Source organism: Chelonia mydas, chromosome 14, assembly GCF_015237465.2.
Source record: "Chelonia mydas isolate rCheMyd1 chromosome 14, rCheMyd1.pri.v2, whole genome shotgun sequence".
In the NCBI taxonomy this organism is placed as follows: Eukaryota; Metazoa; Chordata; order Testudines; family Cheloniidae; genus Chelonia; species Chelonia mydas.
In genome coordinates, this window is record NC_051254.2 from 33,402,523 (window position 1) to 33,474,433 (window position 71,911).

General features: G+C 44.8%; 3 protein-coding genes across 3 annotated transcripts; all 3 read left to right on the top strand.

Moving 5' to 3' along the window:
- Positions 1-2,263: 2,263 nt before the first annotated feature.
- Positions 2,264-13,248, top strand: LOC102945460 (L-amino-acid oxidase; the record flags this gene model as incomplete). Its single annotated transcript, XM_037914446.1, has 7 exons — positions 2,264-2,276; positions 3,347-3,570; positions 5,225-5,337; positions 6,570-6,771; positions 10,412-10,465; positions 11,631-11,764; positions 12,447-13,248. Coding segments are annotated over exons 1-7 (1,542 nt in total), but the record flags the coding sequence as incomplete, so codon positions are not given.
- A 6,631-nt stretch (positions 13,249-19,879) lies between these two features.
- On the top strand, positions 19,880-37,207 carry LOC102945232 (L-amino-acid oxidase). The gene is made up of 7 exons (XM_043528515.1): positions 19,880-19,985; positions 27,727-27,950; positions 28,984-29,090; positions 29,706-29,907; positions 32,367-32,420; positions 35,513-35,643; positions 36,394-37,207. The coding sequence occupies exons 1-7, from the start codon at positions 19,880-19,882 to the stop codon at positions 37,205-37,207; spliced, it is 1,638 nt and encodes a 545-aa protein (XP_043384450.1).
- Positions 37,208-44,115: 6,908 nt separating this feature from the next.
- On the top strand, positions 44,116-49,773 carry LOC102945013 (olfactory receptor 2T27). Its single transcript, XM_007072324.2, has 2 exons — positions 44,116-44,130; positions 48,808-49,773. The coding sequence occupies exons 1-2, from the start codon at positions 44,116-44,118 to the stop codon at positions 49,771-49,773; spliced, it is 981 nt and encodes a 326-aa protein (XP_007072386.1).
- Positions 49,774-71,911: the final 22,138 nt, after the last annotated feature.

Genomic DNA, 71,911 nt, shown 5'->3' on the forward strand with positions numbered 1-71,911 from the left:
CTACGTTTGGGACAGTAACTTTCCATGCATGTGGCAGAGGATATAAAAGACACCAGAGACATCTCCATGCCTAATTCCTGGTCCAATTCTCCGGACAGTGGATTTACAGCTAAAAGGAGTATTTTGAACTGTGAACTGAGGACCTTCCAATCTTCTGTCACCAGAGAGACTTTTGCAAGCCGGCAGTCTATTCCATCACTGCTATGATCCTGATCTATGAACGCTGACTGTCACTTGTATGTAAATGATTCTTTAACCGTTCAGTAAATCTCTTCTTTTCTTTTATTAATAAATCTTTAGCTAGTTTACTAAGGATTGGCTGACACTAACAGTGTGATATAAATATATATATGGTGACAGGGTCGGGCCAGATGGCTACAGGATAGTGATAGAAGGCAGATATATTAGCCCCAGATTAATCAGGTCCCTTTTCCCTGGGTAAGGTAACAGGGGCAGTTCCAGAACAATCAGGAACTTTCTGGAGTTCTGCCAATTAAGGCAGGCAGGCTAATTAGGACACCTGGAGCCAATTAAGAAGCTGCTAGAATCAATTAAGACAGACAGGCTAATCAGGGCACCTGGTTTAAAAAGGACCTCACTTCAGTCAGTGAGGGGTGTGCAAGGACCTGAGAGTGAGAGGTCATGCTGCTGGAGGTCTGAAGAGTACAAATGCTATCTGGCATCAGTAGGAAGGTCCTGTGGTGAGGATAAAGAAGGTGTTGGGAGGAGGCCATGGGGAAGTAGCCCAAAGAGTTGTAGTTGTCACACAGCTGTTACAAGAAACACAGTAGACAGCGGTGATCCACAGGGCCCTGGGCTGGAACCTGGAGTAGAGGGTGGACCTGGGTTTCCCCCCCCCCCCATTGGATATAAAAGGAGTTGGTCTGGACTGTAGGTCCCACCAGAGGGGAAGGTCCCTGGCCTGTCCCCCGACCCACTAGGTGCATCAGCAGAGACTGCGGGGATTGTTCTCCTTCCTTTTCCCCATGCTGGCCAGTGACAAGATTAGCTTAGTGAGTGGCAGGTTTGAGCCACTAGCAAAAGTGGCCAAACTGAGGGCTGCCATGAACCTCTGAGGCGAGCAAATCTGCCAATAAGCGCAGGACCCACAAGGCAGAGGAGGAACTTTGTCACACTATATAGACCTGGGAGTAAGTCTCTGATCCTCTGGGATTGGTAGAACCTCAGATATGGTGAAATGGGTTTTCAGGAACCTCTGTCCGTATTAGACCAATTTGTCTGGATGGGAACCAAAGGCTGGAATGCTTAAAGGGGACTGTGTTTTGCTTCTTGTTAACCAGTGTGGTGTTACAGGAGAACTTTTGGTTTGGTAAATCTAATTATAGCATAAAGCACCAGTTCTGGGAGGTTGTCTTCCTTGTTTCTTCCAGTCTGCCCTCAGTGAGGCATTTTCAGTGTGGTCCATCCAAGCACCCGATCACACCAGTCGTAGGGCTAAACACCTAGCTCTATCTCTCTATCTGCTGTTGTATTTCAGTATTTGTGGAATTATCTGTGTAGTGGTTTTGTTAATAAAGAGACTTGTGATAAATTGCAGTTGTTTCTCATGTGCTCCTTGAATGTCTCATTCTGATTATGCCGGTAATAATCTTCATGATGCTGTAGATGCTCAGTAGTCCTAACCCTTATTGACCGCTGTGGTCCAAGAAATGAATCAATACAGCAATCCATCAAGACGATGAATCTACAGGGCATATTTTGAGTTCTGCAGTGAAACTAAACTAGTGGCCAACAACTCCTACCTACATCCCACCCATCCCTGTGCCAGTCTTGGCATATTACATGCAAAAATATGTAAGAAAATATAGACATTTGCAGAGTATTAAGAATGTACTAATTTGTCAGGAGAACCAATGCCTTTAAGGCCCCTTCCCTAACCGTTGCACTCAGTGTATTTAACAAATACAATTTTTGAACAATCTTTAACTTTCATAGCCTTCCCCGGCTCAATTTGAGGTCTAAGCATGCCTGGCATAAGATTGAAAGAGCAGAGCCTCCCGTCACCCACCCCTCCTTTGTTTCTGAGTCCCACATGCCTGGAAAACACTGACTTACCCAGAGTAAGCCAGAGGCAGTGCTGATCAGCTCCTAGGATGTGGTCCTGTGATTCCTTGTGACAGCCAGTTCTCCCAGTTTCACTTGACACAGAGCTAGCCGGTTGCCCTAGGATATTTATCAACCAGCCTAGTTTGGTGTACAAAAAGACATGACTGACTTGATGACTTGAGCTGCCACTTGGAACATGGACAGGTTCTGTGAGTGAAATTTCTTCTTTTGAAACTTTTGTGGAGGAATGGGGTGTTTTGCCTTTTTGGGCACATCTTACTTTGCAATTGCTTAATATTTAACTAGTTTCTTGTTTCATAACTTTTTCCTCTCTCTTTCTCACTATTGTATTTCTGTTTTTTTTCTCTCTCTCTCTGTCTCTTTCAGTTGATTTTCTCCCAGAAACCTTTACTACTTGTTAAGTGTTGCAATGTACAGTTGGGGAAAACAGCACCAATGGTGTATTTTTGGTTGCACTGTGCTTCAAAGTTACACAGAAAGACCAATTTTATTATGGGTATAATAGTCCTGCTCTGACCAAGGCTTGAACATGGTTCTTGGACTCAGTTGAAATGTATTTTCAACATATCAACGGACAACAATGTTGTAAATCAGTCCTATAATAAGGAATAAGAAAGCCCTGTAGGTTTTAAATACATTTAGTCAAAACCAAGGTCCTGATCCTGCAAAACTCTTGCTAAGTGTTCTTAGTAAGAGCTCCTTTGAGTCACCATTGAGGGGTGCATTTCTGGAAAACTAAGTTAATGTTAAAGCTGTTAAAATGTACAGTTTGAAAAAAATGGGCACAAAATTGAATTGATTATTAACAAAAATGTATATTGAACAAATCATTCATAAGGAAAAATTCAATATTGTTGATTGGTTTTTCCTTCAGAAACTGAAACACTTTGGAAACAGCTTGAAAAAAAATTTGTCAAAAAAAAAAACAAAACAAAAACCCACAACATTTCCATGAGACTTTAAAAGAAAATTGTATACTTTTTTGAAATATTTTCAAGGAACATATCGCTTGTTAGTTCTGGCTCACTTTATTTCTGGATTGGGGAAAAATATTGTAAAAAGATAGATAATGTTATCCCACAACTGACTTCTTCTGTAGTAGTACATTCCCTCTCTGCTAATATAGCTAAACTCCAGAATCTGAGGTTATTAACCTCTTCCTAGACCTGGGGTATCGCATCAGTGATGTTACTGAGCTCCATGAATGAGTTTCCTTCTTCATTTGCGTCATCTGTTTTCTTTGTATATCTGTCTCTAGTACTTCTTCAGTTCTTACTCCTTGTGGTAGCACCAAGCTTGGAGAGTATCCCTAGAAAACTGAAGGAGTGGGAAAAATGCTTTACTGACCCCGACTATGAAGAACTGGTGGATATTGCCAAAAGTGGTTTGGAAAAAGGGTGTCATTCAAAGAAGGTGGTGATCGTAGGGGCAGGAATAAGTGGACTCACTGCTGCCAAACTGCTGCAAGATGCTGGTTGCCAGGTAATTATAATGACTGAGAGGAGCCAGAGACAGGCCAGGCAATCAGTGCTTCTCTGAAATGGTCTGATTGTTTTGATAGAATAAACAATGCTGAAGAACAAAACAAGGTGAATTTCATTGAGTTGGGTGCTCTGTGCACACAAGCAGTATATTACTCTCTTTTCCAGACTCAAAGTTCATTGAAAAAAGAAAAGGAGGACTTGTGGCACCTTAGAGACTAACCAATTTATTTGAGCATAAGCTTTCGTGAGCTACAGCTCACTTCATCGGAATGCATCCGATGAAGTGAGCTGTAGCTCACGAAAGCTTATGCTCAAATAAATTGGTTAGTCTCTAAGGTGCCACAAGTCCTCCTTTTCTTTTTGCGAATACAGATTAACACGGCTGCTACTCTGAAAAAAGTTCATTGAGTTAAAGTTAAGGGGCTGGATTCACAAAAGGATTTGGGAGCCTAACTACAACTTTAGGTGCCTAAATCCCAGAATCAGGCCCCAGTGAGATTCGCAAAACTCCTGCTCAGTTGTCCCTGAATCTTCTAGATGCCTAAACTCACTTAATGCCTAAGTTTTGGGGCTCCTATGTTTTTGTCTATGAGCATGCACACTGCAGCCTACCTCTAGGCACCTGGACCCCTTGTCCCAGTGGGATACATGAACTGGGGGAAGGTCATCATTCCTCCCCCAGGGATCCGATCCGGTAAGCATGCTCAGAGCTCAGGCTCCACAGATGAGTTCACACAAAAGAGCCAGAGATGGGAGGAAGAGGAAGACTTCCCTCATCACTTCCAGCCCAGTGATTAGGGTACTCATCCAGGAGCTGGGAAACTCTGATTCAATTCTCCCCTGTGCCTGGTTGGGAGAGGAGATTTGAACAGGGATTTGCCACACAGGGCTGGCTTTCGGGAAAAGGGCAACCTGGGCTAACCTGTATTTTGGTACCCCTGGCTTCAGCTGCCTCCCTGGGCTCTCCATTCATCGCCCCTGGCTCCTGCTGCCTCCCCATCCCCCTCTATTGCCCCCAGGTCCTGCTGCCTCCTGCCCCAGGTTGCCCCAAGCTCCTTTCTGTGGCTTCATAACCCAGGGCCACCCCGCTGCGTGCCTCTTGACCATGATGCCCCCCCGACCACGGCACCCTGGGAGGTAGCCTGCATCGCCCATATGTAACGCCGGCCCTGCTGCCACCTATCAGAAGCATGCCCTGACTACTGGGCAATGGGACAGTCTGATGTTGGTGTCCCTCTCTCTGAGCTCGGTGATTGGGTTGGGCCCTGCTGATGAGCTGTCTAGAAGTACACCTATCTTCCCTCAGTTCATAGATGGCTCTGTGGCACAGGTGTTCAGACACCTAGAGGGAGGCAGCATTCCATCACATCTCCCCCTTTAAGTTTTGCATTCCTACTCATCCCCAGAGTAGAATCTTAGGTACTTAGGGAACTTTTGCAGTGAAAATGTAGGCACTGAGTGAGTTTAGATGCTTGCAAGATTCCGTGGCAGATGAGCTGAGAAGGGGGAGGTGGGGGGGGGGGGGGGGGTTGTGAATGCCAGTGGCATCTACATTTGGGATTTATGCACCTAAGTCCCTTTGTGAATCTAGCCATTAGAAACCGGCAAGTGATAGAAGTGATAGAAAACCATGGCCTGTGTTTTGTTTTTAGGTTCTGATTCTGGAAGCCAGTGATCGTGTGGGAGGACGCATCATGACCTATCATGATAAGGACAAAGGCTGGTATGTGGACCTCGGACCCATGCGTTTGCCCAGACACCACAGGTAATACATTTACCCCTTCTCAGCCACCAATATTGTTCATAAAAGGAAAAGCCTCAGTTTTAAGATTTTTATGATAATTCCTAGAAAAAAATAATGAAGGACTTGTATCTGATGAGCTTAAGGTGCCCCCTTCCTGCCTTGTGTGGACCATGTGCATTGCTTCACATTGTCAGTTTGTGTGCAGGGGAGAGAGACATCTCTGAGGCGCTGTTACTCTTCCAGAACAGGTGGGCTGCAAATGGGTGAGGAGAAGCAGGGAGTGGACTGGAGCTATGGGTCTCTACTCTGCCAGCCAGTGCAACCAAACCAGCCTCGTGGGGCAGTGCCTAGGATTGGCCCAGATAAATTCCCTCTGAAGCAAAGGGTAAACCAGAGATTAATTCCCCCTTAGGCAAAGGGGTAACCGGAAATTAGAGTCACAGTTTGCTTCCTGGTGTGCTCTTGGAGTACACAGCTGTTAGATACCACCTATGGACTGGTTACAGAGGTCCCACCCCAGAAAGATACAAGAGATGTGGACCCTTTATGACAGTGATACTCAGACCTCAGTGGTTCAGAAGCCAAACTAGCGTTCAACATTACCCAAAAGAGCCACAGCAGTGCGATTTCATTGTTTCATTTACTATAGTACTAGTCATATTTAAACAATATGATGGGAAATATTTAGTATATTTATATAAATTTTCTGTGAGAATTATATATACAATCTTAATTGTTATCAACTTGCATTAAATTATTAACTTATTTTCGGAGAGTATTTTATATATATACACTTAATTCATGGAAAATACAGTAGGACGATTTTATATACACAGAGAACATGAAACAATGGGTGTTACCATATACACTATAACGAGAGTGATCAGCTAAGGTGAGCTATTACCACCTTAACTGATCACTCTCGTTATAGTGTGTATGGTAACACCCATTGTTTCATGTTCTCTGTGTATATAAAATCATCCTACTGTATTTTCCACTGCATGCATCCAATGAAGTGGGCTGCAGCCCACGAAAGCTTATACTCAAATAAATTTATTAGTCTCTAAGGTGCTACAAGTACTCCTTTTCTTTTTGTGTATACAGACTAACACGGCTGCTACTCTGAAACTTTCTCAGGCAAACAGTTTTGGGTTTTTTGCCTTTTTTCCAAAAGTGAATTGTTTTGTGAATTCAATTTTTTTCAGTTTTGACATTTTTCTCTGTTTCCCCCCACCCCTTTCCTTTCTCTTTAGGGTTGTGCGTGAATTTGTTACCAAATTTAAACTTAAACTGAACCCATTCTATAATACTGATGACAACGCTTGGTATTTAGTTAACAACATTAGGGCAAGAGCTGGAGAGGTAAAAAGAAACCCTGATATCTTGCAATACCCCTTGCACCCTACAGAGAGAGGAAAATCAGCTAGTGAGCTTTATCGTCAGACACTGGATAAGGTATGTGTGTTGTGGAAAGGACTCATGCACGGTGGGTTTCTCTTCATTAAAGAGTTAGCCTGGACTTTTACTTGTTGGTCCTAAGCCCCCTTCATATCCACACACACACAGCTTTCTCATTCAAGTTTAGTGGTCCTTTCAACCCAGGCTAGCTGGCATGACTGGCAGTATGTATTATAGCCTGGGCTCTGCTTTCACTTGAACTATTATCCTGCCCACTTGGCAGTGAAAATACGAGCTAAAAACCACTCAAGTGATGATATTTGTCCAGTGCCATCCCACAATCCCCTCTGCCCCCTCCCCCCCAATGTGCCAAGAAGGACAAACAAGGGAAAATCTCATAAAGCAGCTCAGTTTACTGCATCACACAGAACCATGGAACCCGGCTCCAGAAGTCCTAGAGAAATCCGTGGGAGCATGCAATGCCATTAAGGACACAGTACTTTGGGTTTGGCTTTGCAGTGTGGCTGCTCACACCCGTGGTAGGCTAACCCAGAGACTGGTCAACTGAGTTAGCTCTCCAGTGAGGACATATCCTGGGAAGCTGATTCTGCAAGGTGCTAAGCACATCTGGGAGGTGCTGAGCACCCTCAAGTTCCGCTGGTTTCAAAGGGTGCTCGGTATGTATCCTTAGTAAATGTTTAGGAAAGCAAACCTCAGAGCGACATGATTCTCCGACACATATTAGCTAGGATAGTAAATCTATATTAACTTGGTACGTATATTTCCAAATTAAGCCCAAATTTACTCCCATATAGCGCTGGCCCCTAGGAGACATTTGTTGTTGTTGAAAACTTGAGGTTAAGCAGTGTTCAAGATATAGTAATTTGAATAAGCGGTAGCTTCTCACTTTGGAGTTTTGCTAGATTTTTTTGTCTATTACACACACACACACACACACACAGAAGTGCAGTGTTACAGCTGAACTCATGAGATTTAGGCTCTTAAAGGCCAGATTTTCAAAGGTGTTTCGGTGCTCACAGACATAGGCACCGACTCGGGGGTGCTCAGGGGCTCAAGCACCCACAGAAAAAAAAATAGTGGGTGCTCAGCACCCATGTGGGGGGGATAGCTCAGTGGTTTGAGCATTGGCCTGCTAAACCCAGGGTTGTGAGTTCAATCCTTGAGAGGGCCATTTAGGGATATTGGGCAAAAATTGGGGATTGGTCCTGCTTTGAGCAGGGAGTTGGACTAGATGACCTCCTGAGGTCCCTTCCAATCCTGAGATTCTATGATTCTATGATCAGCCACAGCTCTTTGTGGGTGCCACCCATCAGCTGTTTGGTGCTGGCGGAGGCACTTGGGGGAGGGCAGAGAGCAGCAAGCAGTGGGTGGGTGGAAGTCTCAGGGTTGGAGTTGGAGTGGAGACAGGAAGAGTTGGAGCAAGGGCAGGGCCTTGGGGGAGGGGGCGGAGTGGGGAAGGGACCTCAGGACAGAGCCAGGGTTGAGCATCCCTGGAGAAAAATAAAACTCAGCACCTATGCTCATGGATGCAGAGGCACCTGGGGCTAGATTTTTTTTAAAAAGAGACAAAGTAGGGAGCAAGTGAGCATGACTGTGTAATCCAGTGGTTAAGACACTCACCTGGGACACCCTGGATCCAGTTCCTCTGCTCCAGTGACTATTTGTTCATCCAAAATGGAACAGCTTCAGCAAGAGAGATTGGGACTAGCCCAGCAGTTACGGCATTTATGTAAGAGGTGGGGAGACTCCTGTTCAAATCCCTCCCCCTCAGCAGGTAGAGAGGGGACTTGAACTGGTGGTCTCCCACATACCAGCAGTGGTGGAGCCTTCCCAAAAATGGGGGGCCAAGGGCCCTGCCCCCTCTGTGGCCCCACCGTGCCCTGCTCCGTCTGCTCAAGGCCCCGCCCCTGGCCGAAGGATGGGGCCTTGAAGCCTCAGCCTGTCCATGGTAAGAGCTGAGTGGCTGGGCAGCTGTGGGGAGCCGCGGCATGGACCCTCCACCTGCACTGGGCAGGGGGCCCCAGGGGAAGGGACATGGGCGGGGGGCAGCTCTCGCCCACCCCCCCGACTCACTCTAATTACTGCCACCAAAAGCTAGAAAGCGGCTGCTGCTGCTACTGCTTGCAACAGACACCTGAGGTGACCGATTCCAGGAGAGGGCTCGCAGCTGAGAATCCCAAGCAGACGCAGGTGCTGAACTTCCTGAGAGGGGTGGGATTTAGGATTGTGGTGGAAAATTAACCACGGGTTGTGTTTGGATCAGAACAAGCCTGAGGCTCCTTTATTGATTACAAGCGCAGGGGGTAACAGCTCTAAGTAGCTGTTCCTGTCGTATACAGAAAATACAGGAGCTTATATAGCTGAAAACCACAATTTGTTAAGCAAATTTCCTTTAACGGCATTTTCCCATATTTGGCATATAGTGCAAGTTTTAACTGCAGCTTTGCTTATTTGGAATATAGCAAAACAAGCTTTTCCTGTTATTGACAAATCTGTTCTTTTGCGGTTAACGGTCTTTCCTAATTTCTAGCTGTTATGGTTACATTTCTTAAGATGTGCTGTTGTAACTGCCCCACAATGGAATTTTCCTCATCCTCTTCTTATGCTCTATATACACAGTTAGCTTGACCGAAGTTTTAGGCCTATAAGTTTAGGCCTGCTAGATTTTTTCCTCCACAGGATACACCCCTCTCCTTGACATCTCCCATTGACTAATTTAGTCTGTGTGCTGGCTTTTGTGGATCTAATTCTTAAAGGCCTGTCTACCTCCACTCATTGTGCAGGGAGCCTGAGGGTAAGTCTGCACTGCAAAGAAAAACCCATGGTGCCAAGTGTCAAAGCCCAGGAGCAGGGGGCTTGGGCTGCAAGCCTAATAATATTGGTGTACACATTCTTGCTTGGGCTGGAGCACATGCTCCGAAACTCTCTCCCCTCACCGGGTTTCAGAGCCAGGACTCCAGAGGGAACATCTACACTGCTATTTTTATCCCTGTGGCCTCAGCCCTGCATTCCCAAGTCATGACTGGGCTCTGAGACTTGGAGGTGTGGGTTTTGGGGTTGTTGGTTTTTTTCCAGTATAGACATAACCCTGAATGCCAAATTCAGCCTTTGTGAATCCCACTGATTTTCCAGGCATCTAGAAGTTAGGCATTGCGTTGCTGAGCATAAGTTCTTTTGTGAATCTAGCCGCTAGTGGTATTTCCAAAGACTTAGGTGCCATACTCCCATGGATTTCAATGGGGTTTAGGCACTTTGGTGCTTTTGAAAATCCCAGTGCTATCTGCATGTTTAGATGCCTAAATACCTTTGAAAATGCGCCCCCTAAAGTACCTAAGTCACTTCTAAGGTGGGAGCTAGATCCCAGATTCACTTAGCCACATTTGAACATTTTACCTTTAGTCTATTTGTTTGTATTGTTTAGAAAGCTTGGGTGAAAGCAGTTCAGTCATTTGGAGAACTGCAGGAGTGGAAAACAAAAGCTGTCCCTTGTATCTCCATTTAAAAGATATTCTTAACAGCTCTTTCACCTGAGCAGTCATTTCATGTCCTGCCCCCTTGTGCATATGTAATAGGATACCATATATAAGTACATGATCACAAATAGGGAAAATAACAAACCTTTAAAGGTGGAACTGTGAACATGAAACAAACAACTTTTTTCTTCGTTGCTACCCAGGTGACCACAGACTGCAGTGTTCTGAAAGAGAAATATGACTCCTTTTCCACCAAGGTAATTGAAGTTAGCATTCCAGTATCTTTAAATCTAAAGGTGCCTGATTTTCTAAGCCCTGGTCTACAGTGGGGGTGGGAGGGGGGAGAGGGATTGAACTAAGATATGCAACTTCAGCTACGAGAATAGCCTAGCTGAAGTCGACATATCCTAGATCGACTTACCTCACGTCCTCATGGCGCGGGGTTGACTGCTGCCACTCCCCCGTCAACTCTGCTTCCGCCTCTCGCAGTGGTGGAGTACCAGAGTCGACGGCAGAGCGATCGGGGATCGATTTTGTCGCATCTATACTAGATGCGATAAATTGACCGCCGATAGATGGATCACTACTCACCGATCCGGCGGGTAGTGTAGACATACTTTCCTCACATTGCCAATGTAACTCCTTGTGGGATAGTTCTTGCCATGTGCACAAAGTCCATGGTAGGAGACAATGCATCCGAATCCTCTGAAAGCTACTGGTTGGGCGGAGGCAACACATTTGCCTCATGAGTCTTCACGGAGCACAGCCTTCTTCCCTCGGTGGTCCTCTGGATTCCCCTTAGTGGCAGGGGGAGGGCAAGGCCATGGATCTTCTCTGTCTCTCCCTATCCAAAACACCAGTCTGCAGAAAGTGAGCAGTCTCTGTGCTCCCATCTGCCTAGTGTTTGTGTAGCACCCTCCTCCACTCTGGTGTGACTGATTTGGCATCTCTTCTTCCCACCCCAGCACTCTATGTGACATCCACCTATGTATCCCCATCCAAAATTATTTCAGTGAGAGAACCTGTCTCCGTATACCCACCCACAATTACTTTTTACCCCGCAGGAGGTGTGGACTGGATCATGAATCTTTAATCAAAGACAGTGAAATCTTGGTATGGACACTAGGAGTAAAATCCTGGCCCCATTGAAATCAATGGCAAAGCTCCCATTGACTTTACTGGGGGGGTCAGGATTGCACCCAGTGAATCAAAACTGGGTGAGGGATTGTGTCTTGAAAGTGAGCATCAGCCTTACTTCAGTGATTGTTTATGAGGAAGCAGACAAATCATCAAGTAGGATAGTGGATGGGTTTGACTTCTGCCCATCCCTTATGGATATTGAAAAATTCCTATGTTCAACTGAAATGAAATATCTCTTCTCTATGGGGATATAATATGCCCTCTCCACTCTTCCCCACGCAGGAGTTTTTGATTAAAGAAGGAAATTTAAGTAGAGGAGCCATCAACATGATCGGTGACTTGCTGAATGAAGATAGTGAATTCCAGATGTCATTTCTTCACTCTTTCATGGAACATGTTACATTCTCTGAGAAGGGGTAAGGAAAAAGGAATCTTTATTCAGTTGCTTTGTATGTGGAAGGGACATGTAGCTCTGGTAGGATCTGTCTGGCAATCCATCCATCTTTCAATACATTTAACTGTCCATCAACCTCATCTTATCAATGCAGCTGGTTGCCTTCTTTGAAGTAGACACTGATGGTCTGACTTGTCATAAAGGGTAAGTGTTCATTACTATAGTTCACTAGCCATTAAAAACCAGGGTCACTTTCACAGTGTCCATAGCTTCTAACTGGGTCAGATCCTATGGAATTCAGTAATTAAGTCCAGAGTGTATGTGTTATGGGCATACTGGGGCATCACTCTGCTGTATCTCAGAACCGCCTAGGTCAAATGACACTAAAGTAGTATCATTAATGCTCCCCAGCACTCCCATGAGGCAGAACTAATTCCAAGGGAATCTGAGTAATCATGCAGATTTTAGAGCATTTAGCAGAGTCAAGCTTTAAACAGATAGTTGATCTTAACCTTAACAGCAGCAGACCTGGCACTCTACTATAATAAAAGAAGTTGGAGTTGGCACTCAGTGTGGGCTAGGTTCTATCTTCAACTATGCAGCTCCTTACAGCTCTCCTTGTTGTTCTTGTGACATTCTCTCAGATAACTGTTGTCCAATGACGTTGTTGCCTTATCATCCTCTTTTCTCCCCCTTTCTTTCAGTTATGATGAGATCACTGGGGGATTTGATAAGCTTCCTGATACTTTCTACCAGTATATTCACAGGAGCGTTCTATTTCACTCCACGGTAGTGAAGATAGTAAATGAGGATGACCAAGTGAAAGTGTTTTACCAGGGGCCAGATGCATTGGTCCCCTTGGCTGTGACGTCCGACTATGTTCTTGTCACCACCACGGCAAAAGCCACACGGCTTATTAAATTTTCACCACCTCTTTCGACTAACAAGGCCCATGCCCTGCGCTCCATTCACTACTCAGAAGCCACTAAGATTGTTTTGGTCTGTACTGAAAGGTTTTGGGAGAAGGAGGGAATCCAAGGCGGGAGGTCAGTCACGGATCGCCCCTCCAGATTGGTCTACTACCCCAGCCACAATTTCCCCAGTGGCCTGGGCGTGATCCTGGCTTCCTACACCTGGGGCGATGATGCTGAATTCTTCAGTCCTCTCAGTGATGAAAAGTGTGTTGATGTGGTGCTGGGGGACCTGGCAGAAATCCACCAGGTGCCCAAGAATTATATCCAGAGTGTCTGCGATAAGCACATGATCAAGAAATGGGGCCTGGACAGATATTCCATGGGATCCTTTGTTTCATTCACCCCGTATCAGTTTGTCGACTACTCCAAGGCTCTGTTTCAGAATGAAGGGAGGGTCCATTTTGCAGGAGAACTCACAGCCCAGCCTCACGCCTGGATCGAAACTGCTATGAAATCTGCGGTGAGAGCGGCCAGGAACATCCATGGCGCTATCAATGCATCACCCAGGCAGCAGCAGCAAGAGCTGAAGAAAAATAAAACATAATTGATGATATTATAATAATAATAATAAGGGTGCTTGGGGAAGGCACAAATGCATCAGCTACCGACTGGGGAATTTAGAAATTGCACTGCTAATCAGCAGGCATTACAAGATTGTTACTTTAGGTTTAGCCCTGATGGGGGGGATGCATAAACTGTATGCATTGGCATTAGACTGTTACCCTTACACTCAGAGAGAGAAGGGGGTGAGGTAATTATCTTTTATTGGACCAACTTCTGCTGGTGAGAGAGGCAAGATTTCAAGCTTGCACAGAGCTCTTCTTCAGCTCTCTCTCACCCACAGAAGTGGTCCAATCACAGGGTCTGGCCCCCTCTGGTCCCTGGGGGTGCTCAACACCCCATGCTCCATGCCAGGCCCTGCCCCCACCCCACTCCTTCTCCCAAGCCCCCACTCCTGTCCCGCCTCTTCCCACCCCTGCTCCACCCCTACCTTCCTCTTCCCGCCCAGTTCCTCCCCCTACTCTGAGTGCGCCCAGTCCCTGCTCTTCCCCATTCCCCCCAGTGCCTCCTGCACACCGCAGAACAGCTGATCCCGGTGGGTGGGAGGTGCTGGGGGGGGAGGGCGAGGAGCTAATCAGCAGGGCCTCCGGCAGATGGGAGGCGCTGCAGGGGAAGGGGAGAGCTGGCTACTGGTGGATGCTAAGCACCCACTAATTTTTTTCTGTGGTTACTCCAGCCCAGGAGCACCCATGGAGTCGGTGCCTATGGGTCCCATAAAAGATATTACCTCACCCACCTCGTCTGTCTGGTATGCTGGGACCAATCTAGCTACAACAACTCTGCATGCCCTCATACTCAGCCACCTTGCTCAGCCACCAGAGGGTAAAGCCACAGCTGTGCCCAATCCACTCACCTACTCCTAAGAAGGGAAGGAATGAGTGAGTTGCCGCAGTAACGCCTAGCTGCCCTACCCTCAAGGTCTATGTAGCCCACGTCAGAGTCTGAAGGTGGTTCTTGCTTCCCTTATGAGGCAAATAATCTGCTTCCCAATCTAGCCTCATGCCTAGATGGCAGGCATACAATTACTATTCGGTCTCCCAGTTCCAGAGCCAACAAGTCCAGCCCTTGCAGATCCTATCAGCCACACCAGCATTCCCAAAATGGGAGGAGAGGCAGAACTGGAAGGCTGCAGTCAGCAGTACATGCCTTGATCTCCAATCTGGCAGCAATTCTTCTGCACTTCCTCAGAGCTCCCCAAAGCAAATTTCACAGGAGGCATCTCCTGGGATGGGATAAGTCACTCTGCATCCCACCCTGTTCAGGGTTTTGCCTCCATTGCAGTCTGTCCACCAGTGAAATGCAACGTGTAGCAGGAAACCAATGACCTCATCTTTGACTCTGATTATGGTCATTCCATGGTCAACATGGATGGAATCAGGTGTGATGTGTATAGATATCAGCTATCCCTTGAGTATATTGTTAATTATGAGAGTCATTTCTAATGTGCAAGGTTAAAATCTGAATCAGAATGGCAAACCCATGAAAAAAATGCAGAAAATGGGCTTGTTTTTGGTTTAATTGGCTTCTGGGTTTGCTGACTGGGTCTGACTAGCTTTTGGCGTGTAGCTTGTTGCTTGGTTGGCTTATAGCTTGTTGCTTCTTTTTTTGATTGGCTCCTGGCAAACAGGGGCAAGGGGCAAGCAGGGGCAAGGGGGAAAGAGAGTCAGGGTGCACAGCAGGCCCACCACAGTTCCAGACTGCACGCTGGGGGGATCTAGTTACATAGAGTGTTGGGGATTCTTAGGGACTGGTTTGTTTTGGCCTTGTTTTGATATGGAATTAGCTTGATTTTGGCTTATTGTGAAAGTCGGGGTGCTTATTTACTGCGTGAAAGTTGGCAACTGTGATCTGAATCTGTTCTCTTCTCAGTGACATAGCAAGAAACTCGCACCCATCTCTGTTTACCCAAAATAGTGCCTATGTCCTCCCCCGCTCATCCTCGCCTGAGGAATAAAACCTGGAATGTTTAAATAAGATCATCAAACTACTGCTAGTTACTGAGGCAAGACTCTCTCAGAAATTTAGGGGAATCCTTTTTCTCTTCTGCAGTTACTGAAGCACCCTCCTGGATGATTGACAAATAAGGGTAAAAACCTTATTTCCTGATCAGATTGGCCCATTGCCTCCTCTGAGTTTACTAAATCCCCGATAAGTGCTTGGAAGATGTTGGATTGAATAGACTAGAAATAACCCAAAGAAACTGAAGGATGAATAGATCAAATGTTCTGATATTCCCCAGAATTTGAACTACCTTTCTTTCACCACAAATTCAAAATCAAACCAAAAGTAAACAAGGAAATAAAATTGTACTCTTGTCTGCCTTATGAATCTGATATACTGTCTCTCTACGTGTGGATAACGTATCTTGTTCCAGAATAGGATGTCTTTTATTCTGTTAATCCCAAGAGAATGTGAAATGAAATGTCTCAGAATAATCAAAGAAAGTATGACATGCCTATCAAATTTAGAGGAACTGTAACTTTTTTTCTTTTTGAATGGTTGTTGCACTCTGAAATAATTATATTTATATAATGGAATTGCAGACCAGAAAAAAGATTTGGTGGAAGGAATAAGCACTTAATGTGTATAGTTTTGAATATTAAGAGGAAGTGATTAAATGGGAAATTGTAATGACTAGTGTGGGTTAATATGCAAATATAGTCTCTGAAATGAGTCAAACTTAAAAAAAAAGCCCTTCTGACCTGAAAAAAACAATAAATACATTAAAAAGAACAGGAGTACTTGTGGCACCTTAGAGACTAACAAATTTATTTGAGCATAAGCTTTCGTGGGCTAAGCTTTTCTGTAGCTTATTAAAAAAGCTTATGCTCAAATCAATTTTTTGGTCTCTAAGGCCACAAGTACTCCTGTTCTTTCTGAGGATTCAGATTAACACAGCTGCTACTTTGAAACCTGAAATAAATATTTTGTACATCAATGCCTTCTACTGGATATCGATGGAAGCAGAAGAGAAACTGCAGGAACTGGAATACGAGAGACTGGTGACAAATATGCAATGGAAACTAAGAAGAGACCCTTTTCCTGGGGTTGTCGGAGAATGGTTATTATACACAAGGTCACTGAATGGAACCTCAGAGTCACTGTTTCCATTGAAAAGTTGATGGAGCCAAAAAGTGAAATCTGACACTTTGGAGCAGCCAATGAGGGCAGCCTCTCCCCTCCTCCAAAGGTTACCAGAACTAAGAGGCAATGGTGAGCCTCCATTTCAGAGGCTGTATTTCTCTTTGTTTTATTTAATAGAAGTAGCTGTAAGTTAGAGGCATTAGTCTGTGCTCTCTAGCTACACCTTAAAGAACTGAATTTTAGGATATTACTAAGTAATGCTATATGCTGGTTGTGATGCACTCTATATGATTTTATGAAAGTATGCTGATGAGTGTGAATATAATGTAACTAAAATATGTTTCATGCAAAAGGTCTCTTGTAAGGTATCATTATAAAGCTTATAATCTACTGAGTGTACTCATCCTATTTGTATAAATATATCACTCTTGTATCTGAAACTAGAAATATGAAATATAACTCTGAGGGCCTATTGTAATTATGCAAAGTGTGGGCCATTAATGGTGGTTTGGAATCTTGATGGCTCCCATCAACCAGGACAATTGACTGCGGATGGCTGTTTGCAGGCAGACCTTCCTGTGAGTCAGGCTGGGAGGAATGAAGGCTTGGGGTCTCATGGGAAATGTGACCTTGTCACCTGGTACTGAAATCCATCTTAAACCTGGTGCTTTTCCATTTTGGGGGGGGAGGAGGGGGAGGACCCAGAGAGACAAAGGATTCCCGTCTTGTGCCAAAGCCATATAAGGGGGTGGAACAGAACAAAGGGGGAGCCATCATGAGGAATTCCTTAGCTATCACCTGAGCTGGAACCAGAGGAAAGGATTGTGCCCAGACTAGGAAGGTGTCCAGTCTGTGAAAGAAACTTATTGAAACATCTCTAAGGATGAGATTAAATCTGTATTCAGTTTTTATTACTGTACTAGACTTAGACTTGCGTGTTTTATTTTGTTTTGCTTGGTAATTCACTTTGTTCTGTCTGTTACTACTTGGAACGATTTAAATCCTACTTTCTGTACTTAATAAAATAACTTTTTACTTATTAATTAACCCAGAGTATGTATTAATACTTCTGTTCCACCCCCTTACATGGATTGGGGGGGGGGGGCAAACAGCTGTGCATATGTCTCTATCAGTGTTATAGAGGGTGAACAATTTATGAGTTTACCCTGTATAAGCTTTATACAGGGTAAAACTGATTTATTCAAGGTTTGGACCCCATTGGGAGTTGGGCATCTGAGTGTCAAGGACAGGAACACTTCTGTAAGTTGCTTTCAGTTAAGCCTATAGCTGTCAGGGGACGTGGTTCAGACCTGGGTCTGGGTTTGCAGCAGGCTAGCAGGTCTGGCTCAAATCAGGCAGGGCACTGAAGTCCTAAGCTGACTGGGCAGGAAAGCAGGAGCAGAAGCAGTCTTGGCACATCAGGTGGCAGCTCCTAGGGGGTTTCTGTGATCCAACCCATCACAGTTTCTTCTTTAAAGCTCCATGTTGGTTGGCCTAAAGGAAATCTCAAAGAATAAATTTAAGAAGAGTAGGCTGAAAATTTTCTGACAGCATAGAGTTCCATTGGGTAATGCCGGTTTGATGGAACTGAAATGTTCTGTGGGAATGTTATTTCCAACAAAATGTTCTTTGACACCAGGTAGACAGGCTGCCAGCCTGCCCACCCTCCTGCCAGCTTGCTGCTAGGCAAGCTTACAGGATCTCCAGAGCTCCTGGATGTGAGGCAGCTTGCATGGGTGGCTGCCTGGGAGCTGAGTCTCCATGGGAACGCATGGGTCACAGGCAGCCTGCATGGCATCTTGAGTGGACAGGCTCCCTGTTTGTGCAGCCAGGTAGACCGTCTTCCTTCTGTGAAATCTTCCGAGATTTGTCACTGAATGGAAATTCCATTCCCACACAGCTCTACTTTTAAGCAATTGCTTTTGCTGCTTGAAACTAGTCCCTCTCAAACTAAGCAGCAGGAATTAAGCCAGGAGCACATTCACAGAATCAATGAGACAAAGTGCAACTTTTATTCGCTTGAGAGTTTTTTGATGTGTTGTGTCAATTGTATTAGAAGTCCTAAAGAACTGATGACTGATGATAAAAGTAAAGAGGATGGATCTAGACTGTTCTCAGTGGTAGCAGATGACAGAACGAGGAGTAATGGTCTCAAGTTGCAGTGGGGGAGGTTTAGGTTGGATATTAGGAAAAACTTTTTCACTAGGAGGGTGGAGGGTGGTGAAGCGCTGGAATGCGTTACCTAGGGAGGTGGTGGAATCTCCTTCCTTAGAAGTTTTTAAGGTCAGGCTTGACAAAGTCCTGGCTGGGATGCTTTAGTTGGGGATTGGTCCTGCTTTGAGCAGGGAATTGGACTAGATGACCTCCTGAGGTCCCTTCCAACCCTGATATTTTATGATTCTATGTAGTGCAAAATCTTGTCAATTTCATTGTGCTGTGCTTGCCCCCAACATCAGTCGATGACAATTGTTTGCAAGACTGTGTGTTGTGTTCTATACAAGGCCTGGAACATCTGGTATCCAAACCATCCAGAAACCTTCTTTAAACTGTTGATTGTACATACATATGCTTCTTGGTGAATTAATAAAACTGCTTGATTGGTTAAGAATAAAAAAATGTCCTGATCTGAGAAGAGTTGTCCAAGGTAGAAGTTTACCTGAGAAGATCTTATCATTAAAATTAGTAGGGTAACAGTCTCTGGACTAAACACAGGGGGTTGGCCTTATTAAATTTCATACGCATATCAACTATAATAATTACCAAAATAGGCAAATCTTATGTGTTACATTTGGCCTTTAAAATCTAACTGGTCCCCTGACAAATTTCTAAAGTTGACTCGCATTTATGCTTATACCAGTAGACACCCTTGCAAAAGGCCCTTGGGCAAATAGATAGATGGACTTTGTCAATAGGTTCTTGGAAATGACCTCACCATCTACTCTGGGAAGCCCTAAAGAGAGGGGTTTGGCCAGAGAGGCCAGGAATGTGCTTATTGATCTGATCTCCTGGCAGTCTCACACAAGAGAAATTCAGCCTTAACAAGACCAATAGGTCCAGATTGTTCCTGCAGCTGAGTAATGCTTCCCATGCCCTCCTGCATGGCCATGTAGACCCTGCCTGGATGATAGCTCCAGATGCAGAAGCTCAGTGTCAAGATTTCATCCTGCTGGGATTTCCCAGCTGGCAGAGAATGCAGCTGCTGCTCCTTGCAGACTTTCAGGCCATCATTCTGGAGGCCTCCTTTCAGAACAGCCTCTTCATTGCCCTTGCTGGGACTGCCTAACCTCTGCTTTCTGGACATCAGTTACACTAACACCACCATGCCCCAGGTGCCGCTCCTTCTCCTCTCCAGGAAGAAGAGCATCTCCTATGTTGGCTGCATCACCCAGATGTACATTTTCCTCTTCCTGGGGATAACCTAGTGCGTCCTCCATGCCTTGATAGCCAATGACTGGTACGTGGCCAACTGCCACCCACTGTGCTACACCCTTATCATGAGCCGGCTGATCTGTGTCAGGATGGCAATGGTCTCCTGGGCCTGCTACATTTCCTTTGCCACAACGCAGACCAGCTTCACCATAACTCTGCCCTATCGCAGCCAGGATAAGATTAAACCCAGCTTTTGTGAGGTGCTGGCCATTTTGAAGTGGACCACTGTGGACGCACATGGGTCAGTGAGGCGGTAGACTACTCCTGGCCCCGCTCTCCTTGATCTTGGTCTCTGATGCTTTCATCACAGTGGCTGTCTTGAGGATATGCCCGGCTGAAGAGAGGTTCAAGGCCTTCTCCAACTGCGCCTTACCCATCACCGCGGTGACACTCCTCTGTGGTCCTGCCATGTTTATGCTCCCCATCTCTGGCTACTCTCACCAGAAGTGGCGGAAGCTCCCTAGAAGTGGGGGGCCACTGGTGCTGGAACCATGGCCCCACCGCATATGCCGCCCCTTCCCCCGAGGACCCACACCCCTGCCGCCCCTTCTTCCTGAGCAGCTGCTTTGGCCCTGTCTATTCCCCTGAGGCCCCACCCTCACACCACCTCTTCTCCCCAAGACCTGGCCCTGCTCACTCCTCTCCACCCACTCCCATTGCTCACCCTTATGGCCAGTAAGAAGTGGAAGGGCATATCCCTCCCACATTTAAAAGTGATGGAGCCATGGCCCCCTGACTCCCCCTGTTCTGGCATGCCTGGCTGTCACAGAGTCATGTAAATCCATCTTTTGTTAATCTTAACCTAAATTGTTTTCATGCCCCCAACTCAGCGATGGAATTGAGCATTCCCTCGGGCCTGTTGCTGGACATAACTCTGCAAATGAATCCCTGCTTGGCTTTGAGATCCATGTAAGTTAGCTGTGATGGGGTGTCCACCCCATATAAAGGCCTGAGTGGGTTAATATGGGCCAGAATTAACCTTATATGTTGCACCTGGAGGTGAACCAGGGTTTGATAAGGACTAACTGCAGATGGAGCCCAGCTGGGGGGAGAAGCTGGGATAATATTGTAAAAACTAGGAAGTGAGGTTGCAGAAGGAGGTCTGCTATCATTCCCTAGAGGGAAAGGGAGTTGGCCAGGGACAAGGAAGAGATTCAAGAGGAGAGTAATTATGGGGTCCTACCCTAGATTAGAGAGTTTACAAGAGGCCTAGAGGGGGACGTAGCCATGGGGAACAGAGGAATCTCCCAGGTTAAACCAGAGATTGGCCAGGCAATAGAAAGGTAGGGTAGAAAGGACTCCAGGGAAATAGCAACAGTATGTGAGATTGAGCAGATCTGGATTGTTCATTTTAGGGTCCCTAGGTTGGAATCCAGAGTAGTGGGTGGGCCTGGGCTCTGCTACCACCTGCTGGAAAGTGGCACAGGACCTGGAGAGTTGGAATGGAAAACTGTCTGAGACAGTGTCTGCAAAGCTAGTAGGGTGGGACTTTGTTACCTCGGTAGGGGGAAACTTCACAGCGACCTGACCAGAGGGCTGAGTCACAAAGAGGGAGCACCCCAAGGCACACAGAAAGCACAGGGACACATCATGAGCAACCAATGAAAGGGGGTGCCAGATGGGGCGAGAGCTAATTCCCAGGCCCAGCCACAAGGAGGCACACCTGCAGTGCGTGAAAGCCCTTTACACTGACTGACAGAGAATGTTTCCTGTTTTGCAGTGCAATTGCAAAAGATAGCTGGGGTGTCAATTCCTCTCTCCAGCCCATTCATCCCCATGTCATTCTTGGCATATCAGATATAAAGTTGTGCAAGAAGATCTATAATTGCAGAATAAGCAGAATGAGTAACTGCTGGTAATAGCCATAGCTTTGACTCATCCCTTCCTGGCTAATTAAGGAGTTCCCACACGCCCTCTGAAAGCACATTCCATAGAGTTAGAACCCTTTTGTGTATCTGGACTAGTCTGATAATGGCCCCAGTATGGCCAAAAATATTAGCTTAGAATCTGAACTGTGTTGGGGAAACAAATTATAACTAGAACTGGTCAGAAGTGTCAAACAAATTTCTTCTATTGAAAAAATACGTTTGTTGAACATTTAAATTTTTCATTGGAAAAATATGTTTCTCTGAACATTTCTTTTTCAGGGAAAATTTTCAAAATAGAATGATGAAGTAGAAAATTATTTAATTTCAAATAGACTTTTTCACCAATGCTGAGATTTCAAGGATTTGAACTGAAACTGTCAGGATTTCTCCCTCCCCGACCTGCTTTTAGAAATGGCATGTCAGTGCTTGCACTTTCTTACACTGAATTTTTGGTATTTCCCCACCTGTTCTTTGCCTTTTTTCCCCTTCTGGTCTCTTTTCCAATGGAAAAACTGCGGGAAAGACTCTAAAGTGAGAGAAAGTAGGGAAAACCACAAATGTTAGGAAAGAAATGTTTTTTTTAAGTGTGAGAAAATGGGGGGGGGATACACATTTTTATTACCAGCTCAAAAAGTGTGAAAAAAAGAATTTTAAAATGTAAAATAAATTTTTAAAGTTTTCATCTTGACAAAGCTTTAAAAATGGCTTCACACTTTGTCATTTGGGGAAAAAAAGAAAGGCATGTAATACAGAGAATATTTTTAACCTATTTTCTTATTTGCCTTTTCTCTCTTTTAGAAAAGTTTTTTTTTAAAAAAAGCGGTAGAGCAAGAAAATAATGAAAATTAAAAAACTGAAAATCCAAAATCCAAATTGAAATGATCATGTGATTCAAAATGGGGAAATGTGAGACATTATTCAAAATTCACCATTTGTGACTGAACTCATATTACCTTACAAGAACAGAGAACTACAGATTAAATAAAATTTCAAATGTTTTGAAACCCAGGAAATACAGATTTTAATTTGTGCCTCTGAAACAAAGCACCCAGTGTGGCTAACTAGTGAAAGAACACATTGGGCCAGAGAAAGAAAACAAGCCAGAGAATGACTCCGTTGCCTAGTGGTTAAAGTGTTGACGTGGAAGACCCAGCATCCAGTCCCTCTGTGCCAACGATTTTTTTTTCCCCACAGGGGAACAGCTTCAGCAGGAGAGAGGATATGGGCTCATGAGGATATGGAGGGAAATGTGGAGTGGTTTCCAGGAAAGAATAGGAGGCTGCCAGATTCAGCAAGGTGTGGAGGAAGATAGATGGGACAGAGTCTACTACCACAATTCCTTTGTTCCCAAGTCCTATGTGTCTGGATGGAGCTGACTCAACTCAGAGTAACCCGCAGGCTATGAGCTTGTCACAGGAGGAGGTCCTATAAGACCATGTGATAGCCATCTCCCAGTTTCACTAGACACAGAGTCAGCAGTTCCTGCTAGGATATTCATCAGTCTGCCTATATAAAAGGTGGGTATAAAATAAGAGGGCAACTGGATGACTCCACCCACCATCTGAAATGGACAGGTTCTGTGAGTGAAACTTCTCTTTGAGCTTTTTCAGAGCGATGGGATACATTATTCTTTTGGGCACATCTTACTGTATCAATGGGCTTTCGTGTTTCACATCTTTCTCTCTTATCGTCTTTCTCTTTTTGTCTTTTTCTTCCTCACTTTCAGTTGAGCTTCTCCCAGAATCCTCTACTCCTCTTTAAGTGTAAATTTAGGAGGAAACAAACACCAGTGTGGTATTTGCGGTTGCACTTGGCCTCAGTGACACTGTGGGACGCAGGTATAGCTGCTCTGCACTTTCCATGGCTGTGGCTCGGTGATTAGATTCAGTTAAAACGTTAAGAGAGCAAATTATATGTTCACCAAGGGAAGAGACAACAGTGTTGTAAGTCAGTGCTGAACATATTTATTTTTATACAACAGAAAAGCCTTTGAGATTTTAAATACATTTACTCAAAAATCAAAGTACTGATGATGCTGTTGAAGTTCTTGTGGGGGTTCTAAGGAATTGTTCCCTTGAGTTACCATGGCAAGGGTGCTCCCAACTGCAAGCTGTTTTTCCTCACAGTATATGTTAGACTCCCTGTTTATTTCTTGTCCAATGTCCATTTGGAAATGTGGATGGAAGAGAAATGCAAATATTATTATTATTACGGTTATTTTTTTATTTGATTTATTATTTATTATACCTTGGCTGACTGTTTTCACCTGCAACTGTTACAGTTAAATTGTAGGGTGTATTTCACAGTCCTGAATTAATCTGCATTTAAAGCTCTAGAAAACATGACCTCTGAAGGAAGATTGGAAAAAAATGGGTTTGTTTAGTCTGGAGAAGAGGAGACTGAGAGGGGACATGACAGAACAGTTTTCAAGTACATAAAAGGCTGTTACAAGGAGGAGGGAGAAAAATTGTTCTTCTTAACTGGCAAGAAGCAATGGGCTAAATTGCGGCAAGGGAGGTTTAGGTTGGACATTAGGAAAAAGTTCCTAACTGTCAGGGTGGTTAAGCACTGGAATAAATTGCCTAGGGAGGTTGTGGAATCTCCATCAATGGAGATTTTTAAGAGCGGGTTAGACAAACACCTGTCAGGGGTGGTCTAGATAATACTTAGTCCTGCCTTGAGTGTGGGGGACGGGACTAGATGACCTCTCGAGGTCCCTTCCAGTCCTACACTTCTTTGATTTTATGATTGCTGTCATGTCCTTTTATTGTTGGAAGGGCTCCATGAATAGGACATGGTCTGTCCTTTCTTTGAAGATAGTTGAGTCAAAGCATGCTTCTGGAAAACTAAGTTAATTTTAATGCTGGTCAAAATATGTCATTTGAAGAATATTTTTTTAGGAAAATTTATCTTAGTTCTAAACAAAAAAGTTGATGGGAAATTTTTAATTTTCTTTTAAAAATACATTTTAATTAAAAACGGAGGATTAGATACATTCTGGTTTTCAGCAGCTGAAGCTGATTTGTAACATCTGAAACAAGTAAAGAAAAATGAATGTCTTGTGACCATTTCCAACTCGCATGAGCGTCCTTACACCTCTCCCACCAGGAAATCCCTGCGGTTCCATGACTGAGGTCAGCTGGGGAAGGAGACCTAGGAGGGAGGATGTAGTGAGTTCCCTCTCTCTGCGCCTGATAGAAGGTTTAAGGGACTAAGAAGCAAACAGGACACCTCTAAGGTAATCCTGATGCTTGAGTGGCTGTCAGGAGCCATTGAGGGATGACAGCCTTCCTGCAAAACCCTGGGAAGGTGGGGAGAATTGAGCCAGGTATAGACTGTAGGGTGGAGTGAAGCAGAGGAGACTGAGGACAGATGTGCATGGTAGCTGGGTCCCGCCTGCAAAGGAGAGGGGTAGCCAGCTGAGGCCAAAGATGTAGTTATTTCTATGTTTCTGTTGGACTTGTTAAATCAGCAGTTCTCAGATGGGGGTCCATAGCCCCGTTTGGGGCCACAAGCAGGTTTCAGGGGTCTGTCAAGCAGGACTGGTATTAGATTCACTGCGGCCCAGGGTAGAAAGCTGAAGGCCAAGTCCCGCCACTCAGGCCCAAAACCCAAGCTCAGACGAAAGTCGAAGTCCAAGTAACTTAGCTATGCAGGGCACCTGTGGCATTGGGCCCTGGGCAATTGCCCTGCTTGCTACCCCCTAACACTGACCCTGCCTTTTATATGCAGGAAAACAGTTGTTGTGGCATAGATGGGTCGTGGTGTTTTTATAGCCTGTCAGGGGGCCTCAGAAAGAAAAAAGGTTGAGGAGCCTTGTGTTAAAGGGTGCCGTGGTCCTGGATGGGGTCAGACATTTGAAGGTGTTGTGGACGGAAGGTCAGGCCACTCCTACAGACAAAATAGGCCAAAGGAGACAGGAGGAAAACTGAAGCATAGTTGCCTCAATGTCTCATACGGCCACAACTGAGCGTGGTGCACTGGTGCCAGAAACAGGAGGGCCAGGAGTCCATGCCCCCCCCTCCACATACACACATTTTAACAAAAGAAACATTATGCACTGTGGGAATAACATGATTATGCTGCTAAAGGTCAAGATGCACTATCCCCTTCAGTGTCACTGCAAATAAACAGGCGTGGTGGCAATCCTCCAGCCCATGTTTCAGCCTATCACATCGGAAGATATGGATAATTGCAGAGTAAGGAGAACATAATAATTGTCAAGAGTATCGATGGCTTTAACCCAGTCCTTCCTGGTTTTGCTTTTTGCTAACAGTTTCAACACTGTAATTAAAAACACATTACATGGGTGTTTATGGCTGTGGTGACCCTGTACCATTTTTGGTTTCATGGGATAGTTATTTAGAACATAAAAACATAAGAACAGCCATACTGGGTCAGACCAATGTTCCATCTAGCCCAGTATCTTTTTTTCCGACAGTGGCCAATGCCAGGTGCCCCAGAAGGAATGAACATAACAAGTAATCATCTAATGATCCGTTCCCTGTTGCTCATTACCAGCTTCTGGCAAACAGAGGCTAAGGACACCATCCCTGCCCATCCTGGCTAATAGCCATTAATGGACTTAACCTCCATGAATTTATCTAGTTCTTTTTTGAACCCCATTATAGTCTTGGCCTTCACAACATCCTCTGGCAAAGAGTTCCACAGGTTGACTGTGAGTTGTATGAAGAAATACTTCCTTTTGTTTCTTTTAAACCTGCTGTCCATTAATTTCACTTGGTGACCCCTAGTTCTTGTGTTATGAGAAGGAGTAACAGGATTTGTGGCAGGATGTAGCCCTGTATCCACACCCTCCATATTATTTTGGTAATAATCTTTGTACCAAATATGTCTTTTAAGGTATCAATTGAAAACTCATAATTTGATGATTAATATTGTCCTGATAACTTACGTGTGGCAACATTGTCATGCAGTTATAAGATTCCACCCTATGGTGTTTTTAACTCATGTCCCAGACTGAGGTTGGCAAACAGCTCTGTCTCAAACAGAGGATTGTGTGCTCTGCTTAATTTGCATTGAAGCAGTGAACAGAGTCATCAAGCAGGAAAGGGAGATAAAGGAAGCTCAAAAAGGTGAGAAAAAAGCAGCAGAGTCACCAATGCTGTGAAATGTGGGACATCCATGCCTTTGTCACCTTCAGTTTAGACCAGTCAAAAACTGATACGAGTGGAAAATGTGGGTGCTCACTAGGAAGGAGCTTTCCATTGAGAACATCATAATAATCTTGCTTTGAAAACTGCGCTGACAGTCTGTGAACTTTCAGACAGAGTTCCGAGTGTTGATTTGATTTTAAAGCTGTAAGGGGTTAGGGGACTGGTGACCTCATGCACCACATATTTCTTTGTGTGATCCTTCCGTAACTGCACTCCACAGGACACAGAGCTCCTTCATGGTCATCGAGAGGGGGAATCACAGCTTTCCATTTTGAAAAACAAAAAACTTATCTTGAATTGTGGAAAGCAAAAGCAGAACTGAGGGGTTTTTTTTAATGGCATAAGGCAGAGACTCTGGTTAGGTTCCTTAATTCACCTCATGAAGTTAAATCTTGAAGACCTTGTTCAGTCACATTGTCCACCATGGATGAATTTCTCCTGCACCCATTCCCTCAGATCATGGCTAGCCCCCAAAATCATCACATCCCTGTGGTATGCACAGATCTAAGTGAATCTGTGGGACCCAGGACCCTCAATGGTATACTGGGTGGTGGGCCATGTGTGGTACCAGCCACTGACAGAAAACAGGATACTTGGCTAGAGGAACTATAGGTCTGACCCAGTATGGCCTTTCTTATATTTTCCAGTTTATAAGAATGCATGAACTGTGAGAGGATTTGAGAACTGACTTCCCTTCTCTAGGTTTATACGCTGATTGTATTGGATTGTAATAACATTCCTGGTTTGTTAATATAACAGAGCTCTGCATTTGAGGTTGTTAGCCTCTTCCTAGAGATGAGGAGTAGCATGTTAGTGATGTTACTGAGCTACATGGTCTCAGAGAATGAGTTTGCTTCAACATGGGTGTTTTCTTTCCATCTCTGTTTCTAGTATTTCTTCAGCTCTTCCTCCTTGTAGCAGTCCTGAGCTCGGAGGGTATCCCTCGCAAACTGAAGGAGTGGGAAAAATGCTTTATTGACTCTGACTATGAAGAACTGGTGGATATTGCCAAAAATGGGTTGGAAAAAGCATGTTGTTCAAAGAAGGTGGTGATTGTCGGGGCAGGAATCAGTGGACTCACTGCTGCCAAACTGCTGAAAGATGCTGGTTGCAAGGTAATTATAATGACCAAGAGGAGTCAGAGACAGGCCAGGGAGGCAGTGCTCCTCTAAAATAGTCGTATCATTCCTTATTGATAGCGTAAACAATGCTGAAGAACAAAACGATGTGAACTGAAGTAAACTGGGTGACTTGCGAAGGAAAGAGAGAGAAAAATCTTTTATTTTGATTTCCAGACAACATGTTCATTGCCTTGAAGTTAAGGTTATTAGCGAAATAATAGCATAGCTGTATGAAAAATAACGCTGCAGCTAAAAAAACCCTAATCCGTACCTTTTATGGAAATGGTGATTAGTTAAGTAAATGTTCTAAAAGATTCAAATGCCCTAACAGTTCGCATATTTCTGACAAAATTCTCTACCTGTGAAACCTGATATTAACTATCTCATAACAACTTTAACTTTCACTCTTATTTGTTTGTTTGTTTGTTTGTTTGTTTTTTTGCTTTGTTTTGTTTTTCCATAGAAAGAGCTACTGTCTTGGGCCATGGGAAGGGCCCAAATCCATTATCCCTATAGATTGCCTAAACATCCTCTACTCCCCCCTCTCAAAACCACCCAAGAACTACAGCCCCTGAGTCTGGAAAAGTCAACAGAGATAGCTTGTGTATTTATATTTGAAGTGCTTAGTTGATGTTGTTGGTTTAAAACCTCCCTCACTGAAAATCTGGCATTAATAATGAATGGAAAAATCACTATTACTGTGAAAACTTCCATACTGGAATGTGTTCCTTGAGTACCAAATGCAGGAATACAGCCTGATTCTGGAAGCATGGTTGAGCACATGCTTAACTTTAAGCCTATGCTTAAGTCCTATGAAGTTGAAATTCAAGTTGAGCATATGTGTACCTGCTTTTCTGAATCAAGGCCTGTATGCTTACATATCATCTGAAATTACTTTGATAAAACATTAATGTTCTTTCTTTGATGGCCTTTTACAAATGAAAGGATGTGGGATAAATCAAGCCCTACCTACAGCCACTAGGTACCAGCAAAGGATTGAAAATCATGACCTGTGTTTTGCCCCTAGGTCCTGATTCTGGAAGCCAGTAACCGCGTGGGAGGACGTATCTTGACCTATCGAGAAAAAGATTGGTATGCGGAGCTGGGAGCCATGCGTTTGCCAAGAGACCATAGGTAATACACAGTTGCCCTTCTCACCCACCAGCCTTGTTCAGAACAGTGGAAGCCCTATTTTAAAGACCTGTATGATAATTCCAAGAAAAAAAATCTTTGAAGGCTCAAATCTGAGTAGGTTAAAATCTCCCCTTGTGTGGACTAATTGCATTGCATCAGATAGTCAGTCTGTGTGCATGGACTAAAATCTCTATGGAGCTGTAACTCTTCCTGCATAGATGGGATGGGACTGGGTGGGCGGAAGTGCAGAGTGGGTTGAGTTATGACAATCTACTTCACCAGCCAAAATGCCAAGTGGCATTTTTTCAAAAGTAAATTGTTTAGTGCATTTTTTTGTTTCAGTTTTAGCAAAATGTTTCATGACACATTTAACTACAATTTTTATTATGAACATATTTATCATCATTATTGAACTAGTTATCCACATTTTTCATCTACTGCAAAACAGGGTTGAATGTGGATTTGGAAAAATATAGATCTGGGGTCATATGACACACAAATAATGTCATTTACCTAGGTAGGACGGGGCCATTCATGCTCGGGACCATATATGAACATAGAAAATTCTTTCTCATTTTGGAATTTTTCTCTTTTTACTCCTTCTCATTTCTTTAGGGTTGTGCGTGAATTTATTACCAAATTCAAACTTAAACTGAACCCATTCTATAATACTAATGACAATGCCTGGTATTTGGCTAACAACATCAGGGCAAGATCTGGAGATGTTGACCGAAACCCTGATATCTTGCAATACCCTCTGCTTCCCACAGAGAGAGGGAAATCTGCCAGTGAACTTTATGACCAGACACTGGATACGGTATGTGTGTTGTGGAATGGACTTTTGTACTGTAGGTCTTCACTTCAAAGTTAGATTTTGGTCCTAAACCCCGTCTCATCCACACACAAAACCATCTCGCTCAACTTAAGCGGTCCTTTCAACCCAGGCTAGCTGGCATTGCTTCAGGGCACAGGTGCTGGCTTCCTCCTTTCCCTGGGGGTGCTCAAACCCAGATCAACCCCACACCCTGCCCCCACTGCACCCCTTCCCCCCTTCTCCCATGCTCCCACCACAGCCCCACCCCTGCTCCACCACAGGCCCCACCCCCACTACACCCTTTTCCACCAAGGCCCCACCCCCATCCCACCTCTTCCTGCCCCCACTCCGCCTCTGCCCCGCCTCTTCTGCACCTCTTCCCACCCAGTTCTGGCCCCTCTCCCAAGCGCACCCTCTCCCCCAGTGCCTCCTGCACACCATGGAACGGCTGACCACAGCAGGCCAGAGGCACTGGGAGGGAGGGGGAGGAGTTGATCAGCTGGACCCACCAGCGGGCCGGAGGTGCTGGGGTGTAGGGGGTGGCAGCTGACTGCCGGTGGGTGCTAAGCACCCGCTATTTTTTTTCCGTGGATGCTCCAGCCCTGGATAAGGTATGCTCCAGCCCTGGAGCACCCACGGAGTCAGTACCTATGGCTGAGGGTATGAGTTAGAGTTAAGGGTCTGTGTTCACTTGAGCTAAAAGGCAATTCAGTGTGTGCAGTGAAAATGCAAGCTAAAACCCTTGAGTTCTGATAGTCCTCCAATGCCTTCCCACAATCCCCACCCTCGGGTGCCCAGAAATACAAAGAAGTTCTGGGAAAGAATCATAGAGTGGCTCAGCTTACTACGGCACAGAGAACCATGGAAAATGGCCCCAGAAGTCCTAGCAGTATACACATGGGTGAATGCGTCACCAGAGAGGGTGCAGTATCTCAACTGAGAGGAACAGACCCCTATTCAAATCCCCACTGCTGACCAGACAGAGGGAAGACTTGCACAAGAGGTTTCCCACATGCTTGGTGAGTACCCAAACCCCTGGGAAAAGCTATGAGGCTGGTGCTATTTCAAGACACGCCTTAGGCTCCTGACTCTAGGAGAGGCTTCACAGTTGAGATCCCCAAGCAGAAATAGGCGTTGAACGCCCTGGGAGGGGTAGGGATTAGGACACACCCCTCTCTTTGGCATCTCTCGTTGGCCAGTTTAGCTAGCTCAGCCTGCTGCCTTTTGTGGATCCCATTCTTAGGTGCCTAACCTTTCTTCCACCCTTCATTGTGTAGGGAGCCTGAGAATGTGACTGTGTGAATCCCAGTGATTTTCTAGACACCTAAAAGTTAGGTGTTGAGACATGTAGCACTGCAATGTCTATATCCATTTGTGAATCTAGCCTCTTGCGATATTTCCAAAAGATCAGTGTGATTTCAATAGGATTAAAAACACTTAGGTGCTTTTGAAAATGCCAGTAGATGCCTATCTGCCTCTTTAAACAATGAAATACATTTGAAAATCTGGTTCTCTTTTTACCTTTAGGCTCTGTCTACCGGATGGATCTTACAGCGGCACAGCGCAGCTGTGCCGCTGTAAGGTCTCCTGTGTAGCTGCTCTACGCTGGCAGGAGAGAGCTCTCCTACTGGCATAATTAAACCACCCCCAATGAGCTCTCCCACCCACATAGCGCTGTCCACACCAGTGCTTTTGTTGGTGAAACTTTTATCGGTCAGGAGGGGTGTTTTTTCAGACCCCTGATGGACAAAAGGTTGACCAACAAAAGTGCTACTGTAGACATTGCCTTAAACTATTTATTTTATTGTTCAAAAAGTCTGAGCAAAAGCAGTTGAGACAGCTGGAAAACTGCAGGAAAGGAAAACAAAAATTACCCCTCCTTATCCCCATTCATAGGCACTGACTCAGTGGGTGCTCCAGGGCTGGAGCACCCAAGTTAAAAAATTAGCGGGTGCTTAGCACAGCGCCAGCAGCCAGCTCCCCCCTCCCCCAGTGCCTCCTGCCCACCGGTGGCGCCGCTGATCAACTCCTCCCACTCCCTCCCATCGCCTCCCACCTGCCTTGAACAATTGTTCTGCGGCATACAGGAGGCTCCTGGAGGGAGGGGGAGAAGTGGTGATGGGGCGCACTCAGGGGAGGGGGCAGAAAGAGGTGGGGCAGGGGTGGGAAGAGGCGGGGCAGTGGTGGGGGCTTGGGGGAAGGGGCGGAGTGGGGGTGAGGCCTGGGGTGGGGGGGGTGTCGAGCGCCCACCAGCTAGAGGAGAAGTCCGTGCCTATGTCCCCATTAAAAAGATCTTGTTAACAGCTCTTCCACCTGAGCAGTCATTTCATGTCCTGCCTCCATGGACATATGCAGTAGGATATCACCTGTAAGTATGTGATCGCAAACAGGGAAAATAACCAATCTGCAAAGGTAGAGCTGTGATTGTGAGACTAGCAACTGTTTGCCTTGTTGCTCCCCAGGTGACAACAGACTGCAGCGCTCTGAAAGAGAAATATGACTCCTTTTCCATCAAGGTAATTGAATATGGCATTCCAGTATCCTGTGCCTGATTTCCTAAAGCTTTCCTCACACCAGCTAATGCAACACCTTGTGGGATAGATTGTGCCATGTTCACACATTCCATGGTAGGAGGTATTACATCTGAATCCTCCTACACCTCCTGGCTATGCGGAGGAAACACGCTTGCCTCATGGGGCCTTGCATACTTTCCCCTGTGGTCCTCCGGGTTCTGCATTGCGGAATGGGGAGGGCAGGGCCATGGACCCATATCTTCTTTGCCTGCATATCTTCTTTGCCTACATTGGTCAGTAGAAAGCAAACGGTCTCTGTGCTCCCATCGGCCCTGTGTTTGTGTAGTGAAGACAGGACCCTCCTCCATACCTATGTAACCGACGTGGCATCTCTTCTTCTCACCCTGGGTCTCTGAGTGGCATCCAGCTATGTGTCCTCATCCATGGTTATTTCAATGAGGCACCCTTCCTCTGTGTACCTGCCCATCATTATTTTTACTCCATACGAAAGTGGCTCTCAACCTTTCCAGACAACTGTACCCCTTTCAGGAGTCTGATTTTCGTGCATACCCCAAGTTTCAGCTCACTTAAAAACCACTTGCTTACAAAATCAGACCTAAAAATACAAAAGTATCACAGCACATTATTACAGAAAATTGCTGACTTTCTCAATTTTACCATATGATTATAAAATGAATCGATTGGAATATAAATATTATACTTACATGGCAGTGTGTAGTATATAGAGCAGTATAAAGAAGTCATTGTCTGTCTGAAATTTTAGTTTGCACTGACTTCACTAGTGCTTTTTATGTAGCCTGTTGTAAAACTAGGCAAATATCTACATGAGTTGATGTACCCCCTTGGAGATCTCTGTGTTCCCGTAGGGATACGTGTACCCCTGGTTGAGAACCACTGCTGTAGGAAGTGTGACCTGGACCATGGCTGTTTAATCAAAGGCAATAAAATCTTGCTATGGACACTCTGAATGAAATCCTGCCCGCACTGAAATCAATGACAAAGGTCCCGTTGATTTCACTGGGGTCAGGATTTCACCCGGTGAATCAAAAGGGATGGGGGATTGTGTCCTGAATGGGATCATCCACCTTACTCCAGTGATTAGTTATGAGGAAGCTGACAAATCACACAGGAGGGTAGTTGATGTTTGGGATGGTATTCCAGTCACCTGGGCCTCTAAGGCCTTGTCTACACTAACACTGGAAGTTGATCTAAGTTACGCTAGTTAAGTTCTGTAACTCAAGTTGACGTAAATGACATTGACTACTATTGGGTCTGTGCCGTGCTATGTTGACAGGAGACACTCTCCCATCAACATAGCTTCCGCCTCTCGTTGAGGTGGGGTACTGAAGTTGACAGAAGAGCGCTCTCCCGTCGACTTATCGCATCTTCACCAGGCCCGCTAAATCGACACCGCTGCATCAATGGCAGCAGCACCGATTTAGCGTGGTAGTGAAGACAAGGCCTAAGTCACTTTGTTTCTCCCTGCCTCCAGCTTGAGGAAGTCTTTGTTGTGGTAGCTGAGTGGCAGCTCCCTGACACCACCAGCCTTTCAGTCACACAAGCTCTCTCCTCTGGGCCGTGCCAGTCGTAGCTTTGCCTTGCGGGTGGTTAACAGTATGTGAACCCCAATCCCCGAGACTCATTCCCCTGTGATATCCAGTCCCAGCTGCAGGCTACTCACAGAAATCCCAGCTCCCCCGCAGTGTACCTCAGTTTACCAGTTTTACTTTAAACCACCACTCCTGTAAACCACATAGCCCTGGTGAGCACTTATAATAGAATGAAAGAAGGTTTGTTTGAGAAAGAATGAGTATTTAACTAGAATTGAGAGAAAGTGATAGAAGCAAATGGCTAGAATGTAAAAGCATAAAACACAAAGCTGGGTGTACCCTTCTCAATAGTTACTTTTCCAATACACTAAAGTAGGCTTCCCCTGCAAAGCTCAGTCTGTTGCAAAGTTGGCTGGGTTCACCAGAACCAGCATCAAAATGTTCATGAAAGGCCCCTGCTCCTTAAGGCAGTGGTCCCCAAACTTTTTATGTCATGCTCCCCCTTACCCATAATGTAATCTGTCTGCACCCCTTCGGGGGCCGGAGACTGGCAGCTGGGGATCAGGGCCAGAGCTGTGACTGGGGTTGGGGCCAGGAGCAGAGCCACTGCCAGACCTGGAACCGTGGTTGGGAGCTGAGCTGGAGCCGAGAGCCGGAAGCCGGGCTATGGTCAGTGACTGAGGCCAGGGCTGGGCCATGGTTGGTGGCCGGAAGCCAAAGCCAGGGCCTCAGCTGGGGTTGGGGTTGGGCTGGAGCAGAGATGGGGGCAGAGTGGGGCTGGGTGGTGCTCCTTCCCTGCCCCCAATGGGGGCTGGCCTGGGCCCCATCAAGCCCCCCGAATGTTCCTCCATGCCCCGCTAGGGGGGGCATGCCCCACAGTTTGGGGACCACTGCCTTAAGGGGTTTTCTCAGTGAATGAATCCAGAATGCCTTCCCTGACACTCCGTTTATACTGAAACCATCTTTTGCCTTGATTCATAGCCAGGGCTATCTCCTGCCAGTTATAATGGTCTTTTTTGATAATTTGTTCTAGGATGTGGCCAGGGTAGTGAAAAGAACCTTGCATTACCTACTGGCTGACTGAGGGAGGGGAACAAGTCCCTCTGGTTTGAATGAGTTGTCACCTAGACACAGTACCCCGGTGACTAATTTTTACCCCAAGTCCATCAAGCATACTTTCAGTATAAATACTTTATTCCTTAAATATTACCCATACATACATCTTGCCACGATTATGAATCTTGACAAGTTGTGAGCTTTCTGGAGATACCTTACATGTTACTCTTCATAGATAAATAGCTTGTAAGATGTGTTTGGTATAGTCAGTTTGTCAGGTCTGAGCTGAGAGATGTTTGCAAAGAACAGGGGACTGTTTGCCAAGGGGTCTCTGTATCTCTATGGGTGTGACCTTTGGCTAACCCTTACGGGTACTGATTAAGTCCTATGTTCATCTCTTCAGCTGTCATGGTTCAATGTGGATATGATATGCATGCACTTTCTGCCCTTCCTCTCTTCCCCAACCAGGAATATTTGATTAAAGAAGGAAAGTTAAGTAGAGGAGCCATTGACATGATTGGTGACTTGCTGAATATAGATGGTAGTTTCCACATGTCCTTTCTGTACTCGGTCATGGACGATATTGCATTCAAAGAAGGGTAAGAAGAAGAGTATCTTTAATTACTTGCTTTATATGGAGACGAACATGTATCTATGGTAGGATCTGTCTATCTATCCATCCATCTTCTGATATAATGAGGTTGATAAGAAGATAGATGTATCTCATCCATCTATCCGTGCGGCCAGTTGCCTTCTTTCAAGTAGGCACTGATGGTCTGAACTGTCACAGAGGGCAGGTGTTCATTACTATGTTTCTCTAGCCATACAAGTCAGGGAACACTTTCACAAGGGATGAGATGGACATTACTGAAAACGTCTAATGGGGAGCGTTCCTATGGAATTCACTAATTAACTTCTGACTGAGGGTACCTGTAATAGTGATATCAGAGCATCACCCTGTTGTATCGAGGGAACCCTTTGGTCAAATGATCCCGAATTGGGATTACTAACCCTACCCCGTCCCCAGGAGGCACACCTAATTCTAAGGCAATCTCAGTAATCATGCAGAATTTAGATCATGTCGAAGAGTGAAGCTTTAAACAGAAAGCTGGTCTTAACCTTAACTACCGCAGACCTGGTAGTTGCCTGTAATAAAAGAAGCCAGAATTGAAGTAGTCACTGGGGGAGGAGGGGACGGAAGGGGTAAATTATATCTTCAGCTAAGCAGCTCCTTACAGATCCGCTTATTATTTTTGTGATATTCACTCAGAGAACTGTTAACAGAAGCTGTAATTCTTCTACCATCATCTCCTCCCTCCCCGCCCCCCGCCCCGCTGCCTTTCTTTCAGTTTTGATGAGATCACGGGGGGATTCGATCAGCTTCCAGAGGCTTTCTACAAGACTATGCATTGGGATATTCTATTTCAGTCCGCAGTGGTGAAGATACTACACAACAATGAAAAAGTTAGAGTGTTTTATCGCAGGCCACGCTCATCGCTTCCCTCCTCAGTGACGGCTGACTATGTCCTTGTCACAACCACCGCAAAAGCCGCACGACTCATTAAATTTTCTCCACCTCTTTCCTCCAACAAGACCCATGCCCTGCGCTCCCTCCACTACTCAAAGGACGTGAAGATTTTTTTGGTCTGCAGGGAAAAGTTTTGGGAAAAGGATGGAATCTATAATGGGAGGTCAATCACTGATCGCCCCTCCAGATTCATCTACTACCCCAACCACAATTTCTCCAGTGGGGTGGGGGTGATCCTGGCTTCCTACACTTGGGATGATGATGCTGAATTCTTCGTTCCCCTCAGTGATGAAAAGTGTGTTGATGTGGTGCTGGAGGACCTGGCAGAAATCCACCAAATGCCCAAGAATTATATCCAGAACGTCTGTGATAAACATGTGATCAAGAAATGGGGCCTGGACAAATATTCGATGGGAGCATATGTTTCATTCACCCCGTACCAGTTTGTCGACTACTCCAAAGCTTTGTTTCAGAATGAAGGGAGGGTCTATTTTGCAGGAGAATACACCGCTCATCCTCACGCCTGGATCGAAACGGCTATGAAAGCTGCTGTGAGAGCAGCCAGAAACATCCATGGTGATATCAGTGCATCACCTAGGTGGCAACAGAAAGATCTGAGGGAAAATGAACTGTAATGGATTTATGAATGTTTGGTGAAGGTACAAACACATGGGCATTGCGCTGCTAATCATCGAGTGTCCTTATTGTTGTGGTTGTGCTGGTGGTAGCACCTAGGTGTCCGGCTGTGAGAGTCACTCCAAAAACACAGAACAAAAAAGAGAGTGCCTGCCTATGATGGGGTGTGCAAACTCCACCCTGGGCAACAAGGAGCTAAAAGGATGATTTGGGGCTCAGCCAGCCCCGCCCTGCCACACTTGCAGCAAATGTTCCATCTGCTGGAGGCATTACAAGGCAAGGAATTAGCTCATTTGGGTGGCAGGACTGGAGGTGAGCAGACATCTGTAGCCCACATCTCCAGCAGCACAGAGCAGAGGGAAGCCTAAGACTCTGACACAGCTGCCCAAAGCACGCCCCCATCGCCCCCCTCCCCCCAGAGGGTAGGGAGGACCCGCCCCAGAGACAACCAGAGAGGGAAGTATCCTGTGGACCTTGCACTTTGGTAACCCCCTTTACTTATTGTGGTTTGGGTTTCCCCACCAGGGGAAGGTGTTGAACTAAGCTGACCCTGGGAGAGAGGGAATGAGAGGAAGAGGACAGCCTTAAGCAGCCTTGGTTGCCAGGCTGCTGGTATCTTAAATGGCCCTAGGTCAGAGTTGACTGGCCCAGGCTCCCCTCCCCAAAACCCCCTTGGCAGTCTGGGGTTGTGACTATGACCAGTAGGCCACGCTCCCCAACCAGACTCTGAATGAGGACCGTTACACTACCCCGCAGAGCTTACAATCTAATTATAAGACAAGCTTGATACAGACAGATGGGGGTGGGGGGAGGGAGCACAATGATACAATGAAACAGTCCGGCCCTAGATTGTTACTTTAGGTGAAGCCCCGATGGGGCAGTGCAGAAACTGTCTAAACCAACAGCAGACTGCTATGCTCAGTCGCTCTGTGACCTCAGACTCTTCTGGCTGCTTCCCCAGTCTATTAACATTATCTTCGGCCTATCCACACCAGGACACTCAGGGAAGTTAAAACCAAGGTACTGCAGGTATGATGTTAAAGCCCATTAATATGCATTAAACAGCTGTGTGGACACTCTCATTCAGAAATAAAGTAGCGTTAGTTCACTGTAGCTTAATCTGCTTTTGTTTTAACATATTCTGGAAGGCTACTAGGTATCATTGAGCAACCTTTATTTTGCATTAACAGAGTTTTAGGGCATTTAATATCAGTCCAGGTTCTATATATATGGTAAATATAGAGAAAAATCAAGAAAGTTCAATAGCGATATGCTCAAAGAATGTGGGACAGCCCCATTTTATAAATCTAATTAAATTCATTAATAAATGTTAATACCTAGCTCTGATGATGTGGTTTTCATTCATATATCTCAAAGTTGGTAAGTATTATTAACCACATGTTACAGATGGGGATGCTGAGTTACTGGGATGTGATGTGAGAGAGCCAGGAATAGAATCTTCTTCCTCTCTCTCTCTACTTCCAAATAATTTAATTTAACTTTCTTTCAAAAGTCCTGCTTTCCATTCTCTGAGTCCTGTACTAATTGCTTTCTATGCTCCTGTTTCTGACTCACCTCTGAAATAGGTATAGCCTATTATTCTTCTAAGGATGTTCTCCCCTTTTCCCTGCATACTGAGGTCTACATTTTTCCCTCATTCAACTGACAACTTGCATGACATTGATCAGATACCATTTGTCATAAAAATAAAGGGAAGGGTAACCACCTTTCTGTATACAGTGCTATAAAATCCCTCCAGGCCAGAGGCGAAACCCTTTCACCTGTAAAGGGTTAAGAAGCTAAGATAACCTGGTTGGCACCTGACCAAAATGACCAATGAGGAGACAAGACACTTTCAAAGCTGCAGGGCGGGGGACAAAGGGTCTGTCTGTCTGGGTGATGCTTTTGCTGGGAACAGATCAGGAATGCAGACTCAGAACTTCTGTAAAGTCAGTAAGTAATCTAGCTAGAAATGTGTTAGATTTCCTTTTGTTTAATGGCTGGTAAAATACGCTGTACTGAATGGAATGTATATTCCTGTTTTTGTGTCTTTTTGTAACTTAAGGTTTTGCCTGGAGGGATTCTCTATGTTTTGAATCTGATTACCCTCTAAGGTATTTACCATCCTGATTTTATAGAGGTGTTTCTCTTACCTTTTCTTTAATTAAAATTCTCCTTTTAAGAACCTGATTGATTTTTCATTGTTCTTAAGGTCCAAGGGTTTGCGTCTGTGTTCACCTGTACCAATTGGTGAGGATTTTTATCAAGCCTTCCCCAGGAAAGGGAGTGTAGGGCTTGGGGGGATATTTTGGGGGAAGACATCTCCAAGTGGGCTCTTTCCCTGTTCTTTGTTTAACACGCTTTGTGGTGGCAGCATACGTTTCAAGGACAAGGCAAAGTTTGTACCTTGGAGAAGTTTTTAACCTAAACTGGTAAAAATAAGCTTAGGGGGTCTTTCACGCAGGTCCCCACATCTCTACCCTAGAGTTCAGAGTGGGGAAGGAACCTTGACACCATTCATGACATTAAAGAACTGGAATACGCTTGAACTAATTAAGCCGGCTGAAATTCATTACCAGCTATCTGGGTGCCCCCTTGATCTCTGCCCTTGGGCTGAGTCTGAGGTCTGGTCTGCACTAGGAAATTGGGTCAGTATAACTACTTTGCTCCAGGGTGTGAAAAATCCACATCCCTGAGTGATGCAGTTAAACCAACCTAACCCCCAGTGTAGACACCTCTCGGTCAATTGAAGAATTCTCTCATTGACCCAGAGGTGGATTACTTACTCGGATGGTAAAACCCCATTCATCAGCGTAGGTAGCATCTTCACTTAAGCTCTGCAGCCACACAGCTGCATCGGTGTAGACAAGCCCTGAGTTTAGCTTGGAAGGGGAGTGGGACAAGTAGCTTTTTGTCTCCCTGATCTGGGGGACCTCTCTCTGCCAGGCCAGTTATGGAGTAAACTAGAGGAGGATCACACCTGCTATGCCTTATCCCAGCTGGCAATGACACACACGGGTATTCAAAGACCTCTGCGATGTAGAGATCATCCCCTTTTTGCCCAGCCATGCTGCCCATGCCAGTCGGGGGAGAAAAGGTGCTGAAGATTGTGCTAGAGTGTCTCAGAAGTATGAGAGGGTTTCCTATGCAGGGGATGATCCCGTGGCCAGATCCACTGAGTTTATAGCCATTTTGTACAGCTGGACTGCCGAAACGTGGCTGCAGCATGGCCCTAAGTATTAACTTGGAACTCCAACAGAGCTTTTCATTGACACCTTGCATCAAGCAAAGTCGGGGCATCATATTATAACTAGAGTTTGTCAACCCACTTTTTTTTCTATTGAAAAATGGGGGTTTGCTTGAGCCAGGCCACAGCTTCATCTTGGATTAGATGAGTGAGGGAAAAACACAACATGTGCTGGAACCCCTATCATATTGCAACCCAAATACAAAAGAAGTATCAAGATAAAATTATGGCCCCAATGATCCGAACACTTCTGAGCATGTGTATAAATTCAGCAGGACAAATTTATGTCTAAAGTTACTCACATTAGTAAGTGTTTGCCTAAAGTTGCCATCACGTATCCGTTATGTCAATACATTTTACCTTGCAGGGACATTAAAATTAAAAGAAAGAAACACGTATTGAAAACCCAGTTACTTTGACATCTTACTAATAAAGCACCCACTTAGATAACAGCTACGGAAATATGCACACAAGGTGAAATTCACCCCAAGCAGAGGGACAGAACAAAGCCTTATGCCATACTTAAGTCATACTTAAGCCCTGTAATAGTGGTTATTGAAAGGATCGGTCCTGTTGGTTTAGAACCTTATCCGGTGGAGAGACTCATGGAGACTTTAGTGGGTGATGAATTAAGCCCATTATTGACTAAAAGGGGTAGCCAGTTGTTTGACTACACTCATGGTTCTTTCCAGAGACCAAATAACTAAATTTAGCCAAATTTAATGTTTAAAGACAAAGCAGTACGAAAGGAGACGTACACACCCTGCTTCCAGAAAGCAAATTCTTCCAGGGTGTTCCCCTTACACAGAAGGCTTGCTTCAAAGAGACGCATTTCAGCTAGCAGTCTGTATAGTATAATTTTACAAGTCACAAAACTTTCTATGAGTCACCAAAATCTAGCCCTCCAGTTTGGCCCAGTTCCTAACTTATTGTTCTGTATCTTCCTTATCTCTATTTTGGATACTAGGATTTCAAGGTACTGGAAGGTACCTACCTATATTTACACATATCTTATTTTGATTACTAAATTCCAAGTGCTGATGAGCCATAAAACTACTCTCTCACAGTTCTTGGTATAAAGGATTCCTACATCTTTGCTTGGACAAGTTTCCTGTTTTCTAATATCAAAGCTGACTTCAGCTTTGCAAAGTGTTGTTGGGATTACTTAGCTTGATGAAAAGGATTGTAGGAAGAGCATAATACATTTAGTTAACATAACTTCCCAACACTTTATATATATAAATGTTAATACCATGCACATAATACCTATTAGCATGTGTACACTATGGCTAACATATATGTATTGACTAACACAAGGTAGTATTGGAGTATCTCAACTGCACATTAGTAAAGGTTTTCAAGAGTAAATATAGTCCAGTATTTAGGGCACCATCACATACGGTAGGATCTCTGAGTTCAAATCTCTGCTTTAGCCTTCCTGAGTGACCATATGCAAGTCACTTCGATTCTCTGTACTTCAGTTCCCCAGATGTAAAATGAAAATAATAGTACTTCCCTTCCTCAGAGGGCTGCTATGAGGATCAATATATTAAACATGGTGAGCTGCTCAGATAACTGGGGACTTATCTGAACCTTAGACAGATTTTTTCCTGTGTAGAGGGACATCAAAAGTATGGTTTATAAGCCACTTAAATCCCACTTCAAACTCAAAATAGCCTGGTGCTGGCTCTCTGGAGAGGGGTGAATTTCACTCACAAGTGCCAACATTGACCATAAAAGTCTTTCCTGGAAGCTTTTGTATTTCTTTTTTACTGACTCTCCAGCCCTTTAACTTTACCCAGTGAAACTTCCTGGAGTGACGACTTACTACAGGTCTCAAACCCAATGACTAATGAAGCCCAGTGCAACTATTTTCCAGTTAGCAACAACCAACGATAGAACAGGGAATCAACAGAAGTCGGTGGAACTGTGCCTGCTTTGATCAGAGTTGAATTTAGTTCCTGAGGCTTTTGCTCTTCAAGTACTATATTTATGAAGTAAATGCCAAGATTAGTCACATTTACTTTGATGGGACTAGCCATGTGAGTATTGTTAAACAAGCATTAACATCACCTCGCTACAGGCCTGTGCACCGCTGGAATAGCATTCAGTTTTGCAAAACAGGGTTTAAGGGATTACACAACAGTCCGCCACATGCAGGGGTGAATTTTCCAGTCTGCAGAGAATGGGTTCCACAGATGGGGCGAACTGGAGACCGGGATACAAAATGCTCAGTAGCACTGTCACCTTCCAAAACCCTATCGGGATCTTTTCTAAGACTGTAAGGGGGGAAGGGACAGAGAGGTTAGTGGGGGAACAGGCAATGTGGGAACTGGTGATAGCCCAATGGAGCCTGGCTTTCAAAACTGGGGTAAGTGGATAAAGCTGAGAAATATTCTGCAGTCAGGAGGTGTCTGAATGGATGACCCTGGCCTCTACAGAGAGCTAATGTCCAAGCAAGAAGCAGCTAACTCGATGCTCCTGAATTCCACCCATCTCCCAAGATCCATGTGAATCTCCAGAGATCTGTGAATTGGGTGTGTCTGTGTGTGGTTGGGTGAGAGCAGACCCCTCTACTGACTCTGAAAAGGAGGGCCAACCCCACTCCCCTTTTTTGCGGTCTCTGCCCGGTCTGATCTCATGGCAGAAAAATGCAAAGGACCACAAGCAGAAACTTGCCGAGTTGCAAAGCATGTGCATGGGGGGGAACAGCTGAGGACTACATTTCCTCCTGTAATTGTGTCTTAATTAAAGACTTGGTAGAGTATTCCCCAAAGCCTGGTAAAGTTTAGATACATATTTCCCCTTAGATTGTTAATTTTGAGCTACTGGGGTGATGTAATGGTCCCAACCTTAACTCAGACTATTTAAATATTGTATGTTCTTCCACCAGTTATTGTTCCTTTTTCTTCAGTAAGGAATCGACTGGGGTAGCTTTAGACCTAGGTTAGAGAGTCAGATTTAAAGTGTCTCATGCAATATTTTTGGTTACCGATTACAGACTGCAGTTCTTACAGACGGTGGGTTTCAACTTGACATTTTCTAACCTATTTAAAAAAAAAATCATTAAGGTTTTTTGTGAGAGCAGGTATAAATATTTATGGTATTATTTATTTTTTCAGTATAAACGGAATACATGTCTTAAAGATTTTAAACTAATTTTCTCCCTTAGAATAATATTATTGCCCTAGGCTGGAAGAATGCCATGTTAATTGGAGTGCTCATTACATATGCCTCTTATAAGACAGTATTTTGACATTTCTCCAACAGGAACTATAAAGGTGACAAAGAAGAGATTGATGTGGATTGCTTATTTATGTACTTGTTGCAACTATTTTCAGTTCATTTTCAGTTTTTAAGGTCAGGCTTGACAAAGCCCTGGCTCGGATGCTTTAGTTGGGGATTGGTCCTGCTTTGAGCAGGGGGTTGGACTAGATGACCTCCTGAGGTCCCTTCCAACCCTGCTACTCAATGATTCTATGATTCATAAATGTTTGTTGGTTATGAATGACCATATACCAGAATTATGGGGAGGCAAATGCATTCTAAGACTATAACACAATGTGGGACAATACAACAACAGTTTTCTTTGAAACAAATAGTGGCATTTTTCCAAAAGAGGTGAACTTTCTCTCCTTTCTAGATTACTCACACGACAAGATGGGATATAGGGAGGTAAGCAGTTACTGTCTTCTTATGTTTCTAGGCTATGTGTTCAAACCTTCACAGCTTTGGCCGTTGCTTTGTTCTTTTGAACAGCACCATTCTTACACAGAAAATTTCTCATACCAGACTAGCAGAGATGCAAGTATACAATGTTTTTATCAAAAGATATTTTCAAGTTATTATTCTCACCATGATGATGATGGAGCACACACATAACCTCGGAGAAAAGCCCGTTATGGTTTTGAACATTCAATATTTTAATTAAATCATTAAAATTAGAAATGCTACTTAGAATAAATTAATCATTATAATTATCATTAATTGTAGTAGCAACTGATTACATATAGGGCCTTAAAAGATATTAAATACATACCGACTACTTTTTATGATAGCATATGTTACATTTGAATTTCTCATTCATTTGAAATCTGGCTCTGATGAAGGGAACACCGTGGAATTTATATGCCTTACAGTTCTGCTTCTTATAGCCAGTCTGCACTATTAGTATCTGCCTGTGGTGAAGGAGGGGCACACGAAATGCTGTTCCAGCTCCCAAAAAGTGCCGGAATGGCATTCCACATGAGTCGAGCGTTGTTTCATTACTGACTTGTCTGGAAACTCTCTCTTCATGTTTCTAATCCAAGTGGACTCCAGACCTCGCACCCCCATGTACTTTTTCCTCAGTCAGTTGCCCTTCATGGGTATCTGTCAAACCCTAGTCATTGTCCCTAAAATGGATAAGCTTCCAGTCTCTGGGGAACATTATTTCACTGTTTGGATGTGGGCCCAGATATTTCTCATGCTGACCATGGAGGGAGCAGAATGCCTCATTCTAGCAGCCATGTCTTCTAAGTAAAGATAATGAATACAATTATTGCTATTGGTGAAAGCAGTCATTGTCATAGTTTATGATGTTTACATATAAGGTGTGACACCTTTATCTATTGAAGCCACTGACAAATACCCCAATTGACATCAACAGGACAAGAATTTTTTTCAAGGCAATTTTAGTGCCATTAAAAATCCCAAATACATAGAGATTAATTTTTATAATATCATATCATACATTTTCATTTCTTGTGCTTCTGAAACCTTGTCCAGTTGAAGGATCCCGCTGTTTTGTTTTGGATGTTTTTTTAATGTACTGCACAATATGGTGTCTAACACCCAGTTTGGGATATCTGCTCTTCAAAGGAGGGACTTCCAAGTCTCTGATCAAGCAAAGATTTACACTTATCCTTAACATTGCACACTGGGAGTTGTCCCATTGAACTAAACAGGTCTACTCACATCCCTAAAATTATTCATGTGCCTGGGGCTTTTCAGGACTAAGGCCACAATACAGAAAACTACATTTATTAAAAAGAAAAGGAGTACTTGTGGCACCTTAGAGACTAACCAATTTATTTGAGCATAAGCTTTCGTGAGCTACAGCTCACTTCATCGGATGCATACTGTGGAAAGTGTAGAAGATCTTTCATACACACAAAGCATGAAAAAATACCTCCCCCCACCCCACTCTCCTGCTGGCAATAGCTTATCTAAAGTGATCACTCTCCTTACAATAAACCTACATTTATTAACTACCTCAGAGTGGGTCTGTTGGGTGTATTAAAGCATGTTTTTTAATGACTTTGACATTTGTGGATAGAAAGTGTTATAGGATTGCAAAATATTATGGGCCGAACTCCACCCTGACCTATACCCCATTCACAAACTCTTCAGGCCAAAGGATCACGTTTTCTTACATGTTTCTACAATGGGGCCCCAGTCCTGACTGGGGTCTTTTGGTGCTACAATAGTAAATAATAATAAAATGTCCCCATTTGCTGTGCTGTCAGTTTGTGTATGGTTGAATCCTGGAAAGTATTTGTTGCTGAACTTCAGATAGTCTTGGGTGGTTTTATGCTTTGCTGCTTGTGGGCACTGAGATGGAGGGTATTGGCCTGTGGAATTGATGGGGAGAACATTTCCATGTCATTCTTTTTGTATCTACTGCCAGTGCTGAGTAAATAATGGCTGTTTGAGCTCAGGGGCTTAACCAAAACATTTTTTGAAAAAAAAAAAAATCTAATTCAATGCAAACCTAAATATGTTTTTCAATTTCAGACCTTCCAAAATGCATTTCTCAGTGAAGACATTTCATAAAAAAATCACCCAGCTCTCTCTACTGCAGGGTTTTATCAGGAATGACAGGGGTTAAATAAGCGGTTTGCTTGGCAGAAGGCTTTTGCTGCTCTGTCTGTTAACCCAGCAGAGACCTTTCCTAGTATGATACAAGCCAGTGAGCCTGCCATAATTTCTCCAGGAGGAAGAGAAAATTTCTTTGTGATTTAAAATATTTTCACATAAATGTTCATGTTTCTGTCCTGCTCCAGCCTTATATTTTGTTGTTTATTTATTTGTTTTCTTTATTTAATGGACCAAGCCTCACATTTGCAAATATCACCTCTGATTATAAGTGTCTCAGTTTTTGGGTGTCCAACATGATGAGCCTGGATTTTTTCGAATATGCTGAGCACCCAACTATCCAAAGTTCAGGTGCTTTTAAAGTGTCTCAATTTGAGCCCTTCTAAATTGAGACACTAAAAATTTGAGCTGGTGGAAAAAATTCTGTCAAAACTGTTTTTGACAGACAACTGGGTTTTCGACTAAACAAACTTTTAGTGAAAAAAGTTTTGATTTGTTGTCAAAAAACTAAATACTTCAAAACCAAATATTTCAAACAGAAAGCAAAGTAGTTCAGATAGCACCAGTTTTCAATCAAATATTTCTGGTTTTGACTGAAAATTTTCTGTATTCATATTTTCAAAGAAAAATCGAAATGATTTGTGGAAAATTTAGATGATTTGTTTCCAGTTTGCCCATAATTTGCTGCAGAACCCCCCCCCCCCACACACACACACATTTTTCAATCCGTTCTACTAACGTCACTGTCAGTTTTGAAAATCTTGGCACTCATCAACTGGAAATGTTCATTGTGAGAATATTTTCACTGTATTCGCACCTGAAAATATATTTTGCCAGGGAAAATTCCCAGCAGTGAATATGCACTGGGAGCAAGATTTCCTGCTTTTAGAATTGATTTATAAAAGGAATTGTAAGATGTTTGGGGCAGGGACTGTTTCTTATCATCACATGTCTACGCAGTATGAGGCAGGAAGCCTTGCAGCCTGGGTCAACAGACACAGGCTGCTGGGGATTGTGCTCTAAAAACAGCTGTGTAGACAGTGCTTTGAAGTGATGCATCTGATGAAGTGAGCTATAGCTCACGAAAGCTTATGCTCAAATAAATTTGTTAGTCTCTAAGGTGCCACAAGTCCTCCTTTTCTTTTTGCGGATACAGACTAACACGGCTGCTACTCTGAAACCTACTTTGAAGTTGTGGCTCAGGCTGGAATTCAGACAAGGAAGCCCAGCCCCCCACCCAGGCTTCCGACCTCAAGCCCCAGCTGCAATGTCGTCACAGCTATAACTTGTAATTATTCTCATTATTATCTAATGTGACTCAGGTTGGGCTGCAGTCATTGGTCACTTTAGAAAAACTTTCCTCTGGGGCTGGTTCTCAGAGATTTTGAGCACCGGTATTTCCCAGTGACTTCAGTTGGACTTATCGATGCTTATAACATGGGAAAGTTAGGCTCAAAAGTGCCTCTGGCCTTATTTATAAATTGTACTGTTTGAACTTGAGCTTGATTTAAAAGACGGTTTGGTGGAACTGGGACAAAAATGCCGTGTGGACTGCAGCTGGTCAGAAATGATTTGTTGAAACATTTTTTTTTCCCAATAGAAGATGGCTTTTTGACTGAAGGAAAATTCCCATTTTCATCTAAAGTATGCTGTACCCAGAGAAATTTCAATGAAAATTTTCAAGAAAAATGGGAAAACAATCTTTGTCATCAATTTTTTATAGCAGAAAAAAAAAATTCCCAACAGCCTACAGTCTGGAGACTCTTTGTTCAATTTAAACCAAACTTATATTGCTTTAGTTATAGTTGATACCTTGCAGATCAGAGTTAAATTGACATAAAATTGTTTTAAATCAAATAAAATTGTCCACACTGTGATTTACATCACTTTATCTAGATGATTATAAAATCACACTTTTAGTTCAACCACGGCAGCTCTAAATATAGAAAAGACCTGAAGCTAAATACCCAAATGCTGAGATTTGCAATATTGCATGTTATTTAAAAAAAACACCAAAAAACCACCAAAAAACCCCTTTAGCCTCAGGCCTGGTCTACACTGAAAAGTTAGGTTGACATAGCTATGGAACTCAGGGGTGTGAAAAGTCCCCATCCGTGAGCAACATAATTATGCCAACCTCACCCATTGCACAGACATAGCTAGCTTGATGGAAGAATACTTCTGTCAACTTCGCTACTATTGATCAGAGAGGTGGTTTCCTACACCATTGGAAAAACTATTTCTGTAAGAGTAGACTGCATCAACACTACAAGACAATGTTGGCATAGCTATGTCTGCCTGTAGTGTAGACATACCCTAAAAAAATACAACTTCCTGGGAAGTGACAGAATTTGCATGTTAACAAAGATATTTGGCATTTCTTCCACCAAAGGAAGAAGCTGACTAGTGTATCAGACTCTGTCAGTGTTATCTCTACACACAATGTGTGCATATTCCACACATTTTTTGCTCTAATCTCTCTTCTTGTGCCTTCAGGCCAAATCAAATGAAGAGAAAGTAGAGAGGAATAATGCAACATTTCCAACAGAATTTATCCTGCTGGGGCTCTTTAACCAAACGGAGATGCACACCTTCCTTGTGGCCATGATTTTAATTGCCTTCATCACTGCCTTGTCAGGGAATGGTCTCTTCATATTTCTAATCCAAACAGATTCCAGCCTTCACAGCCCCATGTATTTTTTCCTCAGTCAGTTGGCCTTCATGGATATCTGTCAGATCCTGATCGTTGTCCCCAAAATGGCAATGGACTCCCTGATCCCAGGGAACACCATTTCGATCGTTGGATGTGGGGCCCAGATATTTCTCACGATGACCACAGGAGGAGCAGTGTGCCTCCTTCTGGCGGTCATGTCTTATGACAGGTATGTGGCAATATGCAATCCCTTGCAATACCATATCCGCATGAGGAAGAGAACCTGTCTAAGCATGGCAGCTGGTGTCTGGTTTGGAGCATCTTTAGATGCCTTGATTCACACAGTTTTTATTCTGCAACTGCCTTACTGCGGCTCAAAAGAGATCAACCACTTCTTCTGTGAGATCCCAGCCCTGCTGAAATTGTCATGCCCTGACACCTCCACTTATGAGACAGTCCTCTTTGTGTCCGGCATTGTACTGCTCCTCATCCCTTCCTCAATCATACTGTCTTCTTATATGTGCATCCTCTCTTCGGTCCTGAGGATGAGCTCAGTCAAAGGAAAGCAGAAGGCACTAGCCACTTGCTCCTCACATTTGACCGTGGTGGGGCTATTCTATGGAGCAGCCATCTTCATGTATATGAGACCCACTTCCTACCACTCACCTCAGCAAGACAAGATGGTGTCTGTGTTTTACACCGTTGTCACCCCAGTGCTGAATCCCCTCATCTACAGCCTAAGAAACAAGGATGTTTTAGTATCCCTAAGAAAATTGGTTGGGAAATGCGGAGTCTGTCGGAAACTTTGATATGAAATGTCATTGACTGTTGTGTCCTAGGTTTGATCACTTCCTACTTGACCACAGACAGGGTTTCCTAAAAGATTTAGTTGTAGGGTACATTTTTCAAAATTCCTTAGCGCTCAAGTTCCACTGTAAATCAATGTGTCTTAGGCTTTTAAGTTTCTTAAGCACTTTTGACATTTTTGCATGTGTCTAGATTCACAAGGGGCACCTAATTTGACATTAGCTGCCTGAGTCCGACATTTAGGCACAATTGAATTCACAAAACCATGGCTCAGCTGCTGCCAAACCCTGGAGGCACCTGAATTCCCTAAGCCCCAGATTTGTAATGGCGTTTGGTTATTGCTGCACTCAGCATTGCAACCCTTACCTGATGGAGGAGCTGAAATCCCATTTTCAAAAGGGAAGGCGCTTTGAAAATGAGATTGAGGCTGCAACTTTTGAATGCTTTTTTAAATCTGGGCAAAATTGATTTAGGAGCCTAAATTCTATCGACTGTTATAGGATTTTTGCTCTTAGGACCCAAAATCCTATTGACTGCTAAGATACGCCCTTAGGAGCCAAATCCCATGGACAGTTGATGGGATTTAGGTGCCATAAATCAGTTAGGCATTGTGACACTGAGCACAACAATGGTTAAATACCTTTAAAAATCCAGACCTACATACCTGAGTTTCTACTGATTTAGTCCTCTATATACCTAAGTTTCTGTACATGGGCCCTATATCCTACGGGCAGAGAGCGGCTCAGCACCTAGCTCGCACCGAAGCCCCCATGGGATTCACAAACTTGGCATTCCCCCAGCGATCCTTCCAGCAGGGCCCAGCCGTGTAGGAGCTCTTTGAGCACACCTAACCAGCAAGGAGGAGGTTGTTCCCCAACTTATACCCAACAGTTTAGGGCATTCATCTGGGATGTGGGAGACCTGGATTCTAGCGCCTGCTCCATATGAAGCAGAATAGGGATTTGTGCACGGGTCTCCTACATCCCCGGTGAGTGCTCTAACCACTGGGCTATTGAGATAATCGCCCCTCTGTTCCTCCTTGGTTTATTGTGGGAAAGGCTCAATCTGACCTAGGCGCCTAACTCCAGGAGAGGGTTCATGGCTGTGAATCCCCAACAGAGATGGTGTGTCCCTCCGGCACAGAGTAAGGCATCTAAGTCCTCTTGAGAGGCAGGGCTTCGAGACATTTCTTAATGGCTCACTTAGGCAGCTCCCTTCTCAGAGTGCTATCCTCTGTGGGTCACTTTTTAGGCACCTTACTCATGTAGCTCAGAGTTGTGAATTCCGTTAGGTGGCAGGGCAGCTAGAAGTGAGGGGGTGTAATACTCATCATTGCAACATTTAAGCCCCCGTTGTGAATCTAGTCCATAATGTGTTCTACTTTGATACTGCATTCACACCAGATTTTATGTGCATTGCTCAAAATAGAGCTGAAAAGGAACTATAAATGTGCATAGGCCTCATACTGGCCCGGCCCTCTGCAGAAGGCTGAATTTCTCCCACAGGAAGTAGGCCCAGTGCTAAGAAGGGGACATTGTTAATATTCACTCTTCAGAGTGTGAGATCACTTTGGGCCTGATTCTCCCCTCACATTGGTTTTAAATTGGTTTAGCTCCATTGAGTACAGAGGTGTTATCCTTGTTTTTTATTGGTGCAAAGTATGTTCTTTGCGTTCTCTCTTTAGCAGCCCTAGTTATGTAAAGTAGGAAGTAACTATAAATCCAGACTGCAGGTATCACAGAATCACAGGGTTGGAAGGGACCTCAGGAGATCATCTAGTCCAACGCCCGTAAATGTTGTGTAAAATAAAAGAATATGATTTATATAGAGAATTGTGGAAATGTAGGGCTGGAAGGGACCTGGATAAGTCATCATCTAGTGCATCCTTCTGCCCTGAGGCAGGAACAAATTAACCTAGACAATCTCTGACAGGCATTTAACACAACTTAAAAACTTGGCAATGGAAGATCAAGATAAATGGGAAGTTTCCTTAGTTTAAATTCAGATGACGACTGCACACGAGGAAGTAAAAAGGACATGGGGTTCAATAATTTATTTTGTTATGAATGGAAGAAATGGGGATTCAAGATTTCGGAATGGTAGAAAGCTTTTACTAACCCAAAATTAACTGGAAAAATGAAAGGATTATTCAATGAACAAATATGTTAAGCTAGAGATTGAAAATGAACTGGTAAATAATATAATCCTCTCATCCATCATATTTACAGTTTGTCAGTCACTGTAAATATTTAGGCAACAGTACTCAGTGAAAATGATGCAATGATTTTTCAAAGCCACAGCCTCTGCCTTCAACTTCCCAGTAACCACAAAAATAAAGTAAAATGCATGAGCCGGTTGGGAAGATTCATTCCACATGTAGCCTTAATCCATCTGTATTTGGGTGGTAATTTATGATATTTAATTTCTAGTCAGTGTCAATGCACTGGGCCACATATTATCATCACAATACACCAAACTGAAACTATGGATGTCTTGGGTCATATTTTCCTTCATCATGCTTGTTGGTGCATCATGGGTCATATTCATTGCTAACATAGCATATTCACTGATGTCAATGTGGTTATCTCAGGTTTGAATTTGCTCATAAGGGTGTATTGAATTTGCCCCACATGTGTTTGGTGGAGGCCTGAGTATCTTCCCCCAATTTGTGGATTGCTAGATGAGAGAGGCACATCTACCTAGACTCAAGCACCTATGTTCATGAGAGGATCAGCGCTTAGCACACTCCTCTCCTTGGCATCTCCCATTGGCTTGCTAAGGCAGCTCTCTAGCTAGAGTGTTGCCTTTAATGGATTCCATTCTAAGGCACCTATCACTCCCCATTCACTGTACAGAGATCCTCGGTACCTAGCTCAGGCTTTGTGGATCCCAGTGTTGTTCCTGTGATTTTCTAGGTGCACTTGTGGATCTGGGCAGAAGTATAAACACATTACAGTTGTTTAGCTATCAGATACTATGGTAATGGGACAGCCTAATTTTGGCAATTAATTGATCTTTGACTATTAGTGGTAGATATGCCCAATGGCCTGTGATGGGATGTTAGATGGGGTGGGATCTGAGTTACTACAGAGAATTCTTTCCTGGGTATCTGGCTGGTGAGTCTTGCCCACATGTTCAGAGTTTAGCTGATCGCCATATTTGGGGTCAGGAAGGAATTTTCCCCAGGACAGATTGGCAGAGGCCCTGGTGGGTTTTCGCCTTCCTTTGCAGTGTGGGGCACGGGTCACTTGCTGGAGGATTCTCTGCACCTTGAAGTCTTTAAACCACAGTTTGAGGACTTCAGTAGCTCAGACATAAGTTAGGGGTTTGTTACAGGAGTGGGTGGGTGAGATTCCGTGGCCTGCGTTGTGCAGGAGATCAGACTAGACAATCATAATGGTCCCTTCTGACCTTAAAGTCTATGATTCTATATAAGTACTACAGACAGGTGGGTATGCCCCTGTCTAGATGGACATCACAATTATGGCTCTTAACCCACTTAAATCCCACTTCAAGCTCAAAACAGCCTTGTGCTGACTCTCTGCTTTCACTCTTAAGGGACTCCATTGACCATCAAAAAAAATTTTGGAAGCTTTTTGATTTCTTCTCTTCTGTGTCTCAAGAGTTATAACTTCCTCCACCAAAACTTAACAGAGCAACCAGTTACTACAGGTCTCAAAAGCAATGACCAGTGATGCCCAGTGTAACTTTCTTCCAGTTAGTAACAGTTAATGGTGAACGATGAAACATGGAACAAACTGAAGCTGATGGGATTGTGCTTTCATCAGCACTGAATTTAGTGGAAGACATATTTGCCCCTAAACTGCTTTTCTTTGTGGAGTAACTTTGGTCAAGGCTAGTCCCATTTATTTCAATAGGACTAGTCATGTGAGAAAAGATAAACAAGTGTGAACTTCACCTCTCTGCAGAGAGTCAAGGAAAAGGCTGTTCACCATGGCAAGAGCGCTTCTGCAAAACAGGGCTTAACGGGTACATAACAGTCGGCCCGGTGCAGAGGGAGGGTGAATTTCTGCTCTGCAGAGAATGGGTTCTACAAATGGGGAGGACTGGAGACTAGGATACAAAACGCTCAGTAGCATCACCCCTTTGCAAAACCCTGTTGGGATATTTTCTAAGACTGTAAGGGGGAAGGGACAGAGAGGTTAGTGGGGGCAACAGGTAATGTGGCAGCTGGTGTTAGCCCACAGGAGCTTGACTCCCATGCTTTCAAAGTGTGGGGTATGTGGATAAAGCTGAAAAGTATTCTGAAGTCAGGAGCCATCTACGTGGATGACCCTGGCCTCTACAGAGAACTAATGTCCAAGCAAGAAACAGCTAAATGGATGCTCATGAACTCCACCCATCTCTCAAGATCCAGGTGAATCTCCAGAGATCTGTGAATTGAGTGCATGGGTGAGTGTGTGGTTGGGTGAGAGCATAATCCTCTACTGACTCTGGAAGGGAGGGCCAACTCCACTCCCCTCTTTTGGGGTCTCTGAACCTGGCCTGATCTCATGACAGAAGAATGGAAAGACCCACAAGGAGAAACTTGCAGAGTTTCAAAGCATGTCCGCGGGGGGGAGGGTGGCATTGCCTAGGGCTACATTTCCTCCTGTAACTGCACCTTAATTAAAGACTTAGGAGAGTATTCCCCAAAGTCTGGTAATATTTAGATACATATGTAGGTAATAGATACATATGTAGGTAATATTTAGATACATTTAATTAATTAATTAACAATTAATTACTAAAATTAATTAATTTTTAATTAAATTAATTAAACAATTAATTACTAAACAATTAATTACTAAAAATTAATTACTAAACAATTAATATTTAGATACATATGTCCCCTTAGAGTATTAATTTCGAGCTGATGTAATGGTCCCAACCTTGACTCAAACTATTGAAATATTGTATTTTCTTCCACCAGTTATTGTTCCTTTTTCTTTAGTAAGCAATTGACTGGGGTAGCTTTAGACCTAGGTTAGAGAGTCAGATTTAAAGTGTCTCATGCAGTATTTTTGGTTACTAATTACAGACTATAGTTCTTATAGATTGGGGGTTTCCAAGTGGCATCTTTTAACCTGTTTTTTAAAAAATCATTAAATTCTTTTTCAGCCTTCAGGCATGAATATTTATGCCTTAACACTTTTAAACTAAATGAATCCCTGAGAATAATACTACTGCCCTATACTAAATGAATGCAACGTTAATTAGACTGAGCACTCTATGTGCCTATTATTATGCATTATTTTGACTTTTTCCGCAGTAAATGTAAAAGCGGCAAAGAAGACTTACATGGGTTGCTTATTTATGTACTTGTTGAAATCATTTTCAGCTCATAAATGTGTGTCGGTTATGAATGACCATATACCACAGTGATGGGGAGACAGATAGATTATAAGAATATAACAGAACAGAATGATAAGACACACGGCTTGATTTCAAACAAACAGCAGCATTTTTCCAAAAAAGGTGAACAATTCTCTCTTTTCTAGATAGCTGACAGAACAAGATGGGATAGATGGAGGTAGGCAGTCACTGGCTTCTTGTGTTTCTAGGTTACGTGTTCAGTTTTTCAAGACTTTGGTTGCCTTTTTTATTTTTAGGAGGATAATTACTCTGCATAAAATGTCTTACAACAAGAGAGCAGAGAAGCAGCTGCATAGATTTTTCGGCCAAAATATATTTTCAGTCCCTATTTTAAATAATAAGAACACTCATTAATCAGAACAGATCACACAGATCACCTGACAGACTCAAATTTTCTTTTTAAACATTCATTTATAAAAATAATAAAAGCAGATCCCCAAATTAGAACAACGACATAGATTATAATTTTCATTTGTCATAATAGCAATTCTTTTACATATAAGGCATTTTTAGTGATGGATATCAGATACATAGATTACATTTTATAATATCAGATCATACATTTTAGCTTCTAATACACTTGAAATCACACTTTGATGGAGGGAACACAGTGGATTTTACGCACTTCACAATTTTGCATCTCATAACCAGCTTGTACTGTTAGTATCAGCCTGTGTTGAAGGAGAGGTAGTGTAAAAGCCTGGATCCTGCAAAAGTGTGTACAGCTGCTGCATTTTACATGCTGTGAGGAGTCCCACTGACTTCAGTGAGTCTAATCACATGTGTAAAGTTTCTCTTCTTGTTTTCAACCACCTAAGGACAACATTTGCAAATATTGCCTCAAGTTCTGGATGCCTCCAGTTTTGCATGCCCAACATAATGTGTCTGTTAGAGGCCTGATTTCAGAATGAGCTGAGCGCTTGCCTTTTGAAACACAAGTTTCTTTAGAAGAGTCTCAAATCTGGCACTGGTAAACTGAGGCACTTAAAGTCACAAGTCCCTTTTGAAAGCCTTGGCCAACTGGCCATTGCCACAGTGCAAATCCTTTTTGCAAGAAGGGTGAATGACCTGCCCGTTCAGGAAGGCTAACCCCGAGCCCTGCCCCTTCTGCAAGAGGCCCTGCCCCTCCCCCGCCTCTTACACACACACACACACACACACACACACACACACCCACACCCGCTGGAGCCCAGAGGCCGCCCCCTCCCCCCCCCATGGTCACCCCCCTCCCCTCGCTCCAGCCTCAGGCCCCCGAGTGCCTCCAGTCCCAGAGCACCAGGTGGGAGGTGCAGCCCCAGTGCTCCCAACCTCAGTGCCCCCAGCCCTGGAGCACGAGGCGGCATGAGCACCAACTCCAGCCCCATCCCCCTCACCTCGAGTCCCAGCTGCAGGAGCAATGGTCTCAAGTTGCAGTGGGGGAGGTCTAGGTTGGATATCAGGAAACACTATTTTACTAGGAGGGTGTTGAAGCACTGGAATGGGTTACCCAGGGAGGTGGTGGAATCTCCATCCTTAGAGGTTTTTAAGGCCTGGCTTGACAAAGCCCTGGCAGGGATGATTTAGTTGGTGCTGGTCCTGCTCTGAGCAGGGGGTTGGACAAGATGACCTCCTGAGGTCTCTTCCAACCCTAATATTCTATGAGTCTATGATGTACCCTACATGTTAAAGCTCTGAGGTTCCTTTGTATTGCAGAGCAGATGCACGAAAGCAGGGCTACTTCCCAAGCTGAACTTTGAGGGCCATGGGATCTTTGTAGGAGGGTGGAGAGCTTAGAGTAATTGGGCAGGGGGGTAAAGGTCATAAACGAGGGCAGGAAGAGGAAATAGTTTTGAGAAGTTTTCAGATGTGAAAAAAACCCAAGAGAAAGAGCGAGACTGAGGCTAAAGACAGCCAATTCTTGGAACAAGGTAGCAGTGACTGTCCTGAGGTTTCTGCTTACTTAGCTTCCGTGTGAAGTTTGTTACCAGTGCTATGAAAATTTTTTTAGTACTTCTTTTAAACAAAGTGCACCAAGAAAATGCCTGACTTTGCATGACTGACTTCTCCAAATGGGAAAATGATCCGCAAGGCTAAATATTGTGCTTCTGCTTGGCTATGGAACAGCAATTTAAAGAAATATAATATTAATAATTAATCATAATTAATCATGAATAATTGATTATGGTGAGGAGGATGCGATTGAAGGTGAGCACCAAAAATCAAGAGATACTTTGCATAATCTTGGCCATGGATACTCATGCTCAGTGATGCTGAGTGCCTGTATTTTCCAGTGACTTGATTTAAACTTCTGGGTGCTCATCAGAAGTGAAATCCAAGCTGAAAGTGTCTCAAACTGGACATCAAACCTGTAGTCACCCAAAATCAGAGGTCATCCTTCAAAGGTTTTAACCTAAATAATTAAAACTTCCCGGGAAGTACGGCACATGGTGTTCTTTAAGCAGAATGGCTGGGGTTTTGTTTGTTTGTTCACAGAAGGCAGAATCTGGGTTCTCATTTACACTCCCTTGTTGTTGCCCTATGTGATGTATATATTTCATAAGAGGGCTGTTTGTTTGTTTTCTTTTTTAAAACTCTCTCCATCAGGTCAAACCAAGTGAAGCAGAAACAGAGAGGGCAAATGTAACTTCACAGACAGAATTTATTCTGCTGGGGCTTCTGAACCAAACGGAGACACACACCTTCCTCCTTACCATGATTTTACTTGCCTTCCTTACCACCATGTCCAGAAACACACTCCTCTTGTTTCTAATCCAAGTGGACTCCTGCCTTCACATCCCCATATACTTTTTCCTCAGCCAACTGGCCTTCATGGCTATTTGTCAAACCCTGGTCATTGTCCCCAAAATGTCAGTGGACTCTCTGACTCCAGGGAACACCATTTCACTGGCCCAACACATGTAAAGCATCAAGTTTCTAATAATCCAGGTGTCTGTAGCTTTGTGTAAAATAAATAAATTGGTAACATTGCACAACGAAACAGCCAGGCCAAAACTAAGATTTCCTTGGTTTAAGTCTGTATGAAAACTGAATTGCAGGAAAGAAATAGGAGATCGGCATTCGCAAATGGGTGCCTAAGCACTGTACACAGGTTAATTAACTAACAACTTCTCTCAGTTAATTCACAAAATAAAAGGATTATTCATTGAACAAAGATGATGAGAAAGATGTTGAAAAAGGAATAGTGAAATGACAGTATCCTCTCATATATCCCTGAGCCTAGACCCTCGTCTACTATCAATCTATAACAGTGGATACTATCTATTATAAATTTCATCTATCATAATTTGCTGAACATTATTGTCCTAATAAAATGTGTGTAGCAGCATTGTATGTGAAGTTATAAGATTTCCCTGTATGATGTTATTGGCAAATATTCCAAACTGAGGTTGGCAAACAGGTCTCAAAGGATGTAAGCAGTAAATGGAGTCATCAAGCAGGAAGGGAAACAAAAGAAGCTCAAACAGGTCAGAAAAAAGCAGCAAGGAACATCCTTCCCCATAGATATTCTGTCTCCTGGTACCCAGCTGGAAAAGTTTTTTCAAGAAGGGGACTGAAACTATAAAAAGGATGGACAAACACCCCAAAGCATCTCTCTCTCTCTGTCTCTCTCTTTCCCTGCTCATCACATTCACTGCACTGAAGTGACAAAGGAAGCAGCTGTTGGACTCTGAGGGCAGGGTCCTGACCTAAACTGTTGGGACAGTAAGATTGCTGGAAGCATGTGGTTTAGAAAACTTTTCTTGAATCTAATGTAGTTTATTAAGTTAGGCACTAGTTGTGTTTTTTTTTATTTTTCTTGTAACCATTTCTGACTTTCATGCCTCATTACTTGTACTCGCTTAAAATCTCTTTGTAGTTAATAACCAAGTTTTATTGTTTTATCTTATCCAGTGCCTTCAAGTTGAAGTGGCTGGGGAACTCCATTTGGGGTAACAAGTTGTGTGTATGATTCCCTTACAGGAATAACAAACTTAACATATCTGTACTGTCCAAGAGAGGGCTGGACCTACATTTCTGGGGGAAGATCCTGGACTGGGGGTATATTGGGGTCACCCTGCAACATAACCAAGGCTGCTAAGAGCCAAGGTATGGCTGGCTGACTGCAGCACACACAGATGTAGCTGGGAGTGACTTGCAAGCTGGAACTTGTTTATGAGATGTCCAGACTGGAAGCTACTGCAGCAATGTAATGTAAAGGACACACCAGGTTAGAGGGCAGGGGTGACACAGCTACTTATTAGTCTGGATTGTACCCTGGATATGTCACAGTAACATAACAGAATTACTTAAATAAGACAGCAAGGAAGATAATAGAAAAGAAATGGTAAAACGATATAGCTCTTCCATGTATTTCCTGTATATCCCAGTACGTCCATCGAGGCACCAATGCGCAGTGCAGTGGTTTTGCACTTCCAGAGCTTGTTCTTTCTCCTCCCTCTCTCACTCCATCTCCTTTTCCTCATATAGCCCACAAAGTAGGAGTCAGTTTGATGAATTCATGCCCTATGTAGTTTTCCTCTCACTGGGTTCAGGATATGTATGCTCGTATCTACTATTATTTTACTGGTAAATTGCATAGTCAGTTGCTCAGCCGCACTTTGGTTCATTATGAAATATATCCAAGAGACCAAAGAACCAATGGTAGCTAAGTTCCCTCTAAGCTGCGCAGCTGTGGGGAATTCCTCTCCTCCAGCCCTGGACCCGACCCAGCCCAGCCATGGACATGCCGCGGCTGGGGGAGATGCGCCCCTTGTTGGATCATATTAAAGAAGTTCTGTATTAAAATCACAAATGAGTTTGATTCCCCATAGTTTAAATTCCAGGGTATTACTAATTAAGAGGTCTCTTGGTTTTTGGTCTCTTGTTTTTACTGTTTCTCTCCCTCTCTGTGTGTAACTTGCAAGCTGCTAATTGTGTTAGTACATTTTAAGACAGAGTCTGTTCTCAAAGCAATTCTTTGTAACACTACCCCTCACACAGAGAGAGACTCAAAGTAATACTCTGTAACAACAGAAACAGCACCCAGAGAGACTCCCCGCCCTTTTGTTGTATTCATCTCGCTTTGTTAATAATTGTGATTAAAATAGAGATAGAGGATGTATGTGTATGGATGCTTGGTGTGGATAATAACTGAATGATCAGGGAGGTGCCAGCCTAAGAATCCAGTGTCAGTCGGCTGAAGAAGGTGTCAAGTGGAAATAACCAGAGGACCCCCGGAGGGCAGACTGGAATCCACCGAACAGCCTCAAGAATGGGAGAACCAAAGAACAAGATAACATCTGGCAGCACGGAGCCGTCAGGAATGTGCCATCTGCTGATTGATTCAGCAACAGCATGATGAAGCAATTCCCATAGACTGGCATAGGAAGAAATTCCTATAAAAATGGACTCTAGAAAGTGAGAACTTTGGGGTCTGATTCTGCAAACCAACTTCCAGGAGCATCAGATGAGCATCTGAGAAGGCCCTGCTCCCTCCTCATGTCCAGGCCGCCTGGCCAGTGGCTTGGCATGAGCAACTCTAAGGCTGGTAACTATGATAACAATCTTGCAGAACCTGTGTGTGTGTGTGTGTGTGTGTGTGTGTGTGTGTATGACTGAATGTGTGAATAAATATGAAATTGAATGGAATGTTATAGCTGTAACTAACTGCTTACTATGATTCTTTCTGTATTCACAATAAATGTGGCATTTTGCCTTTTCCCCTTTAATAAGATCCTGCTGGTTTTTATTTTATTGGTATAACACCCTCCCCTGGCCCCAGCGCGTCGCAAACAAGCCCAGCCCAACCCAGCCCAGCCCTTGCTGCAGTTGTGGGAGAGGCACCTCTCACACGGCCCCAACCCAGCCCCAGCATGGACCTGCCGCAGCCAGGGGACATGCACCTATCCCGCGGCCCCAACCCAACCCTGGCCCAGACCTGCCGTGACCATGGGAGATGCACTTCTCCCATGGCCCCAGCCCTGGAGTTGCCAGGGCAGGGAGAGGTACCCCTCCCCTCTAGACCAGGTGCTTCTTGCAGGGAGAGAGCTCTGCGGGAGTCCTCTCTCCCCGCCGTAGCCCTGGGGCAGCCTGCACCCCAAACCCCTCATCCCCAGCCCCACCCCAGAGCCCGCACCCCCAGCTGGAGCCCTTACCCCCTGCACCCCAACCTCCTGCCCCAGCCCTGAGCCCATCATTCCCAGCCCCACCCCGGAGCCCTCCCTCCCCACACCCCAATCTTCTGCCCCAGCCCTGAGCCCCTCATCCCTGGCCCCACCCCAGAGCCTGCAACCCCAGCCAGAGCCCTCACCCCCCCACACACACCCCAACCCTCTGCCTCAGCCCTGAACCCTCTGCCACACTCCAAGCCCCTCAGCCCCATCCCCACCACACATCACCTCCATATTGGTGCAAATAACAAAATTCTTTCTGCACATAGGTGGGAAAAATTAGAGGGAACACTGAATGGCAGTCAGGTTTATTGCTTGTATTCAATAATAATATAAAACAGGGGAAAGTTTTAATACGATACCAGTCTATGGGAAACCATCTTATGCAGTGTTGATACATTGACCTTACAAAGAAGGTGTGCTCCCAAAATTACACCCATAAATCTATCTTTTTCTACCATTCCTGTGTACAAGTAAAAGGTATTGTGTACATAATCTGAAACTAGATTTAACCAATCATATTTCTACTTTGTTTTTCTGGTACATTGGAGAACCCCCTTATCTTTCTTCTGAACACATGCATTCCAGGTACCAAGGGGCATGAAGGCACCTACTAGGTTTGTACTACCGTAGAAGAATTATATGTCTTGTCCACTTCCTTTGGGACCTCCAGTACTGGCCTGTGAGAGTAACTGCCTTCCTGCCACGGTGATAAATTACTCTTATGTCCTGACCCTGACAGCTTGCATAGTTACTTAAGCCAGAGCTTACTTCGGCTACTGCAGTGGTCCCCAAACCTTTTACCTCCTGCCCCCTCTTATCCCTGTCTGCACCACCCGCCCTCCCTCCCCCCGCACCCCGGACTGGGACTGAGATCAGGGTCGCGGCTCCCGGGGGGAGAAGGCGGGGGGACACAGATGGAGTAAGGGAGCCAAGGTTGGGACCACAGCTGGGGCGGGGAGCAGCAGTCGGGGCTGGAGCCAGGGCCAGGAGTGGAGCTGGTGAGTGGCGCTTCCTCCCCGGCTCTGTGTAGTAGTAGGATTTGATGTTTGTATTTTATATAATTTAGAATGAAGGATAAAGAATAATAATGTAACATGTATTAAATGTATTGGTGTATGATTTGATCATATCCTGCCAGCCACCCTTTTTTGAATAGCAGAAAGGAATGGCGTAATGGGCCATTGGTAGAGATACATCAGCCAGAATTTGTGTCTGGGCTGATTTCAAGGCAGTGACAGACCTTTGAGGGTCACCAATTTGTTGTAGGTTTAGCATTTTAAAATAAGTAAAAGAATGCAATGATTGTTTTCTTTTGCATTGCAACTTGATGTTCCTGTTCAAAATGTTCTATATAAATTAATTTTGTTTTGCGTGTGAATGAGGAATGTGCTCCTCACTATTGGTGATCAACCAAGCTGGCCACTAGGTTGATCCGGACTCTGGACTGGTAACTATAACATTGACTGGCAGGACAGTGTGTGTGTGTGTGTTTGTGTGTGTGTATGGTGAGATTGAATGCATATGCTAATTGTTGTATCTTCAATAAATGCGGGTTATTGCCTTTTCCCGTGAAAAAAAGATCCCCTGTGCTTCTTATAAGCATAACATCTGTGTGGGCTGGCCCGGGCCCTGGCCACACACCCCTGCACTTTCCTCCGCACCCCCCTAGGGGGGCAGGCCCCACGGTTTGGGCACCTCTGGGCTAATGGAAGGTGTTATAGCATACTTAGAATAAGTGAACAGAATTTTAGTAAATTTACATTAGATAACTGCCATAATATGTGTGCTTAATGGTATTTGTGCTTAATGCATACTAAAGTACATATGGGGTGGATTATATATATATATATATATATGCTAGCCAGGATACATAGGTCAATAATTTGTATTACCATAGTGCCTAGGGGCTCTAGGGAAAACCAGGACCCTATTGTGCTAGGCACTGTACAAACACAGAACAAAAAGTTGGTCCCTGCCCTAAGGGGCTTACAATCATAGATTATATCATGTCTTGTATCACTAATGCTCATATTTTCCTTCATTTTTTAGATCATTTACTTTTCAGTGACATTTACAAAGGTCATAGTTCTTGCTGGTGCTGGAAACAAAACTACACTGATATCACTGGGGTTGTGCCTTCTTATGCCAGATTTCAGTTTAACCGTAGGCGTGTATGGCTCACTTTCAGCAAACAGGTGCCAATACCTTCTGCCAAGATCTATTAACATAATCATGCCACACCTTACGTCTACCTGTAGCAGCTAGCTTCTTTCCCCCTGAATGTCTTTATATAATCCCACTGATGCCTGTCGTGTTACACCCATAATCTCTTCTATTACAGCATACAATATCAAACATTATTAAGGCGGCATCTCTATACAATAAATTAATTTTACTGACTTTCATTGTGGCAGCACATGTGAGTAAGTCAGATTAAAAGAGAAGAAGTACTAACCACCATCTCTTAGTGTCTTTAAAGCACCTTTTGCCCTAATATCTAGGTTCTGTACATTGCCATTGGGAACAGTCCCTAAGGCAGTCAGTTTTACCCTCTCTTTCCTACAGGAGTGGGTTACACCTAGAACTGGTTTGGACAAATGAGATTTACAATATTTTTTGTAAAATGTTTTCCAAAATTGAGATTCTGGAGGTTTCTTTTTTGGTGGTGGTTGGAGGGGAGGGCAACAGGTAGAGGGGGGATAACGGGGGGCATGCATGAAGGAATCAACCATCTCTACAACTGGTTGGGTTTAAAAAAAAGTTAAATATTGGTTTAAAAAGAAACAAAACATCTGCATATTTTCCCTGATTTCTTTCTGCAGTTCAAAAATTGTAATAATTAATTAATTAATCAATTAATTAATAAGATATGAAAACTGGCCACCTTCAGTTGTTCCTTACCCTGTCCTTCTGGCTTTTTGCTCTCAAGGTTATTCAAGTTCATACATTCATGGAGTTTAATACCTAAGGGGACCCACATGAGCATCTTGTCCAGTGGTTCTCAACCCGTGAGCTGCTTGTGGCCCAATCAGCACTTAGCTGCTACCCGTGTGACATCCTCAGGGCCATACAGGTCATGGATGGGGGGTATAATAGGCCAGAGGAGGCTAAGTCTCCCCTAACCCAGGCCGTGGCCCCGTCCATGCTCCGCTCTGAGTCCCCACCCTCGCTCCCCCTGTCTCCAGAAGCCGGCGGGGACTCAGCTTGGGAAGGCCGTGGCTGGGGGTGGCTTGGGCCAGCCCACGGGTTGGGCTGGTGCTCAGGCCATCTGGTGTCCCGGGGGTCAGGTGGGCGGTGTCCCAGGGGTCAGGTGAGGCCGGCGTCCCAGGACTCAGGGCGGCCAGCAAGGCGGGGGCTGGCCAGCTGGTGGTCCAGGGCTCGAGGCGGCTCAGGTGAACAGGCCAGTGCTCAGGTTGGTTCGGCTGGGCTCCTTCAGCCAGTGGGGGTGGGGTGGGGGGTGGGGGGGGATACGGGTCTCTGGCAGGCAAAAGGGGTGGGGCAGGGGAGGGGCCTCAGGCAGGGTCGGGGGGCTAGCCTCCCTGACGGGAGGAGGTTCATGTGCTGCCCATGATACAAATAGTATATATAGTGACATAGAGATCTGCCTATGCGGCCCACAATGGTAAACAGGTTGAGAACCACTGATCTAGTCTAACCCCCAGTATATCACAGGACATGAAGTTCCACCCGGTTACTCTTGTTGTTGAGGGGTGTGTTTATTACTTCAGAGCTAAAGTTTCCTAGAACAATTGCCATTTGTATTAAAATCCTGGTTAGGGCCTCTAGGAACTACGGGAAGACAGGTTATAACTGCTTGGGTTCCAACCTTAGTTTATAGCTTCACACAAAGTCCATTAGGAGGGGCTGCGTCACCTTGCCCTCTACCCTCTACCCTGGGTGCCTCACAATGTTTTGCTGTTGTAGCTGCCAACTTGGGCGTTAGTCTACACTGGCAACGCCACGAGGGGTGTAGCTACAAGTGGTGGGAGCACGGCTCCCAGCGCTGGTGCATTGTTTACACTGGTGCTTTACAGCGCTGAAACTCGGGGGTATTCTTTTACACCCCTGAGCGAGACAGTTGCAGCGCTATAAAGTGCCAGTGTAGACAAGCCCTGGGTCGCTCACAATCAGCCTGCCAGGATGCCGGTCACACCCTGGGTGTCTGTGTATAGCCACAGCCCTGGTCCAGCAACTCTGATCCCAGCAGCCTGTCCACAACACACCAGCCACGCTCTTGCTTCCAGCAGCCTTTGTTACCACTTGCAGAGTGACCCCAACACACTTCCCATCCCAGATTTTCCCCAAAGAAGTGAATTCTGCACTGTCCAGCCCTCTCCTGGACAGTCAAGGTAGATTAGGTCTGTTGCCTCTCAAAGGGGATTGACATACTGTTGTTTGCTACCTGAAATGGAGTTACCCAAACAATTCACAACACAGGATTAGTTTTGATTAAAGAATAAAATAAGTTTATTTAAGTACAAAGAGAGAGATGTTAAGTGAGTACAAGTTGTGACTTTTCACTCCATATTCTTTATGAAAATATACTTATGGTATGAATATGACATAACGGAGATATACTTTATGCAAGATGGCTCATGTGAGATATCATTGGAAAGGTTATGACTTACTGAATGTGATTATCAATTGGTATGCCTGTATCATTTTTGTATCTGAAGTTAGGAATATTAACTATGTACCTGTATTTCAAATGCGTTACTTTGGGTGTCATGCCCAACCAGCCCTTCAGGTACAACAATGAAAAAGTCAGAGGGGGCTGATGGGTCATTAGCAGAGACAATGGACTGTGAAAGAGCTTAGTCTTCTTGTAGACCCTGGAGGCAGCCTATGAGCAATGGCTACCACAGCCATGTGGAGATGTGGGCCCGAGTCACCTGGTACTGGATACCCCTCTTCCTCTTTTGGAATGCCAGTGGTTTTCCACTAGAAGACAAAGGGTTCCTGCCTTACACAAGAGTTATAGAAGGCAGGGGAATGACATCATCATGGTTCTCCTCTGCCTCCCCACCCAAGGAGATACTGAAAAAACACCTGGAAGCAAAAACTGAACTCAGGGGAGAAGGGTTGAACCCAAGCTGGAAGGGTGCCTAGCTTGTGAGTAATAATACCTGAGGTCTCAAGAGGGAGACCAGTGCAGCTGCCTTTCAAGACTTTCTGTAATCTGCCTGCAACACTATCTAGGGTGAGAAATACTATTTGTAGCCAATTTCTTTAGTGAAGACTCCTCGTTAGCTTAGTTTGCATGTTTGATTTCATTTGCTTAGTAATCTGCTTTGTTCTGTCTGTTGTCTCTTATATTCACTTAAAATCCATCTTTCGTAGTTAATAAACTTATTCCTTATTTATAATAAAACCCAGTTTCTGCAATTTCTAACTGGGAGGGCAAGAAATGTGCACATCTCTCTTCACATTGAGGAAGAGGGCGGATTTTTATGAGCTTGCTCTGTGCAGATTTTTCTATAAAGCGCAAGACAGTATTATTTTGGGGTTATCTCCCAAAAAGGTGTGTGCACTTGAGTGCTGGGGGAGTCCTCTCACACAGAGCTGACTTCAGTCTGTGTCTGCAGTGGGGTGTGGCCCTACCTGTGTGTGTGTGCTGTGTGTTCCTGGCCCAAAATGCACTCCTCCTCATCTGGCTGGAGAAAGAGGAGAGAGAAATACTGGACAGGGAGAAAGAGAACTTGACCCAGCTTTGCCACCAGAGTTGAGGAAGAAGTACAAGCATCAGAAACCATAATTGCTGAAGGTGGGGGCGGGGGAAATGGGAGGGAAACATTTGAGGCTGGCAGCTGAAGCAAGACACATTCAGACTTTTTGTAGGGCACAATTTTTTAACAGTGAGAGGATTAACCATTGGAATAACTCGCCTAAGGATGTGGTAGATTGTACATCACTGAGAGTCTTTCAATCAGGACTGGATATCTCTTCCTAAAAGATCTTTAACTCAGCCATAACTTATGGGCTAGAGCAGGGGTGGGCAAACTTTTTGGCCTGAGGGCTGCATCGGGTTTCTGAAATTGTATGGAGGGCCAGTTAGGGGAGGTTGTGCCTCCCTAAACAGCCAGGCATGGCCCGGCCCCCACCCCCTATCTGACCCACCCCCTGCTTCTCACCCGCTGACAGTCCCCCTGGGATCCCTGCCCCATCCACCCCCTGCTCTCTGTCCCCTGTCCGCCCCCAGACCCCCTGCCCCTGACTGCCCCCCGCCGCCCCATCTAACCCCCCCTCTCCTTCCTGATGGCCCCCTGGGATCCTTGCCACATCCAACCACCCCTTCTCCCTGTCCTCTGACTGCCCCTGAAACCCCTGCCCCTGACTGCCCCCCGTTGCCCCATCCAAACCCCCCTCTCCTTCCTGACTGCTCCCCAGGGACCCCCGCCCCCATTCAACCACCCTGTTCCCCGCCCTCTGACTGCCCCGACCCCTATCCAGGGCTCAGACTAAATTATTGTTCCCAAAACTTTTAAAAGCTGAGCCCCCTCCTCAAGGCAAAGAAACCAATCATGCCCCTCACCCGTCAGCAATGTGTTAGCGACCCCCCCTCCCCATTATCATGGATACATCTTCAAACCCCACCCTTCCCACCACGGCTAGCCCTTCCCCACGCTTCAGGAGACGCTGGAGTAGATGATCCTAACCGTCCCCTCTAACCTTAAGACCTGAGGGACCCCATCCTGGAGCATCTTAAAAATCACAGTTCCCAGACTCTGGAACAGGGGTTGCTTTGCCGGGCTCACCTTTCTCCCTCCGTCAGGTTGGCCGATGGGGATAATGAGCCTGGAGATCTCATTCCCGCTGCTCTGAGTGGTGCCCATGTGCGCACGACCCAACTCAGCTCTTACTGTATCCCAGGAACGTCTTCATCTTCTGAGATCCTCATGGCAGCAGTGGGATGATTTAACGGACTCCCTTAATTATGGGGCCTTTCTCTCTCTTTTGTTTCAGAGCCAGCGTCCTGGAATTGTCTCATGGTGCGTGGAGTGGTGGCAGTGGTGGGGGTGCTAGTCTCACTGTAGAAATGTGGGTTTTGGAAAGGTAGAGGGAAAGCGTTTGCCTACCCGCGACTCGTCTTCAGGAAGGTGCTGACTCATCCCTCCCAGCAGCCTGGAAGTCCGCAGGATTCACAGGAATCTGAGCTCCCCGCAGTGCGTGACAGGGACGGGGTCCAGGCCCAGGGAACCAGAAACAGGAATCGAGACCCAGCCCTGGAGAATGGTGAAGGAGACCTGCTCATGGAGGACAGACGCTTCACCCAGGAACCCAGAGAAAGGGACCCATTAGGTGGGGACACGGGTGTGGCCCAGGAAACTGGAGTAGCATTGCCAATCCTCCAGGATGACCGGGAGTCTGCAGGAATTCAAGATTAGTTTTTAATTAAAGCTCATGTCATGTGATAAAATCTTCAGGAATCTGTCCAATTAAAATTGGCAACCCTAAAGTGGAGTGGCGGGGAGGGACCCATTAAATGGAGACAGACTTGAGCTGGGGAATCAGCTAGAAGAGCTGATCCCTCTTACGGTGCCCCTCAATGGTGGGGACTAGATGGGGCGAAACTTTTCATCTAAACCAATTTTAGGGGAAAAATGCAGATTCAGCAGTTTGCGAATTCGTATCCGTTCTGCTGAATTGTTCACGTCCAGACCCTTCCCCCAGTTCTTAAAAAGTCGAAGCATTTCATTTAGACACTTTCCAGACAAACCATTTTGATTTTTCATCTTGAAACAACTTTTTGTTTAAAAATGTCCTTCAGTTTTATTTTAAAAATTCAAAAAGTTACAACCCTTGAAATGTTCCTGCGTTTTGTTTTATTTTTAAGCTTTTTGGTTCATCAAAAATTTGGAAAAAATGTAGTTTTGTCCAACCTGAAACCAGTTTTTTTCTATCTCTTTTTTTGGAATTGCCAGCGACCAAAAACTTCTGTTTGCCCAGCTCCAGGGGCGGGTGAGGATTTTAGCGGTAATATTGTGGGTCTCTGAGTCTCCTTGTTGCTCAAAGTTTTCTTACTGTTACAAATGAATTTGGGATGAGGGCAGGATGGGCAAAAGCTTCCTAAAAGTGGGGGGGCTGCTGGCAGCCAAACTGTGGCCCAGCCCCTGTGCCACCCCTTCTCCTCGAGGTCCGGCCCCCTCAAACCGCCCCTTTGCCTGAGGCCCCCCCTCATGCCGCCTTTCTCCCTGAGCTCCCACTTCACGCCGCCCCTTGCCCCCAAAACCCGCCCCCCCACACACATTCCCGTCTCTCCCCCCTCATCCAGTCGCTCACACTTATGGCCAGTAAAAAGTGGTGGGCCCTGGTCTCCCCTGGCTGAGAGTGGGAGAGGATGAAGAACTCCTTTCAAATATAACTCCCCCCACACCTCAAAAAAACACAATTCGCCAGCAACAGCAAAACATGCACCTCACCAACCCAGGCCAGTCACGCTGTGTTGTGTGTGACATTCCCGTCCTGGGGCGGTTTATGTCTCTGAGAATGTGAACCCTGCAGGCCTGGGTGTTTCTCTACATCATGTGACCTCAGTGCTCCTGATGAGAGCCCTTGTTTGTAAATGTTTCAGTAGCAGACGTATTTATCATTCATGGACATACGGACATTTATTCATAATTAGAACTGGTCAAAAAGAGCGGGGGTGGGGAGGGTCATGAAAATTGAAGAAGAAACCACTTCCTCCCCCACCCCCATATTCTTCAAACTTATTTGCAAATGTTTTTAATGATCAAATTTTTGTTTCGTTTTGGTGGGAAAAACTCCACGTTCTCTCTCAAGTGGGCAGAGAAATCCAAAATGTTTTTTTTTCAACGGGAACTTTTTTCAAATGATCAATGTAATCCAAAGTGGCATTTTTAGTTCAAAGGTTGCATTGTGAGTGTAAAACTGTTTTGAACCAGCTCTATTACTGTATAACAAGATGAGTTTATTTTTCATGCTGCATTGTTTGGGCCAGGTTCCAAGTGGTATTTCAGTTTTTGCACAGCTCTTCTCTTCTTGCGTCGGCACCTCTCATAAACTGTGGCCTTAATCTCGGCCCTGGAAACCCTTACGTGCATGTTTAACTTTAATGACTGCTGTGAATAATTCCATTTCAATGGGACAACTCTGAGGTCGGGTTTACGCTACGGCCCTATATCAGTGTAACTACGTCACTCATTTATTTAATTTTCTTTCTTTTATATGTGAAAGTTCTTGAGAGCTTAAAGCAGGTAAAATACATGAACAGGTTCAGACAGTCCAAGTTTATCAGTGCAAAGTGACAGCAGAGATGTGGTATCTGCTAGTTTTCCACAAGTCTCTCAGGGTTACCCAGGATAACTTTGGGGATCTCTGTCTTGCATCGGGAATGTTCCCTGAAAGTGTCCAAACAGCTCAGAGATACGGAACCATTCCCTGGATCCATTCTTAGAGCTGTCTTCCCCGGAAAGCAGTCTGGCAAGCGTTCCTGTCAGCTCTTTGCTAAGTTATCTGCAAAACCCTAGAGTTTTCAGGTGCCTAAGTAGCCCCTGGAATCATGGTGAAATTATCCTCCCCGCCACCACCAAAATTTGAAATGGTGCCCCTGAGTGCACGGGACCCTACCGTGCTCCCCCAGAGGAGCTGCATTGACAGGCAACTCTGCAAGTTCTCTGCATGCCTCTGCAAGTGACCCCCATGCCTCTCCATTTCCTTGGCCACATGTATCCTGTCCCCATGCTGGCGGCTAATCCAGACAAAGAGGGAAAGAGCTCACCACTGCGACCACCTGAGGGAGGTGTTGGGGTGAGATGAGCTGGTCAAAGCAGGCAATAGGGACAGAATCGGAGACTTGAAGCTCCTCGAGTGACCTCTGACCTTTCCAGACCTGCCCTTCAATCAGACACAGCGATTGTAAAGTTGAATGTGATAGTAACTAGAGCCATTTTAAACCCTTCACCACACAAGACAAAGCCCTTAGGATTCATCATGAACTATTTATTTCTCCTCCCCTGGATTCCTGCAGCCACCAGCCACCTTGCAGCTTTCCCTCGTCTCTCCCACGCTGGGCTCACTTGATTGCAGGAGCTCAGCGGAGGGTCCAGCTTTGCTCTTTCGCTTCCATTCTTCACGTCTTTGGGTGGCTGCATTTGCAACTGAGCAGCCTGATGGAAACACTGAGTCCTCTGTCTCGGCAGGCAGGCCCAGCCGCCAAAGCCAAAGACTCCCTGAGAACAGGGGGAGGTTCGCCTGAACTCTCAGGAGTGGAGGCTGGGCCCAGAGGGTAGGGTTACCAATTTTGAAATTTCCAAAAAGAGAACACTCTTGCGGGGGGGAGGGAGGAGTTGTAGCCCTGCCCCCTATCTACTCCCTCCCACTTCCTGCCCCCTGACTGCCCCCCACAGAACCGCCAACCCATCCAACCCCCCCTGCTCCTAGCCCCCTGATCGCCCCCTCCCAGGACCCCGCCCTCTATCTAAGCCTTTCTTCTCCCTGTCTCCAACTGCCCCCTCCTGAGACCCCCCCACCCTAACTGCCCCCCTAGAACTCCATTCCCTACCTGTCCCCTGACTGCCCCGCCCCCTATCCGCACCCCCGCCCCCTGACAGACCCCCGGGTCTCCCACACCTATCCAACCACTCCCTGTCCC

Excerpts from the sequence above, each read along its gene's own strand:
- LOC102945232 (XM_043528515.1), top strand. The coding sequence starts at position 19,880 with ATGGCAATGGTCTCCTGGGCCTGCTACATTTCCTTTGCCACAACGCAG. Across the intron at positions 19,986-27,726 it reads TAAGATTAAACCCAGCTTTT|TATTTCTTCAGCTCTTCCTC; the intron begins GTGAGGTGCTGG and ends CTCTGTTTCTAG. Across the intron at positions 32,421-35,512 it reads ATGACTCCTTTTCCATCAAG|GAATATTTGATTAAAGAAGG; the intron begins GTAATTGAATAT and ends TTCCCCAACCAG.